Source organism: Nyctereutes procyonoides, unplaced genomic scaffold (genome assembly GCF_905146905.1).
Source record: "Nyctereutes procyonoides isolate TBG_1078 unplaced genomic scaffold, NYPRO_anot_genome, whole genome shotgun sequence".
Lineage (NCBI taxonomy): Eukaryota > Metazoa > Chordata > Mammalia > Carnivora > Canidae > Nyctereutes > Nyctereutes procyonoides.
Genome location: NW_026575082.1, coordinates 13,095,768 through 13,167,856, shown reverse-complemented (window position 1 = coordinate 13,167,856; position 72,089 = coordinate 13,095,768). Strand labels below are relative to the sequence as shown.

Sequence of the window (72,089 nt, the reverse complement as noted above, 5' to 3'; positions counted from 1 at the left end):
GTGAGGCTCACAAATGAGGATTTTGAAACAAGTACCAAAAGTAATTCTGAGGCAATTTTTAAGGATTCCACATTGAGAAGCTGTGTTAACGCCATGGGGCTGTGCATCTTTGTAGACACTTTGCTTCTCCGCTCCCTGCCGGTCCAACCAAGTGGATCACTGGAGGGCTGTCTTCTAGCCCTGGGGGCCTTCTGTCCTCCAGACCAACATCTTCTCCCTCAGCTCAATGCTTATATCAAGCTGTATCAGTCAATATAATCAGTCAGCAAGTACTTATCGGGTTGCCACAGATTATGTAACACTTCATGCTCATAGACTCAGGCCCTCCCTCAAGCCTTTAGAGAGGCAAGTATATAATTAAGTGAAGTGTGTTCAGAGAAGGGCAATAATTAGAACAGTATTTTTCAATGGGAGGGTAGATCAGAGAAGGGAGGAATGAGTCGATAAAGTCTTATGGAGGTGTAGACTCTGAGCAGTTTAGAGACTCAGATTATATTGATTAAACATTTACTGGTTAGCTACTAAGTGCCAGGCACTTCCATATACACTGCTTTTGTTATAAGAAATAGAATTCATACTTAAGTACTTATGAATAGAATTCATACTTATGAGCATCTTCTCATTGGCAGAAAGAACCAATAATTCTTTATAATCATTAGGGTTCCCTATAGGAGCCCTATAGACTCAAGCCTTTCATCACCAAATTGTAGCCTGAAGGGTATAGTGTGCTTGTCCAAATGTGTAGTGGTAGGCCGGGGTGGCAGCTGGGGTTTGCCAAACTCCAAATACTTGAGAGAGTTGGGCATTTGTCGATATAAACACAAACACATAAATAGATTAAGAGCATTTTCTTGGGTCCTTTCATTTTCTCTCACTTTGCAGAACTTGGGATCTTTAAGCCTCAACACTGAAGCTTTTCTTAGATTCTGGTCCACAGATGAGTCAGTAATTTGTGCCAGCCTCACAAGGAAGAAGGAAAAACTGCCAAAGATGCAGGCCGAGTCTGTGGTTTTCAAGCTTGTTCAGGAGTGAATCATCATTATAATTTGCACTACTGTTTTTTTGGATGAAAAACACAGGCATAGAGTTTTTGAGGCAGCCTTGATTTCAGAGTAAGAAAGACCTGGGTTTGAATTACACTATTTAAAATTTACTGTTTAGAGACCTTCAGCAGTTCACTCCACCTCTCTGAGCTTCCATTTCCGGACTGTGACATATAGAGAACATTCCCTGCCTCTTACTGAGGGTTACATGAGATAAACAATTAAAACGCCTTGTTTAGTGCCTGGTGATGGGAAACATTCAACAAATATGTTACTTCTTCTTTCATTGTCCAAAGTTCAATGCCATCTGATACCTATTTCTGTTAACTTTCAATTATTGTCAAAGGTTGAATAAATTATTATTATTTTTTATTTTTTAATTTTTTTAAATTTTTATTTATTTATGACAGTCACACAGTGAGAGAGAGAGAGAGAGAGAGGCAGAGACATAGGCAGAGGGAGAAGCAGGCTCCATGCACCGGGAGCCCGACGTGGGATTCGATCCTGGGTCTCCAGGATCGCGCCCTGGGCCAAAGGCAAGCGCCAAATCGCTGCGCCACCCAGGGATCCCTGAATAAATTATTTAAGCCACATCTATTAATATTTTATTTCTGTGGATGGGGGACGTGTTATTTAATGGTAGTTGAGGAACATTTTGACCCAACTTGTGGCACCCAGGACACTGCGGGAGCACAGCTTGAGAACCTCCAGCCAGTGTGATTTTAGGAATGGTTTTGTTTCATGTGATATGGACTTGCCTGCCCTACAAACCTGTCCTCACCCCTCCCTGCCCTCATCCTCAAGATTAGGGTTGTTTGAGATAGAAGAGATTATCTCCATGGTAGATGCAAATATTCTTGAGGCCCTAGCATGAAAGAGTTTGCGGATGGGCAGCTACTACAAACAACACTGTGCTACCTCTAAGGGTGGCACAGATTCTGGCTTCTGGGCTCTGTTGGAAAATGAGCATGATTGCAAAATAAGAACAATGGCAATGACAGCAGCAAGGGCAAACCCCAGCACCATTCTTGCTTTTCAGGGACCAGCATGTTTGCAGTGTGCCCCTAAGCCTTCCTGAGCCTGAGAAAATTTACCTTTGGTGTAATAGAAGCTCCTTATTACATGACTTCTTGGTATATCATGAGTTCTCATCTCTATTTATTAAATGAGTGCCTCTGAAGTTAAGTTCTTATGGTTGGGGGTGTGTAAGAAGGTTGAATCATGAATATGGCCTTTAATGAGATCTTTCAACCTTGGCATCTGGGTATGATCACTGGCCAATCTGGTTGTTGTCCTCCCCTTGAATTTTCATGTAAACAAATATGGCACCCTATTATACCTCACACCAATTTCAATTTCAAGTCTGAAATTCCAGAATGTCAAGGCTGAGAGTTCCCATTGCACAAACCCTTAATTTTAATGATAATTAAATGGAGGCACAGTTTTTAATCCCTTTGAAAACATGTTAATACAGATACCTCGTGACATTAATGAATAGGTGCTGATCTTCACTGCTGACCCAGACCTGGGGTTGTAAAGGTTAGTTTGCCTAACTCCATCCATAATGGGGTATTTATAAACTTTGGCAGCCTCCTACCTTCTCTTTGTAAAACTGGTGGATTTTTGCATTTAAGACATTTGTGCACCTTGTGACATACTTTTTTTTTTCCCCAAAGAAGCACCAAGGTTCAGGTTTATTTGCATCTATATAATAAACATTTATTTGAAAAGAAAGGCGTGTAAGCTCAGTTTCTGATTTACTGCCCTGCTTTCCTCTCAATTGCTTGGTTTTCTGGTTCATTGTAGGGAACTCCAGAAATTGCAATATACCAACCACAGCTATTAATGGTTTTTAGATTCTTTCTTGTGTCCTAATTTTTTTCAAAGCCATGGTTTAGGCCAAGCTTTTGTTTTATGTTTCCATTTTCAAACCAGTCATCTAAATTGTGATTTGAAAATTTAAATTTCAAAGGCTTTTGCTTCCAAAAGCTATTGGAAAAATGATGGCGAAGTTGCAAAAATATGTTTTTTTAAAAAAGATTTTGATATGACTGAGAAACTTACTATGGAATTAGTAATCTGAAGACCCATTTGATTGAACATCCTTTTGGTAGACAGATAAATCAATTTGTAGGAGCTCATCGTTCTTTGTATCATCCAAAGCAGCTGTAAAATCCATAGTAATTCATACTCTATTTTGGAAGGAGACAACTCATTAAAAAAACAAAACCATTTGTGGAGACCTGTAGAAACTTACCAAGTGAGAGGACTCTGAATTTTTCGTACTCTATCTTCCTGCCTTATTGTGCTATTAATTATACGCAGGTCTAGATTTTCCAAATCACTTGCTACTCAAAAACAAAAATTGTTTTGTTCTGTGAGATTTCATGAACAAGCATGCTGTTGGTCTTCACATTAGAGCTAGACTGTGGATTTTTTATTGTACTCCTGTGTTCTGACCATTAACTCTGTTGGAATTCACAAGCTTTCTCCACCCCCAACTCTTTTTTCCAACACAAAGTATAGATATTGAGGAGACACACAGCTGAGTAAAATCTCCAGTAGTTTGTACTCATTCGTATTCTTTTTTTTTTCTTTTTTGAGAGAGCGGACACACACATGCATGTGCGGGGTTTAGGGGAAGGGCAGAGAGAGAGGGAGAGAGAGAATCTTAAGTGGCCTCCCCACCCAGCCCTGGGCCCACCTGACATAGGGCTGGATCTCACAACCCTGAAATCAGGACTTGAGCCAAAATCAAGAGTCTAAGGCATAATCAGCTGAGCCACCCAGGTGCCCCTGTACTCATTCATATTCTAATATAGTATCTCTATACTTAGTCATCAGTACTTGTCTTTTGAGTTTCTTTTCTAGACTGGTAAGACTTTGTAACAGCACTTTTGTCTTACTGGGTTTCTCCTGCTGTAATGACTGGGTGGCTCAGGAAGGTAAGTACCTGTGTTCAAGCTTATTTGGAAATTGAAACCAAACTATAAAACATAGGCTCATTCATATCACGTTTTGACCAACAAACTAGAACAGGCCAGAGTCATATAATCATGTGCAACACCTTAGATTTTCTAGGAACAGAGGCAAAGTCTCAAAAAAGTGACAACCTTTTCCTTAAAAAATTTCAGATGAGAGTTTGAAAGCAAAATATACATAAGCTATGCTTATGTTAGTTTTTTTTTTTTTCCTAATGGTTTACTGATTTTAAGAACAGCTTTTTAGAGTGCCTGGGTGGCTCAGTTGGTCAAGCATCTGCCTTCGGCTGAGGTCATGATCCCAGGATTCTGGGATCAAGCCCCACATTGAGCTCCCTGCTCTTCTGGGATCCTGCTTTTTCCTCTCCCTCTGCCTGCCACTCCCCCTCCTGGTGCTCTCTCCCTCTCTGTCAAATAAATAAATAAATAAATAAATAAATAAATAAATAATAAATACATACATACATACATACATAGATAAATTTTGAAAAAATGGCCTCTTAGAATACCAAGTTATAAATATAGATGAAATGCTGATTAGAAAAATCACTATTTTTTTAATAAATTAATTTTTATTGGTGTTCAATTTACCAACATACAGAATAATACCCAGTGCTCATCCCGTCAAGTGTCCCCCTCAGTGCCCATCACCCATTCACCCCCACCCCCCGCCCTCCTCCCCCTCCACCACCCCTAGTTCGTTTCCCAGAGTTAGGAGTCTTCATGTTCTGTCTCCCTTTCTGATATTTCCCACACATTTCTTCTCCCTTCCCTTATATTCCCTTTCACTATTATTCATATTCCCCAAATGAATGAGAACATACACTGTTTGTCTTTCTCCGATTGACTTACTTCACTCAGCATAATACCCTCCAGTTCCATCCACGTTGAAGCAAATGGTGGGTATTTGTCGTTTCTAATGGCTGAGGAATATTCCATTGTATACATAAACCACATCTTCTTTATCCATTCATCTTTCGATGGACACCGAGGCTCCTTCCACAGTTTGGCTATTGTGGACTTGGCTGCTAGAAACATTGGGGTGCAGGTGTCCCGGCGTTTCATTGCATCTGAATCTTTGGGGTAAATCCCTAACAGTGCAATTGCTGGGTCGTAGGGCAGGTCTATTTTTAACTCTTTGAGGAACCTCCACAGAGTTTTCCAGAGTGGCTGCACCAGTTCACATTCCCACCAACAGTGTAAGAAGGTTCCCTTTTCTCCGCATCCTCTCCAACATTTGTGGTTTCCTGCCTTGTTAATTTTCCCCATTCTCACTGGTGTGAGGTGGTATCTCATTATGGTTTTGATTTGTATTTCCCTGATGGCAAGTGATGCGGAGCATTTTCTCATGTGCATGTTGGCCATGTCTATGTCTTCCTCTGTGAGATTTCTCTTCATGTCCTTTGCCCATTTCATGATTGGATTGTTTGTTTCTTTGCTGTTGAGTTTAATAAGTTCTTTATAGATTTTGGAAACTAGCTGAAAAATCACTATTTTGAAATAGTTGTTGTAATAATTGATCCAAGGAAGAATTATTAATGAGTGCTAAAATTTGAAAATGTTTGATAAAGACAAGGATATTTACATTTTTAAAACATCTCCTTCCTTTTTGTTTTTATAATAATTATGACTATGTAAGAGAATGCCATTTTTCTTAATAATTATGTACCAAAATATTTAGGGGTAAAGAAGCATGATGTATGCAACTTATTCACCAACACTTCAGAATATGTTAGTGTGGATATATGTATATGTAGGAGAGGAGAGAATTACAAAGTGAATGAGACAAAAAGTTACTGATTGGTAAATTTGGGTAAAGCATATATAGTTATTCTCTGTAACATTCCTGCAATTTTCTCCAAGTTTGAAATTAATTCTAAATAAAAGTTTAAAAAAACTATCTTTTTAGAAAATTCATAAAGAGAAGGCCGATTTGATTTAATAAAAATTAAAAATATCTATACTTTGAAAATATAATCAAATTTAAAGTTCAGATGACAGCATGGAAAAATATAATGGCATTAGTGTATGTTTTTACATCAAATGAACATCTATAAATCAAGAAAATATAAATAACTCAAATTTTAAGTGTAAGACATGCAATAGTGCATTTAACAGAAAAAATAAATGCCAACGAATATGAATAGATGCTTAATTTATAGCCAAAGAATTAAATCAAAATGAGGGTAACCCCACTTTTATCATTTTAAGCAAATTTATAAAAATCGATAACGTTAGGAAAAATTGGTGGCTTCCTTTTTCTACTTCCATGAAAGAAGTGTGGATGGACTCTTTCATATTTTTCTACTCGCAACTCGTTCTGCCCAATGAGGATTGGTTAGATTGGGGAGAACCTGATCTGCATGGGGCTAAGCTAATCAATATATTATGTTGAGAGCTCCCATGTTCTAGACACTATGTGGAACACGTTATGTACATATATCATTAAACCCTTAAAACAGGGATCCCTGGGTGGCGCAGCGGTTTAGCGCCTGCCTTTGGCTCAGGGCGCGATCCTGGAGACCCGGAATCGAATCCCACATCGGGCTCCCGGTGCATGGAGCCTGCTTCTCCCTCTGCCTGTGTCTCTGCCCCGCCCACCCCCCCTGTGACTATCATAAATAAAAAATTAAAAAAAAACCCCTTAAAACAGATCTATAAAGCTGGAACTATTAGTATTTCTCTTTCATCAATATTTTAGCTTTATGATATATTAAAATTAATTGGCCAATATTAAAACTAATTGACCGAGTAAAGGAGAAGGAGTTGGTAATTCACCAAATAATACTGGGAACATTGGCTAGATAGTTAGGGATATTTGAGTATTTGTTTATATCCCTACCCCCCATCATAGACCAAAATAAATTCTTGATGAAACTAAAAAGAAAGAGGTAAAAAGAAAACCTACAAGAAACTGTAGATGAGTAATTACCTGTTCTCCGGAAGGGGAAAGACTATAAACAAAAAACACAAAATTATCAAGGAAAAGATACACTTATCAGATAAAAAGACATCTTTTTTCAGGATCAACCAGTATATATCTATATCATGGATTGATTACCAACGAGGACTTATTTGGAGAAAATGGCTAGGGCCCGGTTAGAAAACTAGTGTGCCAACATTCGCAGGGGTGATATTGAAGGTACTCTGAGGCTCTCCCACTAAATTTTATATTCCTCCAAGGAGGGACTGTGTTCTTCTCACCTTTATGTCCCTAGTGTCTTGTGCTCACCTGGTCCATCCTGTGCATTCTGTTCTGTGTTTTGATAGACTGAGTAAATAGAACAATGGTATTCAGGTGTGGCCAAAGTAGTATGCTAGAAAGACCGGTGACATACACGGGTAATGAGAGAGCTGGAACAGTTTGGTGCTTTGAAGCAACTTGATTGAGTTCTACACCCATGTTTCTAAAGTCACTAAGAATGTGGATGAATTGTATAATTATTCTTTGGTGCCCAATAAATTGTTATCAGAAGTTGGGGAGACTAAAGCAAATCAATAAAACTCTAATTTTCTAGACAGTCAGCTACAAACAAGTTATCAAATAAATTATCTGAATTACATATCATCATATGGAAACTCCCTTGTGTATAGTTAAAAAAAAAAATCCATGAAGGGACACCTGGGTGGCTCAGCAGTTGAGGGTCTGCCTTTGGCTCAGGGCGTGATCCCGGAGTCCAGGATTGAATCCCACATCAGGCTCTCTGTGGAGAGCCTGCTTCTCCCTCTGCCTGTGTCTCTGCCTCTCTCTCTTTGTGTCTTCCATGAGTAAATAAATAAAATCTTAAGAAAAATCCCATGAAGATAGATTACATTTATGAAATTCCATATAATGACTAATCTTCTGAAATATTTTATTACTATTATTTAAAAGTAGTATTATGTTTGTGCACTTAAGGATGAAGTTTAGAGCATGAGGAAGCCCATTTGGCTGAGTAAAGGGAAAAAGAACAGCAATGAAAGATGGAGTGGTATGTCATTGTGGTTTGGATTGGCATTTCCCTAATGATGAATGATGTTGGGTATCTTTTCAGGTGCTTATTGACCATTTTGCATATCTCTTCTGGAGGGATTTCCGTTGAAATCATTTGCCCATTTAAAAATTGTGTTATTTATTTTGTTGAGATGTAAAGGATTGTTTATACAAATTCTTTTCCAGATACATGATTTGCAAACATCTTCTCCCATTTTGTGGGCTGTCCTTTCCATTTCTTGATGGCATCTTTTGCAGCACAGAAATTTTTAATTTTGGTGAATTTCAGTGTAGCTCTTGTTTCTCTTGGTGCTATTTTTTGGTGTCACATGTAAGGAACCATTGCCTAACCTAAGGTCATAAAGATTTACTTCTATGTTTTCTTGTAAGAGGTTTTTAGTTTTAGCTCTTATGCTTACATCTGACCAATTTTGAGTTAATTTTTGTGTATGGTGTCAGGATAAGTCCAACCTAATTCTTTTGTTTGTGTGGTGCTCTGGATTTAATTTTGAGTAATAGGAAAAGATCTCATTGGTATGTTGGAAGCTCTAGGGATGTGAAGGCAAAAGTTAGGGGTCGAAGGTAAGGATGCAAGGACTCCTGGAGTATGGAGCCTAGGTTTTGTAAATACAGATTTAAAAACTCAACAAAACTGTATCCTTTGCTCTGAGGCATTAAAAGGGAGTATGGCTCAAAAGCACTAAAAACGAGGATTGTAGTGGCTGTTTCACAAGTGTATACTTATCTTGAAGCTCATCATTTTATATACATCTTGTATGTACAGCTTTTTTTTGTATGTCAGCTATAGCTCAATAAAGTGGTTTAAAAATAAATAAGTTTGGAATTACAAAATAAAAGGACAAGTCAGGTCAAAAGGAATATGATTTCCTATTGTGATCAGATCTCTTGAATTATTGAGCAGAGGACAAATAAATGTTGGGCTCAGCAAAGTGACTGGTGATGCCCCTTGTTATATCATGGATGAAACAGAGATGTGATCTTCCCTGATCCCTCTGCCACCAACTTTGATTTGTGGCTCTCTTCTTTGCACCCTAACTTCTACTGTTAGTCCCCTTTCTTTGTGGCACCAAAATTTGGAATTGACATGTATTTTGAGTCTATTTGGACCTTTCTTTTATCATCTGGTGTTGGAGAAAACAGAAGGCTTAGTAAGTTTTGCTGACCACACCAATGTTACACAGTGAGGAAGTCTGACAAGAAGAATTTCTGCAAATATCCTGGTGCTTCCCTTAAGTTCGAGCATGATTATTAGATTGAACTGATGCATTTATTTTCTGTTGTTGGGGATTGATTGATTGAATGAATGATTTTAATGATTTTATTTAGTCATTAGAGACACAAAGAGAGGCAGAGACATAGGCAGAGGGAGAAACAAGCTCCCTGCAGGGAGCCTGATGCAAGACTTGATCCCAGGACCCCAGGATCATGACATGAGCCAAAGGCAGACGCTCAACCACTGAGCCACCAGGTGCCCCTGTTTTGGGGGTTTATACATAACCAACTGCCCTTAGATTTATTAGTTGTCTAAGGACCTCACAGTATCTGAAAGGAGAAAGTTCACTGGAGACAAATAAAATGAAGCAAACCCCTGACTTAACAGATAGTTATTTACTCCTTCCTCAAAAGTCCAAGGTAACTGAATTAAATTTTATAGGAATAAATTCTTGAAAAATTTTCCTTCATTTCTGGCCACTACTTAAACTATCTACACTCTTGGAAAGGCTGGGACTACAAGCTATTCTCTCTGTAGGAAAAAGATCAAGTTTCTACATATACCAGGGTCATTTCTTTTCCCTTTGCATTGTTTCCTTTTGGTGACCACGCTCTTCTCAGGGGCTCTCATAATTGCTCACAGCAGCCATGGCCAAGACCATTCCAAAGGCTCAGTCAGAGCCGGTAAGAAGGTGTGAAACCAGAAAGCATATGTTCTCCCTTCCTGTGCAGTTTTTCTGTACACCTAAAAAAGCTCTCAAAAAAATCTATTAAAAAGTGGGGTGGGGGAATGAAAGAGTGCACAAAATGGTTACAACTTCTTCAACAAAACTAAGTAAGCTCCAGTAGGTGCTGCATGTCACAGGGTTTTTAACCACCATCATCTCCAGAAATAGGGAGAGGGCTCTAGGATGTGGAGGAATGGAGGGCACCAGGAAGGGATGTGTGGGGACACCAAGGACTTTGTTTTCTTGTCTGGCTATGTCAGGAACTAATGTTTATCCTCTCCATCTTCTCCCTCTCCTTATTCCACACACTCCCTCTGCTTTCAAATAAAATGCCAGTAAAATCCTGTCACTCTATTTGGACACTCACATTGATGTCTAGTGTGTGGCTTATCTAAGTGATTTCTATTCCTGGAGTGCCCTGGGAGACAGATGGCGGTGGAGTGGTCGTTCTCCCAGAGACCCCCATGGTAGAAGAGAGAACCAATTGGGTAACTTCATGGATAACCCCCATGTACACTGTGTATTTTCAGTCTAATTTTGTGCACTAAAATAACCAGATTAAGTTTGTGTGGCTCATATTCTAAATTTTGAAATGGCATATCCTATGTACATTGTTGCTGGCCACCAGGGGTGCAGAGAGTTGCTACAAGGTGGAAAATGCAAGAAAGCTAGGCTCCAGCCATCTTCAGTGTTCCCTTAGGAATACTCTGAAATTAGGTGGTTGAACCTCGTTCTCATCCCCAGGGGAGAGACTACTCCAAAGATGCTCAAAACCTGACTTGAAGGAAGGGCATCTGGGTAGTTCAGTGGTTGAGCGTCTGCCTTTGTCTTGAGTCATGATCTCAGGGTCCTGGGATGCTTCTCCTTCTGCCTATATCTCTGCCTCTCTGTGTCTCTTGTGAATAAATAAATAAAATATTTTTAAAAAATCTGACTTGAAGGAATAATAGATGGTCTAAATAGTCACTCATCTAGTTGTGCAGAGTAATGATTTGTGTAGAAGGCATAGTAAAGAATGCTGACCTTTTTCATTGTTCTCTCAGGGACCTTTTTTAGCAGGGAGAAGGTTTGTCAGGATTCAGGAGAGGAAAAACTGGTTAGTAAAGAACAGTGGAATGGCAGGTCCTTCTATGGTGGAATTTCTCTGTAATACATTTGACATGGCATAGTCAGGCATAAAAATGTTCATAAATTCTATCCCTTAATTTAATATTTAGATATCTGTGCTAAAAAGACCATCTGAGATTTAGATAACAGGCTAAAACCAAATGTTTTTAGTAGCAGTATTTATATAAATTGGAAACCACCTAAATGTTGAATTAATAAAAGAATGGATGAGTAATTTATGGCACACTCACATAGTCATTAAAAGTAATTCTTATGAACAGAATTTTAAAATATGGAGAAATAATTAGGGTGAAATATTAAATAAAAAAAGCAAGATATAAAACTACAATGTAGTGTGAATTCAACTATGTAAAAATGGAATGTATAGAAAAAAAGAAAATTGTAATTTAATGGGCTTGTAATTACCTTTATTTTTTATTCACATACTAAATGTCTTTAATTTTCTCAAATAACATGCATTATTTAAAATTCATTTATAGTCTACTCTCCCAAATTTCTTTTTTTTATGTTTTCATTTATTTATTTGACAGAGAGAGAGAGAGAACACTAGCAGGGGGAGTGGCAGAGGGAGAAGGAGAAGCAGGCTCCCCAGTGAGCAGGGAGCCTCATGTGGGGCTGAATCCCAGGATCCCGGGATCATGACCTGAGCCGAAGGCAGATGCTTAACTGACTGGGCCACCCAGGTGCCACCCAATTTATTTTTTAAAAAAGATTTATTTATTATTTGAGAGAGCAGGGGGAGGAGCAGAGAGAGAGGGAGAGAATGTCAAGCCCTAATGTAAGGCTTGTTCCCAGAACCCTGAGATCATGAGCTGAGCCAAAATCAAGAGTCAGATGCCAAACTGACTGAGCCACCCAGGCACCCTCACTATCTCAAATTTCTGACCATCCTTCTAAGTCAAAACTTTTATTGCATTTATAGTTGTGTTCTCAGTTACACTATTATTCTGTGGGATCAATATGACTTATGTAAGGAACCCAATTTTGTATTTGTAATTTATATGCTACTTTAAGTTCCTTTTGATTCTCTGATTCTCTGGTTTGTAGGTTAGGAGTTCACAACTTTAATATTCCACGAACTGCAGGGTTTTCTTCTGTAATGGGATTAGGTCTTCATTTTTGATGTAATTACAGATAGTATTTTCTCCTCAAATTATGATTCTCACTCAGTCATGGCTCAAGGATAGGTTTTCAGAGAACATCATGTATACTGTTCTGTTGTCACTCAATCAATCCATTTTCTGGGAGTGGGCTGGGACACACTAAAAAAAAAAAAACATTCCTCTTGGGTTTTGCGTATTCCATTTACAAACCATGATCTCATGGAATTTTACAGTGCTGAAAGTTCTCTGTAAGTTTTTTGGGGAGAATAAGGAACAGAGCAGGAGTCCAGGCCTTTCTAGCCTCCCTTTTTAAAGGTTTCCTCTGTAACCTATGGTTTCCTGGAAAATAGCTGGCTGTGGGACAGCTTATAAAGAGAAGCTGTGCCAGTGGAATGCTCTATTCTCAAGGAGGGATAACAGATTTAGAGATAATCACTTCAATCTAAAATTTGTTGAACTAATAACCATAAATGTGTCTCCTCTCCCACCCCCTGTCTTATAGGTTAATCATTGTGATTCATGGTCATAATTAGAAAGTCATAGAATTACTCAACACCTATCCTTACCAGTTTTCATAGGCTGTAGGACTTGGCTGCTCCCTCCTCTGTGTGATAATTGAATTGACTTCATCAGAGCACAAACCTAAGCTGGGGACAGTCCTCACTGGCTTCCAGGTATGTATCGGGAGAGGGCAAGCATTTGGTGGTACAGGAGCCTTTGGGATAGTTGTTCCAGTGTTGAAGCAAGATGTTTGAGGATCTTTATCCTTGGCATAGAGTGCAAGGCAGGTGCTACTTTATCATCATATCATCCTGCTACTTTCTAGCATCGTTACTGCGAGCAACTGAATGTGTCTGAGTCCCAATTCTCTCATTTGTCTGTTGGGAAAATAATGTCTTCCTCTTTGGCTTATTGGAGAGCTGAATGAGGTAATGATGTGGAAGGGTCTGTGACATATAGGGTCCTCCGTAAATGCTTATTACATCTAGATGCAGGTAAGACAGTCTGGGTTGTAAGCTCCTACTGCACTAGGCACCATGAGTCAGGAGCAATCATCCTTTTGTTCACTGGATATGCCTGACACATGGTAGGCACTCAATAAATAGTTATTTACCAAATGAATGCCTGGGCTATTATTTTACTGGGATACTAGAGAGGTCTAGAGTTTTGCTTGGGATTAAGGTCAAATGCAAATGAATATTTTTAATTTAGGAAACTGTATTTCTTATCTGTATTATAACATTTGTTTTGTGTAAGGAGAGGTTATATATCCAAGGATATAAAAATTTCATAGGTGTTAAAAATGATGATGTTTTGTCATTTAAAGCAAGGATCGACAAAGTTTTCAGTAAAGAACCAGATCGTAAATATTTTAGATTTTACAGGCCATATGGTCTCCTTACAACTACTCAGTTCTGCCATTGTAGCTGGAAAGCAGCTGCAGACAGTAGTAAATGAATGGGCATGGCTGTATGTCAATAAAAATTTATTATAAAAACAGGCCGTGGACTGGATTTGACCTGAAGGCTCTAGTCTCTGAAACTTGATCAGAAGGTGGAAGCCCTGATTTACAATTGCAGAAGAAATAGATGTCATATAGATTTGGCTAAGAAATGAAAAAAAACATTTATGCTGTACTAATTCTATATAATTATACTAATAATAGGAACATTTGTATAACAGGAGCAGGGAAAGACATATTATTATTCCTTTTTTTTATAGATGAGAAAATTGAAGTGCCTAGAGGTATTTGCTCTAGATGTCAAGCTAGTAGGATTCAGAGTAGGGTCTGGAGCCTCTGATTGTCACTGTGCTGCTCTTTCTGTGTTGTATTCTTTGCCATCTTATAGCTTTGGTCATCTTTGTTCTCTGTGTCTGTCTCACTGGGGCAGGCAGTTGGTGTTGTTTGAAGCCTGGAGGCTTCAGTTTGGGATCGAGGAGAATGGAGGGCTTTGATGGAAAGGGTGATTGCAAGTTTTAAAGCAAACTTTTGTGTATTTTGGTCTTTATTATTATTGTTTTTTGTTGTTTTAATGGTATATATATGTATTTTTTTAAAAAGATTTTATTTATTTATTCATGAGAGAGAGAGAGAGAGAGAGAGAGAGAGAAGCAGGCTCCACGCAGGGAACCTGACACGGAACTCGATCCCGGGACTCCAGGATCACGTCCTGGGCTGAAGACAGGAACCAAATCACTGAGCCACCCAGGGATCCCCTGTATTTTTGATTTTATATCTTGTGGCGCAGGCTTTTAAATATGAAGGATAGGGATCCCTGGGTGGCGCAGCGGTTTAGCGCCTGCCTTTGGCCCAGGGCGCGATCCTGGAGACCCGGGATCGAATCCCACATCAGGCTCCCGGTGCATGGAGCCTGCTTCTCCCTCTGCCTGTGTCTCTGCCTCTCTCTCTATCTGTGTGACTGTCATAAATAAATAAAAATTTAAAAAAAAATAAATATGAAGGATAAAATAATGAATGTGTGCTCAACTGTCTACTTTGGGTAAAAGATTTATTTTTCATTAGTTCAAAGGCCTACTATGCTGATATTTTCCCAATGTACGTTTTGTTTCCTCAGCAATGTGAGGTAAAATTAGATGGAAAAAGAGCCTCTTTAGGATATTTCAAAAAGACTACTTTTATCATAACAGAAGATGTTAATCATATTGTTTCGTGTCACAAGCTGGCAAAGACTTTGGTGAATCATTCTGGCATTCCTGAATTTTACATCCAGGAAGAAAAGACCAATTACTAAAGAGTTAAAAGATTGGTTCATAACTCTTGATGAGTTGTAACATACCTAGGAGGAGCCATCTAACTCTATACTTGATGAAATCATGTTCTTACAGCCTGTTGACACAGAAAACCTTTCTAGCTTGCCTTGAATAGCAGCGCTGTCAGGTGAGTGACCTCCAAAACTCCTTTAAACTCTAGTATAATTCTCTGACGCTTTAAGTCACTGATAGTAGAGAGATTGACTTTCTTCACTCAGGTGAGATTGTGTATGCAAAATCACAAATGGTGTTGGCATGTAGTAGACACTCAACGAATTCTCACACCCTCCTTAGTGATTCATTACATTACCTTAATATTTAGCTACAAATAGTGGTAGATTTCATCATTAATGATTGAACAATCATACCACACCAAATTTTTAGGCTTGTAGGGCACAGTCATCAGTAGTCAGATTTTGTTGGATTATTTGAGAGGATAAACAGATTCAGTCCTGGATTAAAAACAGTCTAACAAGCTTTGAATCTGCTCAGGCACCCAGGTGCCCAATGTGGTACGAATATCAGCAGCCAACTACAACAAAAGTGTCAACCCCAAATCCAGAAAACCAGACCAAAAAAATTACCTTACTGTGCGTGTGAATAGTATCCTTTCTGAAAGGTAATGCTGGACAGCAGCCATGTGAAATAGTTATTGATCAACTAACATGAATTAACTGATTACATATTAAAATTTTCCAACCCCTATAAGTCCTAACCAATGATGATATTCAACTGAAAAATTATGGTTTTCAGAATTTTGTGGAAGAATTTAGAGAAAAACCCCACAAGCATTTTTCAAATGAAATAGTGAGGAGAATTAACAACATATTTGTTTTCTATGTTCGCTATTGATAATCGAGAGATCTTCTTGATGCTCAGCTATGAATTTTCATTGGTCAACATCTTACCTTATAAAATGGGCTTTTACTTGTTTCATTTCACACTAGCTGCATAAGTAGCCTACATTCTCCTTATACGTATAGTGTAGATAAGCAGTTTATGTTCTCCATAATAGCAATATCCCCACTTTAAAAAGTTTTCTTTCAAATTTCTCTAATATAATCATATTTGTGGAATTGAAGCTCAGAAATACTGTTGTCTGAAAAGAAGCTAGCAAAGGGAGACAAAGTCTGTCAAAAAGGGAACCTGGCCAGAGAGGAGTCCTCATTCTGTCCCTAAATCATGTCAATTTTGCAAGTTTTCGCGCTTTCTCACTTTCCTCTAGTTACAACATTTCTTCCCGATTCATGGACCCCAAAACAGCCTCAGATGTTATCTCAGTTTTATTTATTTATTTATTTAAAAAGATTTTATTTATTTATATGACAGAGAGAGAGAGAGAGAGAGAAAGAGCAAGCACAGGCAGGGGGAGCAGGTGGGAGCAGAGGAGGGAGTAGGCGAAGTAGACTGCCTGCTGAGTAGGGAGCTTGTTGTGGGGTTTGATCCCAGGACCCTGGGACCATGACCTGAGCCGAAGGCAGATGCTTAACTGACTGAGCCACCCAGGTGCCCCTCTGGCTCAGTTTTAAAACTTTTGTTTTTTCAGTTGTGGAATATATTTGTCCCATGAAAACTTTATTAGAAGCCTGATAAGAAAAAGGGGAAGGAAGGAAGGCAGAGAGAAAAGGAGGGAGGGAGGGAAAGGAAAAAAATGAGGTACCTGGAGCTCTAAAATTCCTTGAAGAAATGAATAGGACAAATAGAAGAGCAGGTCACATGGTGTGGAGGCAAAATTGGACAGACTTTCTGGAGATATTGGCACACAGTTGATCAGTTCTTTGCTTCCTAGCAAATTAGTTTTCTTCTAGAAAGCACTCCTCATGCCATCTCTGTCAGTAGACCTTGATCATTTCCACCCACTGATTGGTATTCAGCTATTCTAGTTGATAAACTAAATAGTAACCCTCCAACTCCAACCCAGGACTGCTAGAGGGCAAAAAAAAAAAAAACCCACAAATAAGCAACAAACAATTAATAATAGCTTAATGTGCATTTTGCAGATTCTGTGTAATAAGCGAAGAAAGGGTAGAATAACACAGAAATTGAAGTGTAAGAGAATGTCCAAAACAATGGTTATATGAAGTAAAATTGTTTTCTTCTCTAGTGTAGCGATTTGAGTTGAAAGATGTGGGGCAGCCCCGGTGGCTCAGCGGGTTAGCACTGCCGTCAGCCCGGGCTGTGATCCTGGCAGACCCAGGATCGAGTCCCACATCGGGCTCCCTGCAACGAGCCTGCTTCTCCCTCTACCTGTGTCTCTGCCTCTTTCTCTCTGTGTCTCTCATGAATAAATAAATTTAAAAAAATCTTAAAAAAAAGAAAGATGTGGATCAAATATTATGATGAGTCCTCTGAAAAGAGACCCAATTGGAAAGAGTAAAGAAAACATACACATAGTAAGTTAAATATTTAACTCAGTGGAAAGCATAGAACGTGTGAAGTTGTTTAAAAATATATATACCATATGTTTGTCTTCTTCTTCTTTCCTCTTTAATCAATCAATGACAATTTTACCCTGGATTCCAAAATGGCACTTGGAAAAGTGCCATGGTGGGAGGGGTAAAGTTCCTATATTTCCATTCTTGATGGGGTGTGGATTGAAACTTACCTGCCCAGCTGTTAGCAGCAACTCTAAAGGCAAGAAGGTAAATGTAAGCATTGCCTAATATCATTCTTAACAATGAACATCGCATTGGAAAATTATTTTAAATCCTAGAAACCCAAAGGGGATTTGATTGAAACCAAAGGATATGCTATTCTTATGAAGTAAATGTCTTTTTAAAAAGAGCAGTTTGTTTTATGATGTGTTGAATTTTTTGTAAATGTGGCAATACTTGTTGGGAGATATTAGAAACATCTGTGACTTCACTTGTCCCCCAAGTACCCGGTCAGATGTCTGATGTAGTTGATTGATTTTCTAAAAATGTGGATGTTTGAATAATTTTAAAAATCTTTACATACTTGACAGATTGAATTTTATCTTTTTATTATTCCTATAATATAAAAATGGTATAATATTTAGAATATCTGTATTTTAAATAATATGAGCTTACATTTCTCTTTTGCAACCTGAGTTGGAAATGCTTTTGATTGCATCTTTCACAACTATTTATTTGTCTTTAAAGACTGCTTATCATTCAGTTAGCTTTAACTAGACCTGAAAATATATACTAGCAGTATAGCATTTATGTGTGTCAAGTTGGAATTTCATTCTTGGGTTATTAATAGCTTTGTGGGAATTATGAAAATCATAAGATATGAAATATTTTGGGGTTATATATTTTTTTCCTATTGTGAAGGAAAGAACCCCAGAATATTTTGGGTTGTTAGAAAATCTCTCATCGAAAGTTTTACATTTCATCTTAAAGGAAACCAATTTAACAAGTGAACTATTTCTAATGCAGAAAAGTAATCAAAACTTGATTCCACTATGTAGCATCTCTATTGATTGAATGTATGCAGATTGAGTATGAAACACTGAATTATCATCTATAATTTCAAACGTTAAAATTATTTACAGGGAAAAAAGGCAGATGTTAGCAAATAAATCCATAAAAGATTTGAAGCGCTCTTATGTGCCACAATTTGCATTCTTTACTGATGAGATACAAAGATGAATATAAAACTTGGAATCAGCCTGCAAGAGAATTATGCTTTGGAAGCAAAGACAGAAATATAAAAAAATAATTACCTAACAGAGTGATAAGGGAAACTGAAATATGAATGTTGTGTGTTTAATATCTATATACCTAAGCTATGATCACAAGATTAGAAAGCACATGGAAAATAAAGTCAACTGATTTGTCAATATTGTGGGAGCAAAATTCAAATTTATTGTGCAGATTGTAGAACATCATTAATGATACCTGATATTTTGTCATCTGCACGATAAGTTTGAATATGAGAGCCAAAGTCCTTTTACTTCATTAGAGGTTAAATAATGGATCGCTTACTTGGAAAGTGTTATAGACAAAAATATGATAATATTTCTATTGATATCAAAGTGAGTTTTTTCTTTTTTTTCTGAATAAAGATTGCCAATTGCCCCCCCCTTCAAAGTTGTGGTCAATGGGAGGTGATATTGGGGAGAATAAGTATGAAATGACCTAAGTCAGATCTAATTTGGGATAAAGTTGTTTGCAATCATGAAGTTCCAATCTATATTTATGGTATATTTCCAAAGGTTTCAATGCAATCTGAAAAAGATTTTAGAGTAAATGTTCAGTCTAGAGAAGCAATCTCCCAGTAGATCAGAGGAGTCTTGGAAGGACAACCTGAGGCTGGAGATGCCCCATAGAGGTGAGGTAGTTCAGAGCAGTCCTGATGGACACTTGGTGTTGGCCATTGGTCAGAGACACCAGTGAAACCAATGATACATGTTTTATTATTTTATTATCATTATTTTACCTTATTATTTTCTTATTTATTATAAGAACATCTTCCTGTCAGGAAGCTTTGTTGTGGGTTACTAGAGCCGTGGTCTTGGAGAACACAAGTGTTACCTTCTCCGGATGGCAGCATGAGGAAAGAGGGTAACTGAAGTGACAGTAGCATTAAGTCGTGCTACTTAATGATTGGCTGTAAAGAGAGGATAATTTCTAATTTACAGGATTGTTTGAGTATTAGGGACAACATTTTGAAATACCAGGCACATTATAGACATATTAAATGGTAGCTATTATTATAAAGTCATTGTAGGTGGAGTAGTGCTAATTCCTTGAGATGAATGGATTTTTGAGGGATCTTGCTATTTTAAAGATTTAAAGATTATTTCAAGTGTGTTTGGAAATAATGATGACTGATGTAAATTATGTACAAGTTTCAAGTTGTAGCTTATTAAGAAGTAGCTGACATCAGCAGTTCAGCTTTCAGACTTAGACTTTGCCAAATAGTAAGTTCTTTGTGTGGTGGATGTTTTCCAGAGTGGATTTACAGTACCTCCTGTTGACGTTTGGGGAGCATCCTAATTGCATCTGGAGGCTGAATTTCATTTTGAGAGGTTATTCCTCAATTTTCCATGTAATCTTAGTTCTTGCGTTAAACACAAATAAATTTGCAGTGCCTTAAAATTTGCTGCCATGCTTAGTAATACATCTACAGTACATTTTAACATTAAATTTTAGACATACATATAAAATTTATGTATAAATATATACATACATGAATATATAGAGAGGTTATATGTTACTATATTATCATGGACTCTTCTTCTACAGCTTCTTTCACTCAAGTTTGCACTTGTGAGATACGTGTTATCATGGGGTGACGATAGTTCACGCAGACTCATTGGTGTGTATGTTCCATTGTATGACTGACCCACAAATTGTTATTTACCTTACTGATGATGGACATTTGGTTTGTTTCTGAGTTTGGGCTATTATGAAAGTGTTTCTATGAACTTATTTATTATACACACCACTAAGTTTAAAGTCTGAAAGTTATTTTGCTACATACCTCTAATATCTGATACAGGTACATTTTCATATAATGATGATTAGATCTCTACTTTCCATTTATTGTTAAGCTGGTCCCATTAGTAAATCCAGTGGATTTGGAGATGGGTTTAGTTCTACTCTTCTTAAATTAGTCCTGATAAGAAGGGATTTTTGATAAGGACAAGAAAACTGACCTTCGAACTTTTTTTTACTTTATTTTTTGTTGTAACAACATAACATGGCTTTTACTGACCACCAAAGTTCATGAAGAAGAACAATGTTAAGTGGCTTTAAAAATGTTGAAAGTATTATATTTTTAAATTGTCTGCTTGAGTATTATTAGAGTAATACTAGAATAAGTCTTGATAAGTGCTATTTAAAATTTTTTTCTTATATAATACTCTTCTGCTTTTCCATTTCTTTTTTTTTGATGATTTTATTTATTTATTTGAGAGAGGGAGGGCGAGTGTGTGAGCCAGCATGGGGGGAGGGGCAGAGGGAGAGATTCTCCAAGCAGACACCCTGCTGAGCATGGAGCCTGACACAGGGCTGCCTGACACGGGGTTCCATCCCATAACCCGTGAGATCATGACCTGAGCCAAAACCAAGAGTTGGACACTCAACAAACTGAGCCACCCAGGTGTCCCCACTTTTTCCATTTTATTTTTTAAATTAATACTGGACTCCTCAAAGCTCTTACACCACCACTGGAGCTGCTTCTATTGCTCTATCTGCTCTATGAGATGGTGAATTTCTCAGAGGCAGAGATTGGGTCTCATTCAGCTCATCCTATTATCGGCAGTGACCACACTCATGGGAGAACTTTATAAATGGTTATTGGGTAATTCGGTTACTGTCAGATTTAGCCAGTCTCTAATTTAAAAACAAGCAAAACAACAACAGCTTTCAGAAGGTAATTACTGGATGCCATTTCAGTTAAATTATTAAATGCTCATTTTTCTTTATTTTAGAGTTTTCTATAACACCAGGAAAGGTTTCCTGAAATAAATGTTTACATACAGTCATCCAATATCAACTACACCTTTTTGGATATCCTTCGACAACTACCATTCTTACCCCTCCCTTGGAAGTTTGGGCAGAATTAAAGCTACATAGACTCTGGTGGAAACTTAGAACCAACCACAGGGTAGAACCAGATGGGGCTCAGAAAAGGGATTTGCTGCTGGGTGAGAACATGAGAGTAGCTGGAGCCAGGTTAAGGAACTCATGAAAAGTTAATAAAATTTAGTGTAGATTCTCTGTTCTTTATGCACCAACAGGAAGAGAGAGTTTAGGGGTGCACTGGAGCTCCCAGAGTGAATAAGGGTAGCAGTAGAATTAGAAAAGGGTGCAAAAAACAGTGTATTCTAGAAAGCAGGCCTGGGCATGAAGAGGTCTGAGCCTTGCTTTTCTCTTGGCCAGCTTTGTGATTGTGCGGAAGTCACTTTGTTGCTTCTGGCCTCAGGTTTTTTAGTCTCGAGAAGAATGGAAGGAGTTGGCCTGCATGAACAATCATGTCCTTTCCATAGTAGGTAAGACTCTGGTTGTTCAGCTCTGTGCAAGTCATGCCAGAAAGGAACACCCTTCCCCTCTAATGCCAGGGGCACATCCTCACAAAGAACCGGGGTAAATAGCTGGAACGTTTAAAGAGCCAGGTTGAGATCCTTCAACTTTCAATCCAAATCCCATCTTTTCCTTTCGTATTGTGCTCCTAGTCTTTTACAGTAGTAAACAAATAGCCAGAATATCTGATGCCTTTTCCTTTGATGGCAAAGATTTTGATCAAATAGCCACCTCCATTATATGACAAAGACTTTAAAAATATTAGAATTAAAAAATATATTAGTATTTTTTTATCTGAAAATTTGCAACTTCACACAAGTCTGTGCACTTACCTCAACTCAGACCACCTTGAATTTATCTGATTTCTCTACTTCCTCAGTAAACTTGTTACTAAATGGGTAATTCCAGCCACTGTTGTAAAGTGAACATGTTGGATGTGAAGATATTTTTCCAGATAAAGAATGTAGATTCCTGAGGTGTGAAGCATTACTGAATTCCCAGGCACACTCAGGACATACATGTCTTGGAAAATACCTCCCTGAACTCAGCTTTACCACACAAAATGAGAAATACTTATGTCACTTACAAATTCAGCAGGGAAAAACATGTAAGCATAAAATGGACTCTAAGCTGAATGGGGGGGGGGGAAACACCAATATATAGTGGGCATGTGTTTGGCCAGCCTGTCCTATATGGAGTGAGATTTAGTAGAAATGGTAGATACAGCACAGAGAGCACTTAGTTTAGGCCAACATGTGTGATGCGATTCTTTGATTCTTTTCTCATCTGGAAAGAGGGAGTGACAATCTACCCAATAAAAGTAAGCTAATATATATAAAACATGTCTGGCACTATTTAGAAAAATATATATAATGTTATTTTTTTTTTGTTTTTTGTTTTAAAGATTTTATTTATTCATGAGAGAGACACACACAGAGAGCAGAGGGAAAAGCAGGCTCCATGCAGGGAGCCTGATGCGGGATTTGATTCCGGGACTCTAGGATCATGCCCTGGGCCGAAGGCAGGCTCCAAACTGCTGAGCCACCTGGGGATCCCCTAATGTTATTTTTTCAAATGAGGTTTTATAGACTAAAAAAGCCAATGTTAAACTGAGAAGATGCTAAAAGCAGTGTACACTATTCAATTCAATGCAATAATAATTTCTTAATGCTTACTATGTGCCACATGTCTGATGATAAAAAACACAAGTAAGTGGGCTTACATTTCCATCTTGGAAATACAAAGAAAGAAAAAAAAAGGCATTTCCTTTGAGAGGGATAGTCCAAGGTGAGATCTACATAATATTTTCTTGATACTTTTGGAACAGATCACTGGAAGGACAAGGAATCTGTCCTCAAGGAGTCACTCTCTTACTTTGGTTCCATATTACCTGTGACTCTACCCTGTCAAAAGAAAGTATTCAACCTAATGACTTCTAAAACCCAACATCTTTCAAGGTCAATGATCTCTTGAACAATATTGATGACTGGGTGAAGCACCTCAGGTCCTACAGATTGCATGTGGAATGGGTCAAAGGAGGTGAGAAGGTGACAAAGGATATGACTCATGACAAATTTGTTGGGTATATCCTCAGTCCTAAGACATTGAGGGGAGAGTGCTGGAAAGGGCTTAAGCAGAAACAGGTATAGCCTGTGGAGAAGGAGGTGGAATAAAGGTTTCTTTTTTTTTTTAATTTTTTTTTTATTTATGATAGTCACAGAGAGAGAGAGAGGCAGAGACACAGGCAGAGGGAGAAGCAGGCTCCATGCACCGGGAGCCCGACGTGGGATTCGATCCCGGGTCTCCAGGATCGCGCCCTGGGCCAAAGGCAGGCGCCAAACCGCTGCGCCACCCAGGGATCCCAGAATAAAGGTTTCTTGATTGCTAACCTGACCATGAGGACATGGTTGCCTGTAACTTTGTTTTACTTGAATAAAGGCAGTCCTACCACAATAGAATTCTGTCCCCCAAAGACATGTCTAAGACCTAATCCCTGGTACTTTGAATGTGTTCTTATTGGGAAGTGTGGTATTTGTAGCTGTAATCAAGTTAAGATGGGGTCCTCCTGGATTCGTGTGGGCCCTATTCCAGTGATTGGTGTCCTTATAAGAAAGGGGAAATTTGGACTTGCACAGAAGACAGTGAAGAACACCACATGAAGATGGGGGCAGAGATTAGTGATGCCTCTACAAACCAAGAACACCAATGGTTGCTGGCAACCACCAGAAGCTGGGAGAGAGGAAGGAAACAGACTTACCCAGCCTCCAGAATGAACCAATCCTTCCAACACCTTGATTTTGGGCATCTGGTCTCCCAAACTGAAGAAGAATACATTCCTGCTATTTAAACCACCTGGTTTGCAGTAATTTGTTACCACAGCTCTAGGAAAAGTAACTCACATCACTGAATGAAAATAGATCTCTGTCTGTATCAATATCAATATGGAAATCAATATATATACAGCAGGATGACGATGGCTCTAGTTTTCAAGTTTTTAATAACGTGTTGAATCATTGTATATGATTATATTTCACGTATGTAAAATGAGAACTATTGATTTATCTTCCTCTGATCATCATGTTCTCTCTCTCTCTCTCTGTTTTATTTTATTTTTGGTTTTAGACTGTTGTCAGTTTCAGGATGGATTCTCTTGTTGCAGCCAACACCAAATTTTGCTTTGATCTTTTCCAAGAGATAAGCAAAGATGATCATCATAAAAACATCTTCTTTTGTCCCCTGAGCCTCTCAGCTGCCCTTGGCATGGTCCGCCTGGGGGCCAGAAGTGGCAGTGCAGAGCAGATCGACCAGGTATGGATCTAGTACCTCTGGGTCCACTCTCTGAGTCAGACCCTTGTCCCTCTTTGACAAGCCATGCTGCTCACTGAGCCTGGGTCTTGAAAGGAGGCTGCATCTGCCTTGGAGCATTCATTTACGTCCTGCATGTTCTCTCTTCAAGGCTCTGCCTCCTTTGTAACACTTCTCCAGCCTCCTCAGTCTCAGCTTTTCTCAGTCACCTTCTCTGTCTCTGTCTGTGTGTCTGCAGGTCTGTCCCTCTTCCTCTCTATAATCATCCATGCTGATATTGCTAGCAGTATTTTTAATGTGTGTATGTGTCTTCTCTCTTTCTTTCCATAAATAAATATTTAGTAAGCACCAATTATGTACCCAGTGGCTAAAGATCTTGGAGTCCTCCCTGACTCCTCTCTTTCTCTCCCCCTTTACATCAAACTCTAACTCAACCTCTTTTCTCTTAATATACATCCAGAATGCTGGCACTTCCTGCTACGTCCCTGAGGCCTGACCCAATACCATCCTTTCTAACCTGGATGCAACTTCCTCATGGGCTTCCTTGTTTTGTTTCTGCTGACAGTTTGTTCTCAATCTATCTGCCAGAAAGATCCTTTAAAAACCTCACTCACAGCCTATTTCATCTTTTCAAAGCCTGGACTTCCAATTTGGCTAATGACAGGAACCTGAGTCCTTACCGTGGCCCATGAAGGTCTGGTATCTGAATTATAGACAGCTAGGTGACTCTCTCTATCACCCTGTCCCCTCCCCACTCCTCCAGCTACACTGGCTTCCAGATTCCTTGGGTAAGCATGCCCACTCCTGCCTCAGAGCCTTTGCTCCATTCCATTTGCCTCATGGCTTTTCCCCCAGACAAGTGATCTATAACTTACTTTCTCCTTCAGGACCTTGATCAGAATTTACTTCTCAACCAGGCCTACCTTGAACTCTCAATCTGATGTTGCATCTTGACACCCAACCCTGTAAAATTCCCTCTTCGCCCAGCTACTTTCCCCCACATGACATTTGCCATCTTCCAACACAATGCGTACAATAATTCATTACTATGTGTCTCCCCTACTAGAATATAATCTCCCAGATGGCAAGATACTTTGTCATAGAACAGTGCTTGGCTTATAGTAGCCATCCAATCCAAATTTGTAGAAGGAATGAATGAAAGTGACAAGAACAACTTGCCGAATAAACTACAGGCTCCTGAGGTTGGCCTTATAACTTCCCTGGATCTCGCACATGTCACAGAGGTTATGTGCGAACCCCACTGTTGCCTTTAATATGGAGGAGTTGAATTCTTGGATTAAGGTAGAATGTGTTTGGGGTCATCATTTTTCCTTATTCATTTACTTTGATTTAGAATATTATTCCATTAGCAAAACTTAACTTTAGAGTGTGGTTGGCATCCTCATCTTCCATGAGGTTTCAGATGTTCTTTCTCCAGGCACCTGGCTTTCGCTTGTTCAGGAAAACTGTGCTGAGCAGTGCAAGATGTGCATTTGTATCTTACCTTTCTGCAATGCTCTGTGTAACTTGTCTTTTGCTGTTATCACTTGCTTGTTTGATTGGAAGGTCTAGATCACTGCTAACACAAATATAATTTGAATCTCATAAGTAATTAAAAATATTAGTAGCCATGAGAAAGTAAAAAGAAATGAGTGAGACTAATTTTAATAATATTTAACTCAATACATCCAAAATATCATATCAACATGCAATCAATTAAAAAATGTAAATGATATATTTTACTCTTTTTTTTTATACCAAGTCTTCAAAAGTCCAGTGTGGTGTTTTACACCAACAGTCTGCTTGGCTCAATAACCACATGTGTTTCATGGATACCTTGATATTCTTTTAGTTTGATTACATTCACTCTTAAATGCGGACCTGAGGGTAGCATGCAGTTCACTTTCCTTCCATTCCACTTCACAACCAAGTCAAGAGAAACATCCACTCCCCTTGGAACTGTTGTTGTTTGACTATGTAATCATTGTCCCTCTCACACTATAAAACTGTGTTTGAAACAGACTTCCTGCTATTCATATTTTCTAAGAGACTCCCATAATTGTCATCATGCAGGTCCTACACTTCAATGAATTTTCCCAGAATGAAAGTAAAGAACCTGATCCCTGTCTGAAAAGCAAAAAACAGGAAGTACTGGCTGACAGCTCTCTGGAAGCGCAGGAAGAAATAAAGGGGTCTCTGCAGGTGAGCCACTACAAATTCCTGTCCCTTTTCTTATGAACTGCTCCTTCTGGCTGTGCTGTATTTGGCAAGGGTTACTTATCCCCAAATATTAGGTCCTGGCTGTCATCAGCGGCAATGGCAAGAGCAGGAACACCATATGACCTCCAATTCTTTTCTGATTCTGTGTCTTATGTGTTGTTGGCTGTAAGCTAGTTTCCTAAAGAGTAGGATTTCATATCTTCTGCTCATCATGATAAAGACAGTTAGAGCAAAGCTCCATTACTTATCTACTTTTACAGGGCACAGGTCCCCAGGACGGAGCATGGTTGAGGATGAAGGGCAGTTAGGGGTAGGAATCAGCTGTGGGAGTCTTATTTCTTTCTCCAGTTTTCCCCTTTCTAGTTCATGGGGTAATCTACTGATGCACAAAACTTTTATTGGTTGTCTCATACCAGGAGTGGGAAAGATATTCTCCAGGTTATATATTCCTCTACCTTAGAATGCTTAAGAGGAGGGCAGAGAGGTGGTTGTCTTTTTCTTCTATCTTTTTGAATATAGAGAAAAACAAGGTGCGCTGATCTAAAATACAGTACGCACTGCTGAGTCCCCGGTGTATTGTTCCTGGATGACCTTGACACCAAGTGGGAGCCGTGATCTTCCCCTGGGATCACTTCAGGCCCTCCATCCCTCTCTTCCTCTCAGCTTGCTCCCCCACATGGTAACAAAGTGAAATGACTCATTTCAGGATCAGGTCACATTTTCTTTCTTTTTTTGTTAGGAGGAGTCTTCCAGTGATGAGAGTGGACTGCTCAGTTGCTACTTCGGGCACCTTCTCTCCAAGATAGACAGGATCAGAGTTGATTACACCCTAAGTATTGCCAACAGGCTTTATGGGGAGCAGGGATTCCCCATCTGTCCGGTGAGTTAGGTGCGGCTGATGATGAAAACTATCACACAGCATACTATTTAAAATCAGTTGAGTAGCTGGATCACTCAGCTGGCACCTCTGGACAGGAGGATGTGCTGTGGACCGGGGGGGCTCCCTGGGGTCCCCTGTCTATTGTCCTTCTGGGTTTCAACGTGAGCGGTGTATGAGGCCTATTGGGGGGGGGAAAGAGGGTCATGTCACTAATAGTTTTCAGGGCACGCGTGGGTTTGGTAATGGCCCTGTGTCTTGGGATGGTCTTTCCCAGTAAAGATGCCTAGCAAATGCACTTGGTAGCTCTTCTTTCCATCTCTCCCTCCGCCCCCAGCACTCCCCTAAAGTCCCCTTTCAGGCCACCAGCGGGCCACATCTCAATAAAACTGTACTCACGTAGCAGCACCGAGATGCGGTGGAAGGAGACTGCGTCTGGAGCCAAAAGGCTCATGGCTTGTCCCTGTGGCTGAGCAGCGTGTGCCTCCAGCGAGGCGCATCTGAGTCCAGGCTCCAACTTCCTCTGCCACTACCAGAAGGAGCCACATACTTAGCAAAGGACACGAGGGGTGGGACCACAGGCAAATGTGTGATGCAGTTGGTTAGGCTGGTCCGGGGAGGGCACAGGCTTAACCTCCGTTGGCCAAAATAAGTATGTTCTCCCGCAACAGAAATGAGATTGTAGATGCTGCTCTTTTTTTTTTCTTTTAAACTAGCCTTATTGAGTTATAAATTCACATATTATATGATTCATCTATAAAAAATGTACACCCGAGTGGCTTGGGTATATTACTTATGACTTTTCAAAAAATTGTGGTAAAACATAATGTAAGAGTTGCATTTTTCACTATTTTTGAAGTATACAATTCGGTAGCGTTGAGCACATTCACCATGTTGTATAAGCATCATCCAATTTCCAAGACGTTTTCATCACCCCAGAAACTCCAGAACCATTAAGTAGGGTTTTAATTGCTAAAAATAGAGGCATTATATAGCTAAGTCTCTCAAGTTACTTAATATTCATGTTGCAGTGTCTCCATAAATGGGTTATATCCAAGGAAAAGGTATCTGAGGGAAAGGCTTGTGCCCTTGTAACTGTGGACTGCTTTATGAATCAGCATTCTTTTTTCTTTTTGTAAGATTTTATTTATTTATTTTTGAGAGAGTGTGAACAGGAGGAAGGACCAGAGGGAGTAGGAGAAGGAGGGGAAAGAATCTTTTCTGATAAAAAAAAAATTCATTTATGAGAGACATAGAGAGAGAGAGACATAGAGAGAGAAGCAGAGACATAGGCAGAAGGAGAAGCAGGCTCCCTGCAGGGAGCCTAGTATGGGACTCTATCTCAGTACCCCAGGATCATGATCTGAGCCAAAGGCAGACTCTCAACCAGTGAGCCACCCAGGTGCCCTGAGGAGAAAGAATCTTGAGCAGACTCCATGCTGATCGCAGAGACTGACACGGGGCTCCATCTCACGACCCTGTGACCATGACCTGAGCTGAAACCAAGAGACGAGCACTTACCCAACTGAGCTACCTCGGTGCCCCGTGAATAACCCTTCTATATCCTAAATTGTCACCAGAATGAGTGTAAGGCCTCTGGCTAATTGAAAGTGGGCATAGATAGAGACCACATGCATCCTGTTTAAATAACTGGGCACATCTCTCACTTGGCTTCTCTTGACTGCCTCACGCCTAGCTATCAGCATGGTTATCTGATTTCATTGCATTCTTTCTCTTTATTCCAATTTAATAGGAATACTTAGACGGTGTGATTCAATTTTACCACACGACCATTGAAAGTATTGATTTCCGAAAAGAAACCGAAAAGTCCAGACAACAGATTAACTTTTGGGTTGAATCTCAGTCCCAAGGTAAGAAAGCCCAAACACATTGTAGCTGGTGTTCTTTTCCACTCAGAAGGAGAAAAGTCAGGCCAGTGTCTGAGACTGCTAGTCTGTCACGACCAGGCGCTCACTTACATGGACCACGTTCAAGGCCATTTGGCAGGTGCAAACAGTCAGACACTTAGCTGCTGCGCTGCTTACTGTTGCTCTTTTGCTCCAACAGAAAAGGTGAAATCCTTTCAGCCAAGCACATGCCAGCAGGATGTTAACTATTTCCATTTTGTTAAAAAAAAGATCAGTAGAAAGATTGTGAGGAGAATCTATTCAGTGGGAAATGGGGACATAATAAAATCCCAATTCTTATCAACCTTTCATTAACTATATAGGTGTTTTCTGAGTTAAGGAGGGTGTAGAGATACCGATGAGAAGTGAAACTTGAAACTTTAAGTTCAATGGAATAGTTTTTTTTAAATATGAAACTCCCCTGTCTGAACTCATCTTGGGAGAAGCGACTAAATCCAAAATTATTTCTCCTTGCTTGGTCCACATGCCACAGAAATTCCTGTTCCTTCAAGGTTCCACTCAGTTGCCAAGAGGAATGTGCGTTCATTGAAAAAAATCATACTAAGCCACAAATATCTCATTTCTCCTAGTTAGTTAACTCTCCTAGAGTATTTTAAGTGTAGGTGATGTCAACATAATCTATTATTATGGGGTTTAAGTGGAAGTGCTACAGTAGGAAGCTTTACTCATCTTTAAGAACTTGGCATGTATTCAAATAACCGATGGATTGGTATTTTGCGGTGGAAAGGAATGCTGGACTATAAATGGATGACAGCATGGGATTTTCCAGGTCACTTGGGGGCTGTGTTACGGTGAAAAGAGCCTCAGAGCTGGGCCAAGAGCTAGAATCTGGCCCCAGAACTGATCTCAGCCAGCCTTGCTGAGTTTTGACATGTGGCCTTACCTCTTACTGGCTGTAGTTTATTCCTTATAAGAGAAGATAGCAATACCTACTTCTCATGGTTGACATGAGATGGAATGAGAGAGGACACACAGAAGGCCCTATTCATATATCCTGACTAGGCAGGGATATAAAAACCATATAAAAATTTATATGCATTTTTGTTTGTATTTAAGCATATGCCTTTTGCTGTGATGAGCGCTTGAGATAGGAATTTTACACAATAGTTCTGTTTCTCAAAGAGGTTATAATATAATCAGGTGGCAGGGGCTACTCTGAAAGTTAAATCATGACACAGGATGTCCGATAGCAAGTTCCCACCACAGTGGTTCAGTGAATCGAAGGAAATTCCCTCTGTTTCAGTGCTTTAGAATGGGTCCCTCTTGGGGTTGAGTGATGGCGTTTCTCCCCCATCACTTCCGCCCTCACCTCCACCGCACCCAGAACTGTGAGTCCTGTCATTTTCTTGGGTTAGTTCTCTCTTTCTCTCTCTCTCTCTTTTTTGTAAATATTTTTTTTATTTGTTCTTGAGAGACACACACAAAGAGGCAGAGACATAGGCAGAGGGAGAAGCAGGCTCCCCATGGGGAGCCCGATGCAGGACTTGATCCCAGGACCCCGGGATCAGGGCCTGAGCCAAAGGCAGACGCTCAACCACTGAGCCACCCAGGCATCCCTCTTGAGTTAGTTCTTGAATCAGACATGCCATAGCCTTGGGGATGGGAAGCAGCATTAAGGAAAATCTGTCTACATGAATACCTCTGATACAACTCATATTCAGGATATTCTCTGAAACCTTTTTTAAAGGTAAAATCAAGGAACTTTTTGACAAGGATGCTATTGACAGCACAACAGTGCTCGTGCTGGTAAATGCTGTTTACTTCAAGGCCAAATGGGAAAAATATTTTGACTCTAAAAACACAGTTGATGCACCTTTCTCTCTAAATGAGGTAAGATATTACAGCACATGGTTTTCTAGACATCCCACTGATAATTCCACTAAGAAGTACAATTTGCAGGATGTATAGTCAAATTTAGAACTTAGGTCTCTGGGTTACAGCATACAATATAATAAGAATATTTTGTTATTAGCAAAAATCAGTACCTGAATTTTGTTGACCACCTCATTGCCAGGTACTGTGCTGAGCATTTTCCACTCATTATTTCACTTGTTCCCTAAAATATCATTATGAAAATGGGTGTTATTATTTCAATCTAGGAGTTGAGGGGAAAGAATGCAAAGGTTAGGTTACTTAGCTAAATTCATGCATTGGCATTCACATCTGTATTTGTCTCAAGAAACCCGGGATCTTAGCCCAGACTATAGAATGGAGGAAAGGAAAGGATTGCATCCCACTCCACCATCTGTTAGCTATGTCACTCTCACAAGCACTGTCCATCCTCATCTGTAGACTGGTGACCTCTCACAAGGTGTCTGGGGTGGTGCCCTGTATCTGATGGAAGCCTAGGAAAAAATGTTGTCTTTTAATAGTACATGATTATCGTTTAACCAAAGTTTCAACTGGCGCTGGGGAGGTCATTCAGGCTAGTGAGGGCAAGGGGTCAGGTGAGGCTAAGAGACTGGGACTGGGTGGGGCAGGCATGGAGGGGGAGCACGTGGGGCTTGTTTCCCTGGCTAGGGTAGGTCGATGCCTGGATGGACAGTTTACCAAGAAGTGACCTTAGGAGCTGAAGAACCTATTAAAACCATGGGAAAATAAAGTGTTGGCAAAGGAAGGGCTGACTGATCAGTGGGCCCAGAGTTCATAGGTTAGATCACTGGCATGACTTAAAGCTTCTGGTGAAGACCCTTCTCATGAATGGAGCCCTGTTCTCAGAAGAGAAGGAGGCCACGTGAGCATGTGAACTTACTCGGGCAGTCCTGTGATTTTCTGTCTTGTCCACTGCAGAATGAAAAGAAGACTGTGAAGATGATGCACCAGAAAGGCCTATTTAGAATCGGCTTCATAGAGGAGCTGAAGGCACAGATCCTCGAAATGAGGTACACCAAGGGGGCACTCAGCATGTTCGTCCTGCTGCCTCCTTACTCTGCAGATAACATGAAGGGCCTGGAAGAGGTAAATCATCACTTGCACATCTCTCCAAAATATGTCATTGTCGATCTCTGGAGAGGGGCCCTATTTACCATTTACCTTTCTGAGGAAGGATGGCACCTCAGCTAGCAGATGTATCAGAGAGGATATCAGAATCTGAATTCTGTGAGATAGTTCTTCCTCATTGATTTAGAAAAGAACAAATGCCAAAAGCATTGGATAGGACTCACCTCTCCCATTGCGTAGCTCTTGGCAATTGTCCTCTGGACCAGACCAAGGAATCATCTGGACTCAGAGGGATGTGAGAATTGCTACAAATGAAACTTCTTTTCCTTTTCTCTGAATAGCCTGATTTCAGTCAATCTCTTGATTGAACTACTCTGCTATGGGTCACATCACGACCCTTCAGCTGAAATCTGGTTTTGTGTGCACATGCCTTGAGAGAGTGGAGACACTGACACCGTAATAGATTGCTCATGAGGTGTGAATCAATGAAGGCTATGGAGGCTTGGCTGTATACTGTTCTGTGCAGTGAAGAGTTGGAGACAGAGGGAGAGAGAAATACCTGGATAGTGATCACAAAAATGGCTGTTATTCAAAATGTATTGTGTACTAGTGCTATGTTAAATATTTTACATACCTTATTTTGTTCAACCCTCGCAATAGCCTAATGATATTCACTTTATTTTTTTAGAAGAGGGGATTGAACCTCAGAATGTTAAGGCTTGGCCAAGCTCACCCAACTTAGTTGACTGACCTTTGCTGGGCTTTGACATTCAGATACCAGATGACACTAGAACTAAACCATCCTATGACCTCTAAAGAGGAAAGAGGTTTGCTTTGAGGAATTTAAATGAAATCAGAATATTTTGAGGCTTAGGGAAGGACCCAGAAGATTGTTATACTGGCTGTTGAAATAGGCTCAAGCCCTTTGAAGTAATTGGGACATCCTCTGCAGGATCATAATCTGACCCTAAACATTATTTCCTTCCTCTTATAGCTTGAAAAGAACATCACTCATGAAAAAATAGTGGCCTGGAGCAGCTCAGAGAATATGTCAGAAGAAACAGTAGCGGTTTCCTTCCCACAGTTCACCCTGGAAGACAGCTACGATCTCAATTCTATTCTACAGGACATGGGCATCACGGATGTCTTTGAGGAAGGGAAAGCTGATCTTACTGGAATCTCTCCAAGTCCCAATTTGTACCTGTCAAAAGTTGTCCATAAAACCTTTGTGGAAGTGGATGAAGATGGCACCCAGGCAGTTGCTGCCAGCGGGGTTGTCGGCATGGAAAGGTCCTTATCTTCTGGGGTGACATTTACTGTTGATCATCCCTTCCTCTTTTTCATCAGACACAACAAAACCAAAACCATTCTCTTCTATGGCAGGGTCTGCTCTCCTTGAAAGGAGCACAGTGTCTAGTACCTGGGAGCTGGAAAAAAGTGGTGGTATGGTCCCCCCTGGCATAACATGGGCATTTGTGTTCTCATTGATATCCAAAGCTGAACAAATTTTATCACAGCTCTATGCCTCCTTCCTCCAGACACTGGCCCGTGCTTGTCCTGATCCTTCTCTCACTCTGTAGCTGACTTTCATCTATGTCCATTAGTATCGAAGACTCTGGCTCCTCCTTAACCTTTCACCGCACTGAACACTCAAGCATATCATTTCCCCTCTGTGACCTACAGGTCAATGTTATCAAGAATGTTAAGTTCCCTACCTCCTTATGAAGGAATCCTGAAAGTTCATTAGACCACTTCTAGGAGAGGATAAACTCAGAAGCCACTTTAACGTGGGCAGCAGGAGGAAATGTTTAAATGGAATGTGTCTTAGAAACTCAGCTCTGTTTCTACTGTAGTTAAAACCATGGCCCATTGCTGGGCAAGATGTCCTGCCTCTTCCTCATAGAAGATGCCCCGTAAGGTGTTTCTCCTCTGGGAGAAAGTAAGAGGATTTATTACTGAAGAGGATTTAAGTGAGAATACAAGGACAGAAGCCTGCCCCGGCCAGCACTCATTCTGCACTGACAGGATATGTTTTGTGAATCTGACATTGACCCAGGAGAGCGGCAATAGATTTAAAAATTAGTCTCAGCTTTCCTTATTGAGTCTTCTAGGCCATCATCATGAAGCACTATCCTGTGTGTCTCCTTCACCCCCTTCCTCAGAGAATTCTCCTCAGTAGTTACCCCTAGATACCCAGCATGTTAGGTAGGACAGGGGAGTGCTGCCTTCACCTCGGGCTGCTGGTCTACCTGGCCCCCTCTGTCAGGAGTCTGGCCATGTGGACCTATTTCCTCCTGGAGGCCTCATGCCTGGTTACATTCTGAGAATAGGCCTGGGTCTGGGCATGATGCACATGGAAACTTCTGTCAGGAAAGCCCTTGGCTTCATATCAAGCTCTAGTCTACTGAAAGCCTGATGCCTGAGTGTTCAATACTCCAGGACCTGGGACCTTCGTTCTCTGATATGTCTGTCTGAATTCCTGATTTCTGCCTTAGCTGAATGCTCTGTAATGCCTACTAACAATGCCTAACTCTAGGATGTTGCCACTCATTCTGTCAAGGTGAATTCCTGGTCTTGGTCATGGTTCTGTTTTCTTGTCCCACCCTATGAGCATCATCCTCCTAGTTGCCACTATGTTGGTTAAGTGTGGCTGTGGCAGTTTTTGGAGGAGGAGGTACGTTAAGTTCAGCGCTGTCATGCTGCCTCCCCTCCAGCCCCCTTTTCCTCTACATTAATAATTTCTTTGTGCTGTGAGGGACCAGTTCCATATTCCCCATATAGACTTCTCATCGTCAAGGTTGTTTGTGAGTATAGAAAAAATTCTCATTGATAATGTAAGGCAGCTTGAGGTGGCTCTTCCAAGTCCTTGCCAAAGAATGCATGTCCCATGGTCAAATTTATGTCAGGTAATCAAATACATAGTCTCTTCTCTGTTTCCTTTTGGGGTTGATGTTTTGAAGATTCTGTGCCTGGCCTGTCATCACTGTTGGATACTGAGCTGGAAAACTATGACCTATGTGGCATTGTCTGGCCTTGCTTATGTTCTTATTCTTTTCCTTGATAAGCACATCTTCTCATTTGTATTGGTGTCTCTCAGAATTTTAATCACAAAAGGAAAAATGTATCTATTTACAAAAATGAGAATGAGATTCTTAAGTCTTTCTGTGAATCAGTGAGCAGACTCTTTACTAAACTTCCATTGATTAAAATGTTTTTTCTTAGTAAATAAAGCACTTTTGTTGTTAGTTATTATGTGTATACTATTTTATGTGCCAACTATTTTAGTTACCTAAGCCTGACTTTAAATACTTTCATCCAAAAATATAGAAATACATAATCTATAAAGCTAACCATTCATCTCAATGATGTCAGAAAGATATCTCTTGTGCCAGAAAATCGTTTCCAACTTTCCACCAGAATTACATGTGAAGGCATACACAAAAGATGAAAGCTTGCTATGATTCTAAAACCTAGGAGTGATAGCCAATGGATCATCACATTTGGAAGACATTTCTGCTGACTACAAGTTAAGAGCAGGACGGCAAGCCTAGTCAAGGGGTTCCCGGTACTGTGTCACTCCATGTCAGTCTGCTTTGTGCCCTACCATTACTGCCTCCTCCAGGGTTAAGACACACAAGAGCTCTGTCAGTTTAAATTCCAGACATCCACTTCTCTCCTTTGTCCTTGCTGGGATCTCCTAGCCTCTGTCTTTCTTGTCATTTTCTTTCTTCCTGCAGCCACTTGAAGACTGAATGAAACTCCCTCAATACAATGCACAGGAAAGTGAAGAGAGGTATTGGCACTTTCTACCCTGAGCAGTCTAGCCTTCACAATCGAGTATTTTTGGTGGGGCAAGGACAGAAAGAACCCTGGTGGTAATGTTGTTGGATTCGTGTATTTCATTTAATCCTTCCATTTGGAGTGTCAGAGAGACTACATGGAGAGGAAAGCATTCTAACTTGGTCCAATGGAACTACAATAGATGGAAGCCTATGAGAAACTGGGGATCATGCTCAAATCTAGGAGTTCTTGACTCTCATTCTTGCGCCAGTGAGATTGACCCTTTAATATAGCAGCCCGAGACACAGAGAGCATGCAAATCCGTGTTCTATAAGTGCTAGAAAACCAACCTGAGTGTGCAAATCTGGGGAGTTAGCTCTTCTGTTTCTAGTTGAAGATTCCTTCTGCTTAGCAACATTGACAGGTGGGACAAATGAGGCAATGTAGATTCCTAAACAACTGATTCATTTACTCTGACTACAAACATTCTGAGAAGAGAACCAGGAATGTGTTATGCCCAACAGGCCCTCTAGTACTCTGCAGTTCACAGGCTCTGTACATTCTGTTTTATTTCAACCTCCTTATGATTTCATACATTATCTAAAGCATCTTTACCCCTCAAACTCCTCCCCCGTTTTTCTTAATGCTGAAGCAAGCCTGAACATACATTGTTTCATCCCTGATTGCTATTTACTTCTTTTGCATGTGTGGATTTTTTTTTTTAAACTACAGTGTCATTAACTTTAGGTGGAGGCCCTATGATTGGGATGATGGGTGCCATGTGGTGTGTCAGTGGGTTTCTTTGCTCCATAACTGAAGGCCAATGTCAAATGTGTTCTTCATCCACATTACTTGTGTTGTGTTCTTGTTTTCCCAAATTCATTGTCTTACTCTTTTATTTCTTTGCTCAAATATAACAACACATGCACACCTCTTACCAATGTGTTCTATTTACTTAATATTTAATTTAAAAATTCTCATATTCTCATACACTGTTTCCCTTCTAAATAATGTTATCCATCATGTTCATCAAACAATGTTTTAGCTACAGATGGGTGAAAGGATTTGAGAAGAAATCAAATGCACAACAGTGGAACTGGTGGAAACTTACACACCTTTTGTTGATACACACGGGTTCGAATAGATCATTACAGGACCAGGGTTAAGTAAATGGGAAAAAAACATATAGGGCCGTGAAAAAAATAGTGCCCAATAAGGAATTAATATATCATGCTAAGGACAAAAAAAAAATGAGGCTTCAGAAAATGATTTGTGGCAAGAACCAGAAAAGAACCTTAGAAAACTTTGATAGGTTTGAAAAAGGCAGGCATCTGTGGAATTAAACAGAAATCTATGAAGATAAACTGTAGATAAACTGTGACAATGGAAAGAATTGGATGAGATATAAAAGACTGCCAGGGACCTCAAAATACAATAGCAGAATTTAAATAGATTTTAGAGGCAGTAAAGAAGCAGAAATGGTGCCTGGAAAATTTATTTAATGAATAGAGTGTATTTCAGTGTTTGTCTTAGAATATTTAGGAAATAATAGAAGAGAAATTCACAGCTATGAAGAACAGAAAGTAAACCCAAGAATTATGGCATTTCTGAGAAAGCATGTATATTAATTGGCACTAAATTAATAATCAAAGACACAATTACAGAGGACTTTCTTAACTTGGATAGTCACCTGATCACATGGATTGATTTCCAAGAGAAGTAAGCAAAAATGCACTTGCTAAAACACTGTAAAAATAAAAGATTGAGAAAATAATTCTGTTAACATTTGGGCAAAAAAGAATATAGTTCACTTTTAAAGAATAATCAGAGGCTCTTCAGACATTCATGTTGTGTTGAATATCTGAAAACTAGGAAACCTAGTCTACAGGTTTGAGGGGAAAATATACAACTGAAGAATTTCCTGCCCAGTCAAGTTGTAAATGCAACAGAAAATCCTTTCTAGCTATACTGATGCATTTAATCCCCAGCACCAGTCACCATGCTATAAACATCATAAGAATTAAAATTCAGCTCATGATGCTTTCAGTAGAATCCAATGCAGTCAAAGGCTCTAAGGATAAGGAATTTCATCAGTAAAAATATGATTTCAACTGACAATCAAAAAAGAAGAGAAATTCTTAATTTTAAATTCTAATTATGTCCCCAAATTGTGGGCAGCTGAGACTCTTCTCTTTTGCATTTTTAAAAAAATGTTGGGTCCATGCATGAGGTGAGTTTCAATATCCAGAATAAGACTACAGTCATGAAATTGGAACAGTAATAGTTCTTGATATTTGTCAAGTCCTTATGTGTACTGGTATTGATCAAAGACCTTAGTATGTGTTAGCCCATTTATCATCTCAATCATCCTCAGAGATAGGTTATTATTAGTACCTATAGTTAGCAGATGAGGAAATTGAGGCACAAAGTCACCCAGGTTGCAGATGATTGAACTAGGAGTTTGAACCTGGCAGTCTGACTGGATGTTTTACAGTAGATTTCTAACCACTACCCTATATATCCTTTCAGGTAGAAATAAGAATACAAGAGGCCATTTATTTACATTTCTTTATTTTGAAGGCATGACTTTTGAGGGCCAAGGACTCACTCAACATAAGGTTTTGGGTGCCAGTGTGCTTTGAGCTTCGAGGTGGAGATTTTATGGAGTGGAAGGAGTATGAGGTGGGCAACCATCGTGGTGGCAGGTTTGAGTTCTTTAGTAGGAGGTGCCTGGCAGGTGTGCATCTTCCTGCCCTGGCCCTTTGCTAGGGAGTGATTGACAGAGGTCTTTGCCCCCTGGCTGTAAGTTGGTCCACTTGAGTCACACAGGCATAGCCATGCCCCTAGGTGACTGTTACTATCACAGGGGAGGACAAGTTCCCAGACAAGAAGTATAAGCTGTTAGTATCCTTGCCAGGAAGCCCATGCAGAGCCTCCCACTCTTAAATTGCTAAAGCAGGCAGGGGTAACTGCAAAACAGTATTCATAGTCCGATGGGGAATCTCAAAGACAGAGATAAGCGTATCATAGAGATTACCAAATGTCTGAAGGAAATAATCACATGAAAGAAAGAAATCAATCTCAACTGAGTTAATAGATCAAATAAAATATGGGACAAAATATAAAATAAAAATAGGAAGTTAAGATATTAGTTTAGAATTCCTGGAAATAAGCTTAATTTTTAAAAAGGTCAGTAAGTCGCCTGAATACCAGAATGAACATAGCCAAAGAGTCAGTTGGAAGACTGAACCTCAAAATTCTACAAAACATAGAAGAGACACCTAAAGAGGTGGAAAGCAGTTATTGATGGTAAGAGCCATGCCAGGCAGTTAAAGAAGCTTCAATATTCATCTGTGAGCGTTTCAGGAACAAAGAGAGCTGAGTGGAGGAAGTACTCAAAGTTATAAGAAAAGAAAAATATTCAGAATTGAAAAAAATTCATGCAGATTGAAAGGGCCCATTGAGAGCCTACACATCCATACTGTGGCAAAATTCCTGAAGATCAGGGAAAGAGAGGAGTATTTTAAAAGCTTTCTGAGACAAAAGAAATAGAACTCATAAAATGGAATGAGATGATTGAGTTTGGATTTCTCTTTGGCCCTGCAAGAAGACACAGGGGAATATTTTGGAGTTCCAAGAGAAAGGAAATGCAACTAAAGTATGGACCCATACAAACTGTTAGTTGCAGATGACAGCAAAATACATGAGCAAAGGCTCTGAGCTATCTGTAAACTTCAACCTGAAGGAAGTTCTACTGCAAAAGAGCCTTAAAAGATGAATCAGAGAAGGAAATGTGAGCCATGAATAGCCATGATGCCAAAAAACAACAACAACAAAAACAAAAAACAAAAAAAAGAAAGAATAACATGTGACTTAAGTTTAAATTAGAATTTATTATTAAAAAAATGAGGATTCACATGATCTCAACATGAGAAGTGGGAGATGGGGAAGTTGAAGAGCGAAGTGAGATTAGCTCTAGACATTAATAGAAAATTACGTTTATATTTGTGTTAAACTAAAGGTTAACCAGTGGAAGAATTGAGATAGGATGCACAATTGCTAAAACATTAGGGGAAAATGAATGAAAAATGCTTGATCAATTCAAAGAAATATCACCAAGAAGAAAAAAGACATAAGAAAGCACAGTGTATACAAAACGTAAAGCAAGGTGGCAGTAAGTCCAAATATGACTAGGTCCTAGAAATGTGCTTGAGTTAAATTGCAGTTAAGCATCCAACACTTGATTTCAGCTCAGGTCATGATCTCAGGGTCGTGAGATTGAGCCCTGAGTTGGGCTCTGTGCCAAATTGCACAGTCACAAGACAGTCTGTACTAAGAAAACAAAGATTTATTTATAGACTATTAATAGGGCACAATAACAATACGAGGATTAGAATAATGGTAAAGAAAAAATACCAAAGAAACATTAACAGAAGAAAAGTGAGAATAATAACAATAATATCAGATGAAAAATTTAGTCATAGCCCCAAACAGTAACAGGGACAAAGATAATCAAGACACATATTTCCTTTTGTTGTTGTTCATTCCCATTCTGATTTTTTTGCAATTACGGTTTGAAGCATTCTTTGTATTCATAATTTTTTAAAAAATATTTTATTTATTTGTTTATTAGAGAGAGGGAGAGAGAGAGCAAGAGAGAATGAGTGAGCATGGGGAGGAGCAGAGGGAGAGAGACAAACAGACTCCGTGGTGAGCACAGAGCCCGACTTGGGGCTCCATCTCACAACCATGAAATTATGACCTGAACTGAAATCAAGAGTTGGATGCTTAACTGCCTGAGCCATCCAGGTGCCCCCACAATTGCTTTTTAAGTGGTATTTAACACATAGGGTAAAATGCTACAGCTTTTTTTTTTGGGGGGGAGCTCCTGGTTGATTTCTTGGGGACCATTTTTATTGACTGAAAAGTTTTGATTTTCACTATTTTCTTCTTATAGTAGTTTGCACTTTTGTTGGGCAACTTTTTCTGTTCATACTGAAATGTGTAGTTTTTGTACTAAAAATGACAGGTTACTTTAGGAAAGTGATGTTTCTTGGTTCAAGAGTGCCCTCTTCTGTTGGTATAGTGAAGCACAGCTTCTAAAACAAATGGTGTCTTACTGCTATACTTATTGATCTGAATTCCGTGCACAGATATTTGAAATTAGGTGGCTTCCAGTAAACTGGTGGAATAGTTCCACCAGAAGAAAAAAAATATTGGTAAAGAGAGATTAACTCATTATGCATAGATTTTGTGATTATCTTTCTAAAAAATCCAAATGAGTTAGCTGACAGTTTACCAAGTAAGAAAATTCTTCAGATGGTTGGTTAGCTAGTTACCCAAAATGTAAAAAAAGGGCTTCTGATATACCTGTAATAACTATTTTTAAGTTCAGCATTTTATTTAATTCACAGAGTTAATTCTAATTGAGATTTTCTTTTTATTCATTTATTTACAGTATGTATCTCCCCAGTAGAATATAAATCTGATGAGAGAAGGGATCTTTTACATCTTATGCATTGCTGTTCCTTGGTACTTAAACTAGTATCTGACATAGAGAAAATGCTCAAATACTTGTTGAATAAATGCATGAATGGAAAAAACAAGGACCCTATTCATGAGAATATCAAAACTATAAAATATGAGTAAGTCTAAAAGACATGTGTTTCTGTGTGCTTGAGTAATGCAAATACGCAAATAATAAAAATATAAACAGAGTTCAATGATTCATCAAACAGTGGACATCCATGCAACTACCATCGGGTAAAAGATATATGACATTATCATCACCCCAAAGCCCCCTTGCATCAGTTTCCAAGTATTACTTTCTTCATTCTCTTCAAAATATAACCAGCATGTTGGCTTGCAGCCCTGTAATTTAGTTTTGTCTGCTTTTACACTTCATATAAATAAAATCATACAGTCTATATTCTTTTGCGTTTGGCTTGTTATCATCAATATTGTTTTTGGTGCTCATCCATTTTGTTGTCTAAGCTTTAGTTCATTCCTTGTCATGGCTGTGTACTATTTTATTGTGAGACCATAATTTATGTCTATGTTCTACCATCATATGTATCTCTTGGTGCCCATAAGTGTGCATTTCTGTTGGGTGTATATCTGAGGTAGAACTACTAGGTCATAAGGTACGTGTATGTTCAACGTCAATAATGCCTTTGATTAATGAAAGATTTACCTTTTGCAGAGTCCAATTTATTAACCTTTACTATTCGTGCTCATGTTGTTGTGTTTCATTTAGCTCTGCAGGTCATTTAGAATTGATATTTTGAATATGGTATGAGGCGGTAGTCAAGATTTCTGTTTTCCCAGTGGATGTTCAATTGCCTCAGCATAATTTATTGAAATCACCTCTTTTCCCCAATGTTCTGTAGCATAATTTTTAAAAAAAAAATCTAGTATGCATAATATGCACAGATATATTTCTGGGCCTTTCTTCTGTTCTATCCTTTGGCCAAACCACATTTAGTTATTTAATGACAAGTCTTGCTACCCTGATAGAACAGGTCTTACCTCCTCCTTTTCCAAGAGCGTTTTGGTTATTCTTGGCTCTCTGAAGTAGGTAATCAATTTTTTGAAAAACAAGACCTCCTGGGATTTCTTTTTTCTTTTTTTTTATGATAGTCACAGAGAGAGAGAGAGAGAGAGAGAGAGAGAGAGAGAGAGAGAGGCAGAGACACAGGTAGAGGGAGAAGCAGGCTCCATGCACCGGGAGCCCGACGTGGGATTCGATCCCGGGTCTCCAGGATCGCGCCCCGGGCCAAAGGCAGGCGCCAAACCGCTGCACCACCCACCTCCTGGGATTTCAATTAAGATTGCAGTGATCAACTTTGAAAGAATCGACATCTTTATAGTATGGAGTCTTAAACCATAAATAAAACATATTCCTCCAACTATTTAGGTCTTCCTAATTCCAAACATATATATATGGAATTACATATATATATTATATATATAAGGTCAAATATATATATATTTTATATATAAGGTCAAATATATATATATATATATATATTTGACCTTTTTCTACATGGAGGCTTACCTATCTTTCATTTTTACTAGGAATGTGATAGTTTTTGGTGATCTCTCAAATGATACATTTTAAAAAGATCTTCATTTTCTAACTGTATGTTGCTAGTTTATAAACAATATTTGATTTTTTAATTTTTTTAAAAATTTATTTATGATAGTCACAGAGAGAGAGAGAGGCAGAGACATAGGCAGATGGAGAAGCAGGCTCCATGCACCGGGAGCCCGACGTGGGATTCGATCCGGGTCTCCAGGATCGCGCCCTGGGCCAAAGGCAAGCGCCAAACCGCTGCGCCACCCAGGGATCCCAATATTTGATTTTTTAAAAAAAATTATTTTATTTATTCACGAGAGACACACAGAGAGAGGCAGAGGGAGAAGCAGGCTCCATGCAGGGAGCCTGACGTGGGACTCAGTTCCGGGTCTCCGGGATCATGCTCTGGGCTGACGGCGGCGCTAAATCGCTGAGCCACTTGGGCTGCCCTATATTTGATATTTTTAAGAGTGACCTTGCATTCAGTAATTTTACCAAACTCACTTTTAAATTCTTATAATGTACATGTCAATTCCTCTGTGAATGATAATTTTATTTCATTTTGGGTCTTGAAACTTAATTAAGTAAGTAAGTATTCAATTGCCTTATTACATTTGCTGAATTCTTCTTTTCCCCCTATTCTTTCCCTCCAGGCTTGGTTCAATTTCGAATGGGAGCAGGGATAGTGGTCATACTTGTTTCATTTTTTATCACAAAGACAAAACTGCTTTTCCATCTCTATTTCTCCATTCCTTTCTATCTATAAACTCTACTGAGGGACATGTAAGATGAACATATTTCTGGCTCAGTATGTGAAGACAGCAATTTCTCCCACATGGATGTATCAATTGTTCCCAATCTGAATTCCCAGGAGAATTTTCATAGACCTTGGCACACTGGTGGAAAAGTTCATCTAAAAGGGAGTATGTGCAAGAATTGCCAAGGAATGTTTAGAAAGCAAAAACAATGAGGGAGCTTGGACTGAATATGAGGACATATGGTCTTGGTCAACATCCCTAGACATGGTGCTGCAGACGGGGATTCTTGTGGGAATTTTTTTTGGGTAGGGAGGGCAGGAGAGGGTTTCCTTGAGAGAAGCAGGACAGGGAAGGGAAACCTGTTCATCATTCATGAGGTCTCAGCTAGAGATTGGATTCACTGTGATCCTATGGCTGAAGCTCTGGAGGACAAGTTACACCACAAAATGAGTCCTATTTTGATGCAATGGAGCTATCCTGCCCTTTGATATCCTTATGCCAGTGGGTTATAGCTGAAGTGTGTCCAGGCTGGGGGTGGTGTGCTGCTGGCTCTCATTTGAATTGTCAACCAAAACAGCACCTGGGTGCCAGGAGCACTGGCTGGCAAAGGGAATCTGGTTGGGACCCAGTAGCAACCATTACATTATAGGCTTGGAGAAGAAAAGGGTCACATGCAGTGTCAGTCACAGATGTGCAAAGGTTGTGCCAAAACTTGGGATGGTGGGGAGTCCACAAGTACTCTGGTTCAGGACTTAATCATTTTCATGTCCTCACTCAGAAGCAGTGGAACCACTTTTACGTTTTTTTTTTTTTTTTTAGATTTTGTTTATTTATTCATGAGAGAGAGAGAGAGAGAGAGAGGCAGAGACACAGGCAGAGCGAGAAGCAGGCTCCATGCAGGGAGCCCGATGCGGGACTCGATCCCGGGACTCCAGGATCACGCCCTGGGCCAAAGGCAGATGCTGAACCACTGAGCCACCCAGGAATCCCCCACTTTTACAGTTTCTAATTGTCAATGTATTTTCTATCTTTGGGACAGTTTTGATACTGGGAGGAAGGGCTGATGAGATAGAAAGTTAGGGAAGGGCTCAATGATTGACAGCTGTGATGATGTTGAAAATTAGGTTTAAGAACAAGGATGAGAATTTGTAACTGGAAGGGGGAATTTCGGAGTTTGGTGATTTCCAGCAGGAGCTGTTCTTGGCAGTGATGACACTCACAGTGGGGCCATGTATGTGGATCATAGAGGAGAAGGAAGGGGAGGGTCAGGAAACTGAGAGATGTTCCAGCATGGACTGGGAAAATATATAGAGGGATGATAGGGTTAGAGCAGACAGGAAGACCTTGAATGTGTGACATGGTGGATGGAGGGAGATATGGTTGGGGTGGGCAAAAAGGGGGTAAATCTCTAAAGGGATCACAAGGTGATTGAAGGAAGAAGAGCTTTTGAAGGAGCAAGAGTAGGAGACTAGGCATAGGGACCTTACTTCCTGATTCCAAGATATGAGTGGGTGTCCCAGGGAAGACTGTGTGGTGTGTGGACCTCAGGGGAAAGCCAGAATTCCCTGTAAAGGGCCTGGTAGAGGAAATGCCTTAGGAAAAAGTAGAGGGCTTGTGGATATAGCTGAGCTACACACCAGAGGGTCTGGGTCACAGAGAAAGCAATCAGAAGACATATACTGATAGGGATGTTCAAACATAGAACATTATTGCCAACTCAAAGATTTCATATCATTTTAAGAAAATAGCATCATTTCAATGGCATCCAGGGTTAACTCCATAACAAAGTGCTGATTCTTTCCAAACCTTACTCAATTGGTGTATCTTCCAGTGACAATGAGAAAGAAGAATTAATTAAGTACTGTTTTGAGTTTGCTTAAAGACCTGTAATCACAATATTAAAAAAAAAACAGAAGCAAATTGAGATTGTTGAGATTGGCACAGACATTACCCATGCCCTTAGAAGGTGCATCACTGAATTGCTTCCTTCAGTAGTCATGCAGGTGAGAGGGAAGAGCTCAAGTGTCCTTCTGGGATTTGTTTCTTGGCAACAATGACAAATCTTCACACCCTTTATCCAAGACTAAAGCTGAGAATAATCCAAACATTGTTTCTTTAAAAAAATTTTTAAATTTCAATTCAATTTAATTAACATATAGTATATTATTAGTTTCAGAGTAGAGCTGAGTGATTCATCAATTGTGTACAATACCCAGTGTTCGTGACATCACGTGCTCTTCTTAATCTCCATCACCCAGATACCCCATCCCCCTACCCCCTCCCATCTAGCAACCTTCAATTTATTCTCTATAGTTAAGTTTCTTATGCTTTGCCTTCCTCTGTGTTTTCCTCTTATTTTAGTTTTCCTTCCCTTTTCCGAAATTCATCTGTTTTGTTTCTTAAATTCCACATGAGTTAAATCACATGGTATTTGTCTTTCTCTGATTGACTTATTTTGCTTAGCATAACACCCTCTAGAGCCATCCACACTGTTGCAAATGGCAAGATTTCCTTCTTTTTGATAGCTCGGTAATATTCCAAATTCCATTTCATTTGATAATATTCCATTGATAGCTGAGTAATATTCCATACATATATATATGTTTATATATATCATCTTCTTTATCCATTCATCTGTCAATGGACATCTGGGCTCTTTCCATATTTTTGCAATTGTGGATGTTACCGCTATAAACACTGGGATGCAGGTGCCCCTTCAAATCACTATGTTTGTATCCTTTGGATAAATACCTAGTAGCAAGCAGTGTTTCTTTAGTGGACTAGTAGAGACAGTAGGGATGTTTCAAGATTAACAGGAAAAACTGGAATTTGAAGGTGTAATTTTTTATTGAGTTTTTTAAATTTCAGAAATAGTGTTGTTTTCCTGAAATCAGTGAGCTTGTTGGATGTTTATGAATTATTGGTCCTTAGCCCAGTGTTTGGCACAGAGTAGACTCTCAAGAAATGTTTACTGAGTCAACTAAAATGAGAGCTTTCATAATTCATGGAAAGAATGCTTAAGAACAAGAGTGGTGTGTGTGTGTGTGTGTGTGTGTGTGTGTGTGTTTAGCTGCCTGCCCAAATTTTTCTTACTAATTTTTCTGGTTCTTTTCTAGCAAAATAGTTCTCTTTCATTTTCTTCTTTGCATTTGGCATCTCAAAATAATGCAACTCCTAACTGCTAAGTTAACTTTATTTCAGAGACTGGGTTTGTCAGGACACAGCCTTGTACATCCACGGTAAGTATGCTTTAATTCAGCTTTTTGTCAGGCTATAAACTAGTGGTTTCCAACCTTGTCAGCACATCATAATCACCTGGGGTGATAACAATTCTGATGTCTGCTTCTTTACTGATTTAGTTGTCTGTGGTAAGGCTTGGGCAATGTTTTTGTTATTTTTTGTTTCCCAGGAGACCTGAGTGTGTATCCAAGGTGGAGAACCAGTGCTCCAAACAATTCTTTTCAGAGGATCCCCGAGATCACTGGGGATGAAGGCCCTTTTACAATCTTTCCACCTGGGTCATAATTCATTCGACTTGGCCATTTTGGTCCTGGGTTGAGCTCCTGCTTTTAGTTTTATTTAGCTGTCTGGTTGATTTTTATATCTTTATGCTTGAGCCTCCAAGATCCTTTATAATGGATTTTGGAGAAGTTAAAATTTAAACTCTATTTCTCTATGTCATAAGGCACAGCCTTTTTGAGTACACAAAACCATTGCTGACAGCAAATGCATAAATTCATGACCATGAGTGGAAGAAACAGAAAAGCCAATCCTCAGTTTTGTCATAAACCTTGCATGCTAATTTTTATTAGGGAATTCGTCATTGAGAAACCAAAGGTTGTTTCACTGGAACTGCAACGATAATGACTAGGGAGAGGCAGAGAGAATGCTATAAATTCAAGATCTCAACAACTCATGTTACACATGCTTCTTTTGGTTCCTCGCTCAAGCCGCCTCTGCTTCTTCAAAAACCAGGTAAGTTCTTTCTTCAGTTTCATCTGAAGACTTCTGTGTCTTAAGAACACTGATGTTTGTTGATTTGAAGAAGTACTTTTATTGTGCAATTTTCCTTGGGCTGGTTTTATTTACTGTAGAGCCTGCACAGCCATGACAATATATCATCATAGTGTTTGACAGTAAGTTAATTTTATTTCTGAGTTAACTTGCAAGGAATCCCTGCAAAGAAATTTGGGGTTGAAATGGAAGTTTTAACATCAAATGTGGAATGCCTTAGCAGGGATGGGCACTTGCTCATCAAAGTAACCCCTTCAAAGTATTTAGGCTTTTAAAACATTTTATTCTGCGTTAGTCTCATTCTTGTTTTAGGATTTTTCTTCAAGCCTTTATTAATCAGTTATAACACAGCTGGTGGGGAAGAAAATAGGTGTTTTATTTATTTTTGTAAATATTAACTGCTCTTTAAAATTATTTTTGTGTGTGTGAGATAACAAAAGTCGTATGAACTCATGGCACAAGCCTGAAACAATATAGAAAAGTATAGAAAAGAAAACACTCTCTCTTTGCTCTTTAGGGAAAATTCAGCCCAGAGTCAAATTTTTATGCCGTTAGGGATTGGGGTAAGAGAATAAATGCATTCTGCCACGCTCTGCATTCGATTTAGAATCATCTGAGAAATAGAAAGTATCACAGAAGGAGCCACTGTTGGCTTCATTATTTTAAGGCTGGATTGGAGAACATTGCTTGGACCTGAGGCCAGTGGGGATTCCTAGGCCTTTCCCTGGCCTGGTCAAGGGCCAGCAGCTGGACAGTTAGATAGGAGCAGGCCAGGGCTGGGTCTGCCAGGGGGAGATTAACACTGTAGGAGGCAGCGGGCAGGCAGGTGCAGGCAGGCTCTGGCAGAGAACAAGAGAGAAGAAAACCATTTAGGCGTCAACCCTGCTGCCTGGAGAAATGAGAACAGAAACACCAGCTGATGCCAGATTGATTCATGTCTCCTGTCCAGAGAAGGCCAAGAAAAGGCAGAGAAGCAGATAACAGTGACTTTTCCCTGGGAGGATGAAAATCTCTATTTTCTGAATCAATGCAGGGAGAGGAAGAGAAGCAGGAAGGGTTCCTGTGACATAATGCAATTCAAATAAGTGTAATGTTTTTATTTGGTTTTGGTTGTCGTTGTTCTAGATCTTGCCGGAATCTTCATGGATTCACTTGGTGCAGCATACACTCACTTTGGGTTTAATCTCTTCCAAAAACTGAATAAAATAAATGATGGCAACATCTTCTTTTCCCCTGTGGGCATTTCTGCTGCCATTGGCATGCTCATCCCAGGGGCCCGAGAAGCCACCGCCATGCAGTTGCAGAGGGTAAGGAGGTTCCCATTGCGGTCCAGCATGTCTCTGGGGGTAGCCCTCTAGCATTACCTTGAAATGGGGCCTGGCAACAGAGAATGAATGCATAGGAAGACACAGAACAATTTCAGATCTATTAGGGCAGTCCTCCTCCTTCTCCAAGTACTGTCATGCTATCTGCTCCCTAGTGCTTGAAATTCCTTTGAGTGGGGGCTGAGTGAGTGGCCTTCTCCAAAGTCATTAACCTCATAATTAAAGATGGAGTGTGAAGAACAAAGCCTACTGGAAGAAGTTGCAAAATCCCCACTAGGCTATAAATGAGACATCAAAGGTCAATACATGAATGGATAAACCACTGTAGGTGAGATCAATGGGCAGTCAAGACCTCTGCAGATTTTGAAAGGACAGAGAAATGTTACCTGTTTACCACTAAGGTTTCTTTAACAAACATTTTGCTGTCTTCAGACTGATTCTGTGTGAGGGTTTCTCTATTCTGATCATAAACAATATTTTCTGTCCCTTCCAGATGCTTTTCTCTGAAAAAGACACAGGGAGCTCAAGGAACAAAACCGAAGAAAGAGAGGTGAGGAGACATGTGTTGCTACCTTCAGGATTTGGCTGCTTTGTGATGTGGGCTCCCTGGGAAAATGTGTAACAGAGCTAATAGTTCACACTTATTTTTAAGGAATTACAATCACTGCATCCAAGTAGAGTTGCTAGTATTATACAATAATAAACCCTTAATATTAAGAGGAGACTAACTTTTAAAAAAGAATATTTATTTATTTACCTGAAAGAGAGGGAGAGAGAGCATGTGCGGTGGTGAGGAGAGGGAAGCAGATGGAAAGGGAGAGAAAGAGCCCCCCATGGGGGCTCATTCTCCGGAACCTGAGATCAGACGTGAGCTGAAACCAAGGATCAGACACTTAACTGACTGAGCCTCCCACGTGCCCTGAGACTTTAAAGCACATTGACCACTCTGATGTAAATGCCCATAGATTAAATGTAAATGCCACTTTGGGGCGGAGTGAATGGATTTAGGAGTTGAACAGATTTGAGTTCAAATCCTGACTCAGTCACTTCACAGCCATGCTACTTTGGGCAAGTTATTTTCTTTGAGCCTCTATGAAGTGGTCAGTGGAGTATCTGGAACACACTGGCGACTCACCCAGCAATAATGGCGGTGGTAGGAGGCAATACTGTTACTACATTCCATTTTTATTTTAAGCCCCCTTGCTGATATTTTATTTCAAAAATATATTAGCATAGGACCAATGACTTCTTAGGGTCTCTTCCAACTCTAGGGTTGTAGTATTCCTTGCCTAAAGGACGATCTGCTCAAACATGGGGAAGTCTGTAGGTCAGGGCTGGCATCTGGAGATGGTTAGAGACCTAAGGAGGAGCACATCTGCCTGACAGTAGTTGCAGCTCAGTCCCAGACGCTCATAAAATCATGGCTCCAATCTCCCAGCAATATGAGCTGTTCATTTCACAATCCCACATGGCCAGGTTGTCTGGCTGGCTCAATGGCAAGTGGAGAGTCAGGCTTCTTTACAAAGTTTGTGCAACAGAACTGGGTCAGACAGCTGCTCCACTGTCCACTCAATCAAGGAACACGGTTATTCTCAGAGCACTCTCTCTCCCAAGGATGTAGCCCATACAGAATCTGTATGGGAATTAGAAAAAAGAACCCCCTCTTGGACAGATGCCCACTCCTGGCTTGGTGATGGGGATGAGGGTTGAATTTCAACTTTGTACAGGGCACAACTTGTACAGCTCTGCATAGAAATTATGTCCCTTTCTCAGGACTTTTCTGGGAGCCACAAAAGTACAAAGACTAGAATCACTGACTGAAAGGATATGAGGATTGGGGCCTTCTTGGAGGGTCATCTACTCTAATCTCCTTTTTCAATAGATGAGAAAACAGATGAGTAGAGTAAGCTGCTCAAAAATATGATAGATGTACATTTGATTATCACATGAATTCAGAGTATTCTGAACCTTGCTTTTAAAAATTGAAGTTAGGAGTGTCTGGTGGCTCAGTTAGTTAAGCATCTGCCTTTGGCTCAGGTCATGATCTCGGGGTCCTGGGATCCAGCCCCGCATCAGGCTCCCTGCTCAGTGGCGAGCCTGCTACTCCTCCTGCCTCTGCCCTTCTAGGGCACTCCTGCCCACTCATGCCCTCTCTCTCTCAAATAAATAAAATCTTTAAAAATTTTTTGAAGATAAAAATGTTAAGATATTGTGTACAAAAAGTAGTAGGAATTCTTATACAATTCTGCAATTCTGAATACCCTTTAATTCTCCCCTTCAGTATAAGTTATAAACTATTGACAGATTAGCGGATGCCTCCAAGTACTTTCCTTGAACACATCCCCATCCTCTCCTGAAAGAAGTTCCATTGTCCTGAACTTGGTGTTTGTTATTTCCATTTAGGAATGATTTCATTGCACATATTTTTTAAAAATTATCCTTTGCAACCTGATTATTTTTGGCTCAGGAATGTATTTACAAGATTCATCTATTTGAGGTGGATACTTGTAGATCTCCTTGATTCATTTTCATGACTGTTGGTCCATTTGCCCTGTTGAGTGATTTTTTTTCATCCTTCCTTCCTATTACAAACAAATGACTCTTCCTCTTTTCTTTGATTATTTACTTATTTGACAGAGAGAGTCTGAACAGGAAGAGAGGCAGATGGAGAAGGAGAAGTAGACTCCCTGTTGAGAAAGGAGCCTGATGTGGGGCTCAATCCCAGGATCCTGGGATCATGACCTGAGCCAAAGCTGATGCTTAACTGACGGAGCCACCCAGCCGCCCCACAAATGACCCTTTTTATACAAGTCTTGTAGTTTACCTGAATGAGAGTATCTCCGCCCAGAGCTTCTAAATATGGCAGCCATTGAATTGGCTATAGAGTACTTGAAATACATCTAGCTCAAACTGAGAAGTGCTCTAAGTGTCAAATATAAATCAGATTTATGAGAAAATAGTGTTGAAGGAAAGCTGTTTTACTACTCACAGCACTTCCAACAACAAATGTGTGGATTCTTTCCCTCACATTAAACAATTTTGAGATTAACTGCCAGGAGTCAGAGCAGACCCCACACATTAAGGGCTCCATTCTACAAGACTTGCCCTACTTCAGGTTGCAAGGAAGTGGGTTCCCAGAACACCCACACTTCTGTCCAACTTGGCTACAAATCAGAGGATCACATTGCCCACTACTCAAGTTTCATAATTTGCTATAATGGCCCACAGAACTCAGGGAAACACTAGTTTAATATAAAGGATACCAATGAATAGCTAGATGAAGAGGTATATAGAGTGAGGTCTCAAACTGTCCCAAGAACAAGAGCTTCTGTCCCTGTGGAGTTTGGGGTACATCACCCCCTACCAGCGCATGGATGTGTTTCCCAACCCAGAAGCTCTTTAAACCCTGTAGTGTAGGGATTTATGTGAAAGCTTTATCATAAAGGCATGATCAATTAGGAGCTCTATCTCTAGCCCCTCTTTCTCTGGAGGATGGGAGATGGGGCTGGAAATTCCTAAGCTTCTAATTACAGTTTGGTCTTTTCTGGTGACCAGCCCTCACCTCGAAGCTATTCAGGATCCCACTAAGAGTTGTATCATTAGAACAAAAGATGCTCCTATACCAGGAAATTCCAAGGGATTTAGGAGTTCTGTGTCAGGAAATGGGATCAGAGAACAAATATTAAAACAAAAAATGTTCCTGGTACCCCTATCACTCAGCAAATTACAAGGTTAGGATCCAGAGAAAGAGACCAAATATACATTTTTAAAAAATGTCACAGATGTAAAATATCTCATTTTTATGTGTCATTTTAATTGAAATGATATTTAATAATTATGTATTAATATATAATTATTATGTTTTTGTTGAAATGATGTTCTAGATAGATTTGGTTTGATAAAGTATAATATTAAATTTGATTTAATCTGTTCCTCTTTATTTTTAAGAATGTAATTGTTTTTTAGATTTAATTTATTTATTTGAAAGAGAGAGAATGAGCAGGGGAGGGACAGAGGGAGAAGCAGATGCCTCACTGAGCAGGAAACCTGATGCAGGGCTCAATTCCAGGACCCTGGGGTCATGACCTGAGCAGAAGGCAGACACTTAACTGTCTGAGCCACCCAGGTGCCCCAAGAATGTAATTACTAGAAAACTTAAAGTTATATATGTGGCTCACATTTTGCGGCTTGCATTATATTTCTATGGGACAGTACTGGCCTACAGTATATATCTAGGAGGTAGGGCTTATGTATTTTGACTTTATTAAATATTAACAAATTGTTTGCCAAAGGGATTACACCAATATCTATTCCACTTAGCAGCGTACATTGGCCCATTTCACACAGTCGTACAGAGACAGTGGGACCTGAAACCCCACTGGCCTTGAAATTCCTAGTCATTGACATTCATGTACAGTTGACCCTTGAAAAACATGGGGTTGAATGGCACAGGTCCTCTTAGATGAGGATTTTTGTTTTGTTTTGTTTTGTTTTTAAAGATTTTGTTTATTCATGAGAGACACAGAGACAGAGGCAGAGACACAGGCAGAGGGAGAAGCAGGCTCCTCACAGGGAGCCCGATGTGGGACTTGATCCCCAGATCAGGGATCATGCCCTGAGCCAAAGGCAGATGCTCAACCATTGAGCCACCCAGGCGTCTCAGGATTTTTTTTTTTTTTGGACAGATATAACACAATACTGTAAATGTATTTTCTCTTCCTCGTGATTTCCTTTTTTCTTTCTTTTTTCTTTTTTAAAGATTTTATTTATTTATTCATGAGAGACACGGAGAGAGAGGCAGAGACACAGGCAGAGGGAGAAGCAGGCTCGTTGCAGGGAGCCCGATGTGGAACTCGATCCCGGGACTCCAGGATCACGTCCTGAGCGGAAGGCAGACACTCAACCGCTGAGCCACCCAGGCATCCCTCATGATTTTCTTAATAATATTTTCTTTTCTTGAGCTTTCTTTATTGTAAGAATATACCATATAATATATATAACATATATTGTGTTTTGATTTTGCAGATTGACAAGACAGAAGAGATACATCACCAATTTCAAGAGTTTTTGAATGAGATAGGCAAACCCACTAATGATTATGAACTAAAAATAGCCAATAGGCTCTTTGGAGAAAAGACATACCTCTTCCTTCAAGTAAGTTTTGCTGTGTTCACCACATCTGTGAGTAGTATTGGTGAATGGCCAATGGCCCTTTTAGGACTGTATGCCCCAGAGGCTGCCCCAGCTGACTGCCTGGCTCAGCCCACATCCCTGGGTGTGTCCTCTTGCCTGTTCTCCAGACATCCAGGCCCTTTGGGAGTTTTTAATTCTGGCAGTCTAAATGAGTTTTACCTCAATCCTGTTGCACGTGCAAAAAATATGCATGGAAGTACTCAAAGTGATTTGCCCAGGTTCTAAAGTTTCCTGCTAACAATGTCGGTCATCTTAATGTAGAGATTACATTTATTTAGAGATATTGGAAATGGATAAATTGAATTTTCAACCTCTTTCTATTCCTTCCCTATTCTTCCTAAAGAAATACTTAGATTATGTGGAAAAATATTACGATGCTTCTCTGGAACCTGTTGATTTTGTAAATGCAGCAGATGAAAGTCGAAAGAAGATTAATTCCTGGGTTGAAAGTCAAACAAATGGTAGAGTATGGATCAGTCATTTATCATAACACACTTCTTGAGTACCTGCTATGAGAGAAGACCTGAGCTTGATACCGCATGGGATACCAGAGTGCACAAACTTTTTTGGGGGGTGCAGACTTGAGATAAGTTGTTCAGGGTTAGAAGGGCGGGACACGGCATGAAGAGTAGGAAAAGACACTACAGATGGTGGAGTGGTCTCAGGAAATGGGAGAGCCAAGGGGCACCAGGGAGGCACCACAGGTAGCCATCTTCATGGAACACATAGTGGAGAATGATTTGCACGTGGCTGTGGATCACAATATCTCTGGGGCTCCTGAAATTGGACTCATGTCTGTGTTGGATTCACATCTTTTCCTTTATATCAGAGCTTTCCTTTCTGAGTCTGGGTCCCTAAGTGGAAATGTCACAGAGTGTTTTCTTTCTCTTTGTCAAATGAGAAACATTCAGCCTCCTTCCATCAAGACCTGCCTTTACTACCTACAGCCAGGGCTGCCCAGGCTTCATCTCTACCTGAGCGTCATGCAGGGGTGATAACACCTTTCATCCCCATCCACAGCAGAGAACTTGACAGAGCCCTCACTTCATTCCCCCTCCTTATTTCCTACTATGAGCCAAGCGCACAGGAAATACTGGAGAGTGCTATTAATATGGAAATATACTTTGGGGAATAATCATTGATACTTTAGTGTTAGAGTTTCAGAATACATTTAAAAAAATTCCAGTTATCATGAAGACATTATTATTTCACAATGCATTTTTGTCTTCATATGTAGTCCAAAAAATGAAACAAAATTTGAAAAAGCAACAAAAAAGAGGGCCTATCAAAGGGTTGATTGAAGGATTGTCAGTGTGGAATGGGCTAAACCCAGAGACAAAAGCATTAACTCCTTTTCCAATAATATAAGAAATCTTTAAGTTTTGGGTGGTAACTCTATCAAATGGGTAAAAATAATAACAGCTAACACCTACTGAATGCTTCTCATGAGCCAGATGATGTTGTAAGTGCTTTACACATATTAAGTCATCTACTCCTTGCTTGCAAGAACTCTATGAGGCAGGTTTTATTCCTGTTTTACAGATTTGGAAACTGAGGCACAGCGAGCTTAAATAACTTGCCTGAGATTCCTCAACCTATAAGAGGCAAAACTGGATGCTAACAGAGGCAATCTGATCCAGAGCTCGAACTCTTAACCATCACACCTCAATTTATCCAGTGGGATAAATAGGCGATGGGCAAAGTGAGAACCTCCCTACGATTCTGGCAGCAAACATTTTGTCGGCAAGGCCTTCAGGTGCTGACCTGGCTGAGTTTTTAATGATGAGTCAAGTCCGTCTGCATCATATTTGCCATGTATAGCACTTGTGATTTTTGAGGATGGGCCAATATTTTTGTTATTGTTTGTTTGCAGAAAAAATCAAGGACCTGTTTCCAGATGATTCTCTAAACAGCCTCACCAAGCTGGTGCTGGTGAACATAGTTTATTTTAAAGGGCAGTGGGACAGGGAGTTTAAGAAAGAAAACACCAAGGAGGAGGAATTTTGGCTGAATAAGGTATGGTCCTTAATTTATTTATGCAATGTGTTTACACCTGGAATGTAAAATCTAATGTCATATTTGAGCAAGTGTACATGGTGAATAGTAAGGGGGACCCTGAGGCTCTGATCTTTAGCATTGTTTTATGTTGAGCTAATTATTTTGGTGAGCTAACTCTGTTGTCTTATGCTTCTTTTGACATTGTGTGGTCTGTTACTTTGTTGCAGAGTACAAGCAAATCTGTGCCAATGATGACACAGTGCCATTCCTTTAGCTTCACCTTCCTGGAGGACTTGCAAGCCAAAATCCTGGGGATTCCATATAAAAACAATGATCTAAGCATGTTTGTGCTGCTGCCCAATGACATAGATGGTCTGGAGAAGGTAAAACCTTTCGTCTCCCCAATCTTGCTTTTATTTCCCGAGGCTTGGCATCCCAAATCTTGTTTCTGGGTTAGCCTGGAAACAGGGCTTCTGATAGGGATCTGGTGTCTGGCAGTGCCAAGCAGAAGATATTTCTCATTTTGTGCAGCAGCTATAAATGGATGTCTAAAAAGGAGCATAAGAGGGTATCAGGTTTATTGAAAACAATCCATACTAAAATATTTGGGGATGACCTAAAATGAATATTTAAGGTCAAATGGGAGTCCTAAAGATCAGTAACCATTCTGAGAAATGGTTACTCTCTATATACCTTTTCCCCAGAAAGTTGCATTTGCACATACAGCAAATTTTGCATCCTGTTCAGCAGTCTATTAGAGCTCCTGAATTTCTTTCTTGGACCTTTAATTTCTTTTTAAGTTTTTTTTATTTTTTTCATTTTGGAGCAGTTTTAGGCTTACAGAAGAACTGAGAGAAAGGTACAGGGATTTCCCATGTATCCCCTGCCCCTACACATACATATCTCCCTTCATAATCAATATTACTTACCAGAATGGTAATTTTTTCTAACCAGGAATGAACCCAAGCTGACACATAATAATCACTTAAGACCTTTGATCTTGAAGCTCTTGATTAATTCCTTTGACTTAAAACTAGAATAAGATACCACCTAGAATGGGTCCAGTACATGGAAAACACTCAATAAATAATAGATAGTATATTATTATAATACTAGATGCTATTCTGTTGCTGTAAAACATCTCTAGCAGCATTATACATTGGAAAAATTGGGGACAGCAAAATGACAGTAGGTATGAAAGCTTCAAGAGTATTCATACTCTGATCCCCAAATCCCAGTTGTGGGGATTGCCTTAGGGAAATAATTCAACAGAAAAAATATTGCCTTTCTTTATTCATGAGAGACACACACACAGAGAGAGAGGCAGAGACATAGGCAGAGGGAGAAGCAGGATCCCAGTGGGGAGCCGGATGTGGGACTCCATCCCAGGACCCTGGGATCACAACCTGAGCAGACGCTCAACCGCTGAGCCACCGAGGTGTCCCAAAAATTGCCTTTCTGAACGAAATCAGGAATTTCTGCATTAAATGTACTAGGATACCTAGTTTAAAATTCATCATCATCATCATCATCATCATCATCATCACTGTTATTCTGTGATCCACAGTATCTATCAGCATCTATCATGCTGGATACATACCAGATGACTGTAAAATGAACAGATGAGTATTTGGCAAAACTTATCAGCTCAATGGAAACATTATCTATTAGTTTGAAGATATTTGGGAGAGATACAGATCTGTGAAAAAGTTTACATTAGAACAAATAATATGGACATTCAGGGTGATTACACCTATGTAAATATATATATTATATAATATAAAGTATATTAATAATAACATTTTAATTATATATAATTCATATAAGTATACAACTTAATATATATAAATTATATATCATATATTCATAAAAGACTATAGAGGAAGAGTTAAAAATGACATGATATGTATTAGATTGGTAGAATAAGAATTTATTTCTCATCTTTAAAAATTCACTTAACACTATTGACTTTTCATGTATACACAGATAATTTAAATAAAGAAGTATAAGTCACCTGCCTGCTATTTAAAGACAAGGGTCTAGTGAAATAAAATGGCTATATTTATTAAAATTAATTATTTCTAACTGATACAAATCAGTGTCACGGTGTTTCCACTTTGTATTGGGATAATCATACCACCTTCCCCTCCTTTTTAATTTTTCTTAATAGATTCTAGATCAAATAACTCCAGAAAAATTAGTAGAGTGGACGAACCCAGGGTACATGGAAGAAAGGAACGTGACCTTGCACCTGCCCCGGTTTGAAGTGGAGGACGGTTACAATCTGGAGGCCGTGTTGGCAGCCATGGGGCTGGGGGATGCCTTCAGTGTGTGTGGAGCTGACTCTCCCGGGGTGCTCTCACACTCCAGGCTGCACGCACAGAAGTTTCTACATAGGTCCTTTGTGGTGGTAACCGAGGAAGGCACAGAGTCTACAGCAGCCACCAGTGTGGGCTTTGCCCTCAGCTCTGCGCTGAGCTGTGAACACTTTCATTGCAATCACCCTTTCCTGTTCTTCATTAGGCACCATGAGTCCAACAGCATCCTCTTCTTTGGTAGATTTTCTTCTCCTTAGGACTCTCTTTGCTTTGGCAGAAAACCAGCGTTGGAGTTTTGTTTAGACTATGGAAATAGCCCAATCTTAAAAATATTGTTTTACTCGCTTGTATTCTAATCTCACCATCAAAATCAGTGATTTAATGACTGTAATAGGGTGTGTGTGTGTTTGTAATTCTCTTTGAGAGTGAAATGTCCTTTAGTTTGTGCCATGTATAAAGTGAGTTAAATCGAGGCTCATTAGTAATCTCCTGTTGATTTCTTCTGAAAGTAAGTCAACTTCTCATAGCTTTGTGCACTAATTCGTGAGAAACAGACTCTTCAGTAAAGACTGTGGACTGGTGTTTCTGGGAGTCTCTCTAGTTCTAATAGTTTGACATAATGCACAAATAAAATCAAAGAATAATTTCCTCAATTCATGTGATATTTTTTTCTTTCTCAGAAGTGTGGCCAACTGCAGAGAGGAGAATTTAGAAGCACGTTAGCAAAGCATAAATTAAAGCTTAATGCCAGAACAAAATAAAACAATGTGTTAGACAAAGAGGAGTCCCATATTTTCACCCTCTCTTCTAATGGAGTATTTTACCTGCTGTCAGTTGTGTGAGCATTTTGATATTGTGAAACAAATGTGATTTTGAGAAGGTAAATATTAGAGCTGATCAATATTTTTACCCTGTAATTTTTTCAAGTGACAATAAATATTTGGAATGACTTTTAGAAGAGTGTTTTCTTTCTTTTTTGCCCATTTACGTATTTCTGGTTATTTTGCAAGTGAGCTGTGGGCACTACCAAATAGTATTTTCCTGAAGTTGCTGTTTGAGAGGTTCTCAATCTATTGCGGATACTCTTTGTTGGACCTACTCTTTTTTTGAGTTTTTAACAAGATCCCATTACTGATTTATTTTTTAAGAGCTCCATTGAGCTATAATTTACCTATAATAAAATTCACACATTGTAAATGTACAATTCAATAATTTTGTTAAGTTTCTACAGTTGTGCATCTACCATCACACTCCGGTTTTGGAAAACTTCCATCATCCTAAAAACTTTTCCTTATGCCTTTTCCCACCCCCAGTCCCAGACAACTATTGATTTGTTTTCTGTCTTTATAAAATTTTATTTGACATTTCATATACATGGAAAAATAAAATAAGTAGTTTTTTGCATCTGTCTTCTTTAACTTAGCACAATATTTTCAAGGTTCATCCAAGTTGCAGCATGAATCAATATTTTATTCTTTTTATGGCTGAGTAATATTCTATTACATGGATATGTCAGATTTTTTAAATCTATTCATCAACTGATGAACATTTATAACATCTCTATTTTTTTTGGCTATTATGAATAATGCTGCTATGGACATTTTGTATACAAGTTTTGTGATACAAAACTTCTCTTAGGTATATACCTAGGAATGGGATTGCTGGGTCTTATGATGTCTTTTTGTTTGTCATTTTGAGGAACAGTCAAATTGTTTTCCAGAGTAGCTGCAATCATTTTTACAATCCCATAGCAAAGTATGAGGGTACCAATTTCTACTTATCCTTGCCAATAACTTGGTATATTAAAAATTTAGCTGTCCAAATGATTGTAAAGTAGTATCTCATAGCTTAGTGGTGTCTTTTGAAGTGCAAGTAGTCTAATGTAGCAATATTATCTTTGAAAGATAATGCTCTTTCCCTAATTCAAGTTTACAAAGACTTCCACCTGTTTTCTTCTAGAAGTTTCATAGTTTTAACTCTTCCATTTAAATCCACGGCTCATTTGTGTGTGTGTGTGTGTGTGTGTGGTGAGGTAAGGGTCTAAGTTGTGATTTTTTTTGACTATGGATATACAATTAACACAGCATCATTTATTAAAAAGACAATCCTTTCTGCACTGAATTGTCTTGGTGTCTTTATCAAAAACAATTAACCATAAATATAAGGTTTTATTTCTGGGGTCTCAATTTTGTTCTATTGAACTATATGCCTACTGATATGACAATACCACATTGTCTTGATTACTGCAACTTTGTAACAATTTTCGAGCCAAGTAGTGTAATTACTTTGTTCTTTTCAAGACTGTTTTGGTTATACTAGGCTTTGTGCATTTTTATATAAAATTTCGAATCAGCTTGTCAATTTGTTTAGAAAGCCTGTTGGGATTTTGGTAGGAGTGGTATTAAATTTATAGACCAATTTGCTCATTATTGAGTTTTCCAATTCATGAACATCAACTGTCTCTCCATTTCTTTAGTAATTTATTTCTTTTAGCAATATTTTATAGATTTAAGTGTACACAGCTTTTTTTCATGGAATTTATCTAGACAATTTTTGATGCTATTGTGAATGGAATTATTTTCTTAATTTGTATATCAAATTATGTTGTACACCTTAAATATATACAATTTTTATTAAAAATAAAATAAAGAATAAAAAGAAGCATGAATATAAGATGTTTAAAGGACTTTAAAAGGAGGGGGGAGTGTTAATGGGCATTTTGTTGAGTAGTACTTTTTCTAATGCAGAAGAATTATATCAGCTGAAGAACTGAGAAATTTATATTTACAAAATCTGAACATTTGGGGCCAGATACCTTCCCTCCTAAGGTTTAAGATGAGAAGGCTAAACCAGCTCTGCTCCTTCTAACCACCACTGGATGGCCACTAAATAAACTGAAGTGTACTTAAAAAGGCAAGGGAGAATGAGAGGAGGTAATTTGTCCAAGTTATGAATAATATGCCTTTAGGAAGTACAGTGGCTCAAAATGAAAGTAGGGGTGCACTGATAAGGAAAGAGGTGACAGATGTATCACTAACCATGGTTGTGGTTCAGGGGCTTGATTGGTGTTTGCCCACCAGCTACAGTTATGAGGCTTTTTCACTCCACACATCCTTGACCAAATGTTCAGAATTTCTCGCTCTCTTTTTTTTTTTTGTTTTGTTTTGTTTTTTTGTTTTTTGTTTTTACAAGTGTCCTCAATGGAGCTGGGCATGTCTACAAGTAGACGATCTTGGGGGAAAAAGAGCCAAGTGATACACTGGAGCAACATCCTATTTGGCAAACAGCAGAGGAGCTGCTGGTTAAGCCCCCTCTGGTGCCAATCTGGGTAAGGTTGCTAACCATTAGCACCAAGTAACCACAGTACTAAAGGCCCTTGAAATGTTAACGTGATCCAGGGTTAGCCAACCATTATAGCTGATCTTTTAGCTACAGTAACTGTGTAAGGGGTGGGAAGGTGGCCTGGGACTTCATATAAAGATGGAGGGAAAAAAGCTGTCTTTGGGGTGACTAGCTGGAATAGGATAATCTGGGTATTAGCCTAAGTCAAATGCTAGTCTTCTCCTGATGTGGGAACCTTTCCTTTAGTAGGAGAGGATGAGATCAATACTGAAAACAAGTGATCTGAAAAATAGAGGTATCTATCATGTATTTACCTACTTTCCTATCATGTATCTATGGAGAGATAACTTGATTCACTCTGTTTTTTTCACATTTCTACTCCACCCCCTAAAAAAAGCTGAGTTTTGTTACTGGGTACCTGAAGAATCCTGAGAAATATATGACCTCCTTACATGAAAAATTGAAAAATAGCAGGCAAATTGGGACAATGTTTTGGGGGATGCCTGATGTCCTGGTTGTTTTGTAGAATTGATTAAAAATATTTTCATCTGCTACAGATTTTGGGAGTGCCAATGGCATAACTGACATACTACAGTATAGAATAAAGAAAGAAATACAGTAAGATTAAAGAAAGATTTAAGAGCTGGTTTAGCCTTCTCATCTTAAACCTTAGGAAGGAAGGTATCTGGCCCCAAATGCTCAGATTTTGTAAATATAAATTTCTCAGTTCTTCAGCTGATATAATTCTTCTACAGAAAGATTAAAGAAATAAAGAAAGAATACAGTAAAGAATAGAAATCTTGGTTGATATTCTTGCTTAGATAGAAAACTATCTATTATAAGGAAAATGAGAAGAGAAAAATCTCAGTTAAATCTTTTTTAAAAATCCACGTAAGAATTGCTTTTCAAGTGAAGCCTTTGCTTCTTGTTCTCAGAATGAATTGGATAATTCACATCAGCTCTAAAATAGGCAAGTTGGTATGATTTCATCGGAAATATCATTGCAATTGATCAAACTCTGGGTATAAGAATGTATTTACAGATAAACACAAACTCATCAGAATGAACTCTGAGCTCTATGCACAGGGAAAAAGACACCTAAGATGACTGGAGTTTCAAATATATTCTTTTGCGAAGGCAATTCAGGACAACATCATTTTGGTTTCCATGCTGATGGGTCACATTTGCAGAAGTATTGGGGTCAAATGTAAACTAATGTTTGTTATCTTCTTTGGAAACTGTTTCTGACAAAGGGCAGAATAGATGAAGGAATGGGTTGATGTTGTGGATGCATGCACTATGGGAGAGCAAATAGGAAGATTTTTTTTTTTCTAAAAGATTTATTTATGGGCAGCCCAGGTGGCTCAGCGGTTTAGCGCCGCCTTCAGCCCAGGGCCTGATCCTGGAGACCTGGGATCGAGTCCCACGTCAGGCTCCCTGCATGGAGCCTGTTTCTCCCTCTGCCTGTGTCTCTACCCCTCTCTCTTTCTCTGTGTGTCTCTCATGAATAAATAAATAAAATCTTAAAAAAGAAGATTTATTTATTTTAGAGAGAGAGTGCAAGGCAGGGAGGGGCAGAGGAAGAGGGTGAGAGAAACTTTAGCAGACTCCATGCTCTGGGTGGAGCCCAATGGGGGGCTCGATCTCAGGACCTGAGATCATGACCCAACCCAAGCCCAAACCAAGAGTCGAAAGCTTAACCGACTGTGCCATTCAGGCGCCTCAGGAAGAGGCTTCTGAATAAGGGCTCAAGAGTCGGGTTACCTGAATTTGATGCCTAGCTCCACCACTTACTAATTGTGTGACTTTAAGCAAGTCATGTAAGCTTCTCTACTGCAACTTCCCCATCTGTAAAATGGGGAGATTACTCAATAAAATAATGCCCTATCTGGTTGTTTCAGAAATTAAATGAGACTGTTTATACAAAGTACTTAAGAAAATGCCTGGCACTTAAATGCTCAATAAATGTAAGTTGCTGCTGCTTCTTCCCATTTCTCCTCCTTTTCCTCTTTCTCTTCCTCTCTCTCCTTCTCTTGCTTCCTTGATTGTTATTGTTCCTCACAGCTCCTCAACTCTATACATTGTTATTGATTATAGTAACTGAATATAGAAATTCTATCAGTTTTTTTGTCCCAGCGGGCAAGAAACGACACCATTTAACTAGGATTTTTGAAGATTCTCGTTTTTACTAGCTTTTTATTTAGAATAATTTTAGATTTTAAAAAGTTGCATAGATCATACAGTGAGTTTCCATATACCCCTCATCCAGTCTCCTCTAATGTTATCATCTCACATTACTATGGCACGTATGTCAAATCTAAGAAATCAGTGTTGGTCATCACTGTAGCAGCCAGCATTCTAAGATTCTACCCCATATACACATAATTTCTCCTAGTTACTCAATAAAACACTAACCAGGTGTTAATGTGAAGGGATTTTGCAGAAGTAATTAAGAATCCAAATTACAATAATAAGGATAAAAAGATAATAAAAAGAATCCATAGCAGTTGACTTCAGGAAAGGAAAATTATCAGGGTGGGCTTGGTCTAATCCCACGAACCCTCAAAATCTTGCTCTAGAGCCCAGAGACAGAGAAGTCAGAGGCAATGCCTGAGGGATCTGACAGGGGCAAAATTTCCTTGCTAACTTTGACCATGGAGAGTTGCTCTGCTTCCTCACCCGTGGTTGGTATGGCCTGGCTTCTTCACTACAGATGTTCTAGTGGGCGCGTGGGTATTAGCTCATTGTGGTGGTAATTTATGCATTTCCTTTATGGCTAATGCCAGGCATGTTTTCATATGCATATTGGCCATGTGGGTATCTTCTTTTGCAAAGTGCCTGTCCAAATCTTTTGCTTGTTTTATATTGTCTTACAATTATGGAATTCCAATTGCTTTTAATATTTTCTGAATAAAACTTCCATGTCAGATACATGGATTGCTTTTCTTTCTTCTCCCCTGCCCCCCTGCCCCATCCAGTTGACTCTGTCTTGGGGAGATGGTCCTGAGAGTGGTGGGTGCTACCCTGGGCTAGAGGAGGTAGGGCCTGAGGGTCAGTTAAGGCCCGTGGCGGGTTAAGGGGGCTAGGGTCCGAAGCCCCTGGAATGCGGTGAGGCCAGGCTAAGGCCCCTGTGGTAGGCTGGGGTAGGTGCCTCGGCTGCCCAGAGTGGAAGGCATGGAGCTGGGACTGGGCCATGGCTCCAGGGCCATGGACCCGAGCCACAGGGCACCCCAGGGCACCCCAGGAAACAGGGCACAGCGTCATGTGACACAGAGCATGACACAGAGGCTCAGGCTCATGAGCAAGCACATGGACGAGTGGGCACAGATCACAGGCCCGAGGGGCAGCCAGGCCTGGCCGCGCACATGGATACAGCGGTAACAATGTCAGGGCTTGGGGACACATGGTGCAACAGGACACGCGGGCTCAGTGGCCACAGGAGGCTGATCCAGGCACCTAGTGCAAGGCATAGGGGAAGAGGGGCTCTTGGCACCACTGCTCTGTAGTCATGACACGAGGGCAGCGGGGGCTGGTGAAGCCGCCTGGGGGTAGCCCTCCCGCCGCCCCCCATCCACCCCTGCCCCCCGCACACCCTCTGGGCTCAGCCTTCCACACTTAATTGCGCTCCCGCCTTATCACAGATGACCAACGGGATGCCCGCGTGCAGGCGCGCCCGCCCCGACCCCAGCGGGCGCCCGAGCTCCTGCAGAAGGCCCGGAGCCCGCCTCACTCCCAGTGCGCAGGCGCGGTTCCAGGCCACGTGGCCCTGAGTCCGCAGCCTGACACCCCAGGGCGTGTTCGCGCGAGAGCTGGGAATGTCGCGAGAGGCGCGGCCTCGCCTGGTGGGGTGGACCTCGGGACCCGCTGTGCTGGGGCGCCCCGCCCGGAGGCCCTGGAGGGGCCTGGACGCGTCTCCCTCGGGCCTTGCTCCCGCACGGTCTCCGCGGCCCCGGGGGAGAATCCTCTGGGTCTGGAGTCGGGCAGCTGTGGTCCTGGTGAGCTCACCGCGGTCTCCGGAGGCGCGGGACCGCCTGGGCCGGGGCCACCGTGAGCCTGCTGAGGGCGGAGCAGCCCGGCCGCGGCCGCCTGGGGAGGGAGCCCTGGAGGACCCCGCACCCCCGCAGTGCCCCGCAGTCCCCCCGACGTCCTCCCCCCGCAGTCCTCCCGCCTCAATCCTCCCCCCTCAATCCTCCCCCCGCAGTCCTCCCCCTCAATCCTCCCCCCTCAATCCTCCCCCCTCAATCCTCCCGCCTCAATCCTCCCCTCAATCCTCCCCCGCAGTCCTCCCCCTCAATCCTCCCCCGCAATCCTCCCCCCTCAATCCTCCCCCATCCCCCCGCAGTCCTCACCCCTCAATCCTCCCCCTCAATCCTCCCCCCGCAGTCCTCCCCCCTCAATCCTCCCCCCTCAATCCTCCCGCCTCAATCCTCCCCCCGCAGTCCTCCCCCCTCAATCCTCCCCCTCAATCCTCCCCCCTCAATCCTCCCCCGCAGTCCCCCCCAATCCTCCCCCCGCAGTCCTCCCCCCGCAGTCCCCCCCCTCAATCCTCCCCCCTCAATCCTCCCGCCTCAATCCTCCCCCCGCAGTCCTCCCCCCTCAATCCTCCCCCCGCAGTCCTCCCCCCTCAATCCTCCCCCTCAATCCTCCCCCCTCAATCCTCCCCCGCAGTCCTTCCCCGCAGTCCCCCCCTCAATCCTCCCCCGCAATCCTCCCCCCGCAGTCCTCCCCCCTCAATCCTCCCGCCTCAATCCTCCCCCCGCAGTCCTCCCCCCTCAATCCTCCCCCCGCATCCTCCCCCCTCAATCCTCCCCCCTCAATCCTCCCCCCGCAGTCCTCCCCCCTCAATCCTCCCCCTCAATCCTCCCACCTCAATCCTCCCCCGCAATCCTCCCCCTCAATCCTCCCCCCTCAATCCTCCCCCGCAATCCTCCCCCAGCAGTCCTCCCCCCTCAATCCTCCCCCTCAATCCTCCCCCCGCAGTCCTCCCCCTCAATCCTCCCCCGCAGTCCTCCCCCTCAATCCTCCCCCTCAATCCTCCCCCCGCAGTCCTCCCCCTCAATCCTCCCCCTCAATCCTCCCCCCTCAATCCTCCCCCTCAATCCTCCCCCTCAATCCTCCCCCGCAGTCCTCCCCCCTCAATCCTCCCCCCTCAATCCTCCCCCCGCAGTCCTCCCCCTCAATCCTCCCCCCTCAATCCTCCCACCTCAATCCTCCCGCCTCAATCCTCCCCCGCAGTCCTCCCCCCTCAATCCTCCCCCTCAATCCTCCCCCGCAATCCTCCCCCTCAATCCTCCCCCCTCAATCCTCCCCCGCAATCCTCCCCCCGCAGTCCTCCCCCCTCAATCCTCCCCCGCAATCCTCCCCCTCAATCCTCCCCCCTCAATCCTCCCCCCGCAGTCCTCCCCCCTCAATCCTCCCCCGCAGTCCTCCCCCTCAATCCTCCCCTGCAGTCCTCACCCCTCAATCCTCCCCCTCAATCCTCCCCCGCAGTCCTCCCCCCTCAATCCTCCCCCCTCATTCCTCCCCCGCAGTCCTCCCCCTCAATCCTCCCCCTCAATCCTCCCCCTCAATCCTCCCCCGCAGTCCTCCCCCTCAATCCTCCCCCCTCAATCCTCCCCCTCAATCCTCCCCCCTCAATCCTCCCCCTCAATCCTCCCCCGCAATCCTCCCCCTCAATCCTCCCCCCTCAATCCTCCCCCGCAATCCTCCCCCAGCAGTCCTCCCCCCTCAATCCTCCCGCCTCAATCCTCCCCCCGCAGTCCTCCCCCTCAATCCTCCCCCCGCAGTCCTCCCCCTCAATCCTCCCGCCTCAATCCTCCCCCCGCAGTCCTCCCCCCTCAATCCTCCCCCTCAATCCTCCCCCTCAATCCTCCCCTAATCCTCCCCCCTCAATCCTCCCCCTCAATCCTCCCCCGCAATCCTCCCCCTCAATCCTCCCCCCTCAATCCTCCCCCGCAATCCTCCCCCAGCAGTCCTCCCCCCTCAATCCTCCCCCTCAGTCCTCCCCCGCAGTCCTCCCCCTCAATCCTCCCCCCTCAATCCTCCCCCCGCAGTCCTCCCCCCTCAATCCTCCCCCCTCAATCCTCCCCCCTCAATCCTCCCGCCTCAATCCTCCCGCCTCAATCCTCCCCCCGCAGTCCTCCCCCCTCAATCCTCCCCCGCAATCCTCCCCCCGCAATCCTCCCCCCTCAATCCTCCCCCAGCAGTCCTCCCCCTCAATCCTCCCCCCGCAGTCCTCCCCCCTCAATCCTCCCCCCTCAATCCTCCCCCCGCAGTCCTCCCCCCTCAATCCTCCCCCCTCAATCCTCCCGCCTCAATCCTCCCCCCGCAGTCCTCCCCCCTCAATCCTCCCCCCTCAATCCTCCCCCCTCAATCCTCCCCCCTCAATCCTCCCGCCTCAATCCTCCCCCCTCAATCCTCCCCCGCAATCCTCCCCCCTCAATCCTCCCCCTCAATCCTCCCCCGCAATCCTCCCCCCTCAATCCTCCCCCGCAATCCTCCCCCCTCAATCCTCCCCCGCAGTCCTCCCCCTCAATCCTCCCCCGCAATCCTCCCCCCCGCAGCCTCCCCCCGCAGTCTCCCCCCCTGCAGTGCCGGCGGCCCAGGTTCACGTGTGCGGGCGCTCAGCGGCTTCTGCACGGGCTCTGGGTGGGGAAGGTGTTGCAGGATGTCAGGCCACCCTGTCCCCCGGGACTCGGCCGGGTCCCCGCGCCCCATCCCCACTGTCCTGGTGCTCAGGGGGCCCGGGGTGGCGCGCTGAGAGACGGGGGGCCCCACAGTGGGATGGGTTACATTCACTACTTTTTTCTTTTATGGTTTCTGTTTGCACAACACCCCCCCCCCCCACTTTTTGGTTGTAGTTAAGAAACCTTTGCCTACTTCAAATTTGCTAAGACTTTTTTTTCTAGAACTTTTATGGTATTAGCTTTTACATTTAGACACTTGATTTATTTTTAATTAGTCTTTATTAAGTAGAGGTTAGGGCACATTTTTTTTTCCTGTGGATATTCAGTTGTTCCAGCATCATTTCTTGAAAAGACTATTCTTACCCCAATAATATATATGTGTGTGTGTGTGTGTGTGTGTGTGTGTCTAGGTTCTCTGTTCTTCCGCTGATCTATGTATTCATCGTATGCCATGAGAGAGAGCACAAGCTGTAGGGAGAGAGAGAAGCAGGTCCCCCTCAGAGCAGGGAGCCTGACATGGGGCTCGATTCTAGGACCCCAGAATTATGACCTGAGCTAAAGGCAGATACTCAACTGACTGAGCCACCCAGGTGCCCCAAGGTCGTTTTATTTTTTAAAAAAGATATCATATAGTGGGGTATTGTGATGATTGGAGAATGGGCCCTTCTCCAAAAAAAGTGGTTGGACGTTGAGACTGATGATGCCAGGCACATACCAAGAAGGAATGAAGGGATTTCTGGGGCGAGCACGGCATGGTCCCAGGCTTCAGTGCTGGGAGAGCTTTTATTGTGCTTAGGAATTGGCCCTGGGCAAGAGTTCTTGAGCAGTCCTGGCCTGCTTCTTCTGCACTTCCTGCAGGTGCCAAGGGAGGGAGTTCAAGGGCTTTCTTACCAGCTAACCCAGAGGAGGGCCATGGGCCTCGAATGCTATCAGCAGTCAAATACCAAAAGTGGAGTTGGGCTCTATTACACTGGGTCTTGCTTTTTTCATACAGTCTCACAATTTCTGTCCTTTAAATAGAGTGTTTAGATCATTAGTGTTTGCTGTAACTATCCTCGCCTTTGGGTTTAAATCTACCATGTTGCCACTTGATTTCTACTTGTCTCATTTGTTTGTTGTTCCCTTTTTCTTCTTTTCCTGACTTCTTTCTGATTTGGAATTTTTAGTATTATGCTTTATTGCCAATATTGACTTACTAGTGGTTGCTTTAGAGTCTAAACTGCATATTTAATGCTACACTATCTTTAGAAAATACCATTCCTTTTGAAATTGTTAATGTGACAACTTTAAGAGAGTGTACTTCCATTTTATCATCTCATCTTTTTTCTTATTGTAGTGACAGATTTTATATCGGTTTCTTATAATTTAAGTTCTTTTATTTTTTAAAGATTCATTTATTTCAGAGAGAGCATGAGCAGGAGGGGCAGAGGGGGAGGGAGAGAATCTCAAGTAGATTCCATGCTGAGGGCGGAGCCCTGTGTGGGGCTCCATCCCATGGGCTTGAGATCATGACCTGCACCAAAAGCCAAGAGTCAGATGCTCAACAGACTGAGGCACCCAGGCATCCCTGTTTCTCTGTTTCTTTTCTTTTTTTTTTTTAAATTTTTATTTATTTATGATAGTCACACACAGAGAGAGAGAGAGGCAGATACATAGGCAGAGGGAGAAGCAGGCTCCATACACCGGGAGCCCGATGTGGGATTCGATCCTGGGTCTCCAGGATCGCGCCCTGGGCCAAAGGCAGGCGCCAAACCACTGTGCCACCCAGGGATCCCTGTTTCTCTGTTTCTTATAAAACTTGTAGTAGATTACTGTTGTTTTTGCTTTAAGCAGTCAATTATCTTTTAAAAATGAGCAAAAATATCTTTCATATTTATCCACAGTTTACCATTTGGTCACTCTCCAGTACTTGTGTTGATCTAAGTTTCTGTTGGTATCATTTTCTTTACTGCTTGATGAAGTTCTTTGGGTGAATTGAAGCAACTCTTTGGTGAGAAGTACGGAGGTGATCTGACCTTTAAGGGGATATATGATGAACCCGTGGGGACATAATATTGGACTTTTCTTGCCTTGCTTGAAATTCCGAATTCCTGGATAGAAAGATGAAATAGTGAGCAAACATAATTTTTATTTTTTAAAAAGATTTTATTTATTCATGAGACACACACACACACACACACACACACACACACAGAGGCAGAGACACAGGCAGAGGGAGAAAAAGGCTCCATGCAGGGAGCCCGATGCGGGACTCGATCCTGGGACTCCAGGATCACACCCTGGGCCAAAGGCAGGCGCTCAATCACTGAGCCACCCAGGGATTCCCCCAAACATAATTTTTAAACCTCTGGTACTTAATAGTACAGCCATAGCCATATGTAGCTCCATTACATTTAAATTAAAGTAAAAAAAAAAAGTTTCCTGAGTTAGTTCTATAATGGTGCATAAAAAACTACTCTAAAATATAGGAGCTGAAAATAGTAAACATTTCTGATCTGATGTTTCCTGTGGCTCCGGAATCTGTGTAGAGCTTAGCATCAGAGGTGTATAAGAAAACAGAACCTCCTTTCTTTAAAGCTGTAATTATCACACACGTTTTCTTTTAGTGTCCTGTGGCAGGATTCTGATGGGACGAAGCATCCCATTAGTAATTGTAGAAAGTGTTGGAGAACTATAATTAAAAATAAAGTCTTCTTCCAACCCAGAAATTCTCTTAACAAAGGTAATAGAAATATTGAATAAGCATTAAACCAGAATGTGTTGTGTATCACAGGCAATTCGCTAAGAGACTGGGAAGGCAGAAGGAAATCACATCCTGTTATAGAGCCAAGCAGATGTGACCTGTAACATAAAGATTCTGAAACAATAAAC

The 72,089-nt window shown here is 41.0% G+C and overlaps 2 protein-coding genes across 3 annotated transcripts; both read left to right on the top strand.

Annotated features, from left to right (window-relative positions):
- The first annotated feature begins 12,745 nt into the window (after positions 1 to 12,745).
- Positions 12,746 to 35,975, top strand: LOC129514526 (serpin B12-like). 2 transcript variants are annotated; one of them, XM_055333152.1, is made up of 9 exons: positions 12,746 to 12,863; positions 15,037 to 15,088; positions 24,579 to 24,764; positions 26,835 to 26,963; positions 27,721 to 27,861; positions 29,612 to 29,729; positions 31,474 to 31,616; positions 32,577 to 32,744; positions 33,721 to 35,975. In XM_055333152.1, exons 3-9 carry the CDS (start codon positions 24,597 to 24,599, stop codon positions 34,123 to 34,125), a joined length of 1,272 nt encoding a protein of 423 aa, XP_055189127.1. In that variant the 5' UTR covers positions 12,746 to 12,863; positions 15,037 to 15,088; positions 24,579 to 24,596; the 3' UTR covers positions 34,126 to 35,975. The 2 variants fall into 2 exon arrangements, with proteins under 2 accessions (XP_055189127.1, XP_055189126.1); XM_055333151.1 differs by lacking the exon at positions 15,037 to 15,088.
- A 12,215-nt stretch (positions 35,976 to 48,190) lies between these two features.
- Positions 48,191 to 60,139, top strand: LOC129514594 (serpin B13-like). The gene is made up of 8 exons (XM_055333316.1): positions 48,191 to 48,317; positions 49,482 to 49,663; positions 50,175 to 50,231; positions 54,707 to 54,835; positions 55,218 to 55,335; positions 56,748 to 56,890; positions 57,100 to 57,255; positions 59,043 to 60,139. The coding sequence occupies exons 1-8, from the start codon at positions 48,206 to 48,208 to the stop codon at positions 59,445 to 59,447; spliced, it is 1,302 nt and encodes a 433-aa protein (XP_055189291.1). The 5' UTR covers positions 48,191 to 48,205; the 3' UTR covers positions 59,448 to 60,139.
- The last annotated feature ends 11,950 nt before the right edge of the window (positions 60,140 to 72,089 follow it).

Coding starts and splice junctions, on each gene's coding strand:
- LOC129514526 (XM_055333151.1), top strand. CDS start 24,597: ATGGATTCTCTTGTTGCAGCCAACACCAAATTTTGCTTTGATCTTTTC. Junction 27,862..29,611: donor AGGGATTCCCCATCTGTCCG/GTGAGTTAGGTG, acceptor CCAATTTAATAG/GAATACTTAGACGGTGTGAT. Junction 32,745..33,720: donor ACATGAAGGGCCTGGAAGAG/GTAAATCATCAC, acceptor TTCCTCTTATAG/CTTGAAAAGAACATCACTCA.
- LOC129514594 (XM_055333316.1), top strand. CDS start 48,206: ATGACTAGGGAGAGGCAGAGAGAATGCTATAAATTCAAGATCTCAACA. Junction 48,318..49,481: donor TCTGCTTCTTCAAAAACCAG/GTAAGTTCTTTC, acceptor TCGTTGTTCTAG/ATCTTGCCGGAATCTTCATG. Junction 54,836..55,217: donor AGACATACCTCTTCCTTCAA/GTAAGTTTTGCT, acceptor TTCTTCCTAAAG/AAATACTTAGATTATGTGGA.